This window comes from Oncorhynchus gorbuscha, linkage group LG04 (genome assembly GCF_021184085.1).
Source record: "Oncorhynchus gorbuscha isolate QuinsamMale2020 ecotype Even-year linkage group LG04, OgorEven_v1.0, whole genome shotgun sequence".
NCBI lineage: Eukaryota > Metazoa > Chordata > Actinopteri > Salmoniformes > Salmonidae > Oncorhynchus > Oncorhynchus gorbuscha.
The window spans coordinates 70720742-70792830 of record NC_060176.1 but is presented as its reverse complement, the minus strand read 5'-3'; the positions used below and the strand labels follow the sequence as shown (position 1 = coordinate 70792830).

The following is a 72089-nucleotide window of genomic DNA, read 5'->3' as shown; positions in this document are numbered from 1 at the left end:
CTAACATCGTTGGTGCCGACGTGGATAACAATATCTCTATACTCTCTACACTCGCAGTTTTAGCTTTAGCCAGCACCATCTTCAGATTAGCCTTAACGTGGGTAGCCCTGCCCCCTGGTAAACAGTGTATGATCGCTGGATGATTCATTTTAAGTCTAATACTGTGGGTAATGGAGTCGCCAATGACTAGAGTTTTCAATTTGTCAGAGCTAATGGTGGGAAGCTTCGGCGTCTCAGACCCAGTAACGGGAGGAGTAGAGACCAGAGAAGACTCGGCCTCTGACTCCGACCCGCTGCTTAATGGGGAAAACTGGTTGAAAGTTTCTGTCGGCTGAATGAGCGACACCGGTTGAGCTTTCCTACAGCATTGAATTGGTCCACTCACACTGACAGCGTCGTGAAGAAGGCGCAGCAGCGCCTCTTCAACCTCAGGAGGCTGAAGAAATTCGGCTTGTCACCAAAAGCACTCACAAACTTCTACAGATGCACAATCGAGAGCATCCTGGCGGGCTGTATCACCGCCTGGTACGGCAACTGCTCCGCCGTCAACCGTAAGGCTCTCCAGAGGGTAGTGAGGTCTGCACAACGCATCACCGGGGGCAAACTACCTGCCCTCCAGGACACCTACACCACCCGATGTTACAGGAAGGCCATAAAGATCATCAAGGACATCAACCACCCGAACCACTGCCTGTTCACCCCACTATCATCCAGAAGGCGAGGTCAGTACAGGTGCATCAAAGCTGGGACCGAGAGACTGAAAAAAAGCTTCTATCTCAAGGCCATCAGACTGTTAAACAGCCACCACTAACATTGAGTGGCTGCTGCCAACACACTGTCATTGACACTGACCCAACTCCAGCCACTTTAATAATGGGAATTGATGGGAAATTATGTAAATATATCACTAGCCGCTTTAACCAGAAGGGGACTAGGGTTCCAATTTTGGAACACCCCCCCCCCCCCACGTTCAGCTGGAAGGTGGCGCATGGAACGCAAAAATATTCCTAAAAATATTTAACCTCCACACATTAACAAGTCCAATGGCTCAAATGAAAGATAAACACCTTGTTTATCTACCCAGCAAGTCAGATTTCTAAAATGTTTTATGGCGAAAACATAGCACATATTTATGTCAAACCACCACCGAAGACACAGCTAATTTGCATAGCCAAGTTGAAAAAAATATGCAATCAACAAACGCAGGATTAAAATAAAAATAATGCACTAACCTTTTGAAATCTTCATCAGATGACAGTAATATAACATGTTACACAGTACATTTATGTTTTTTTCAATAATATGCTATATATATCCATAAATCTCTGTTTACAATGATGCATCGTTCAAAAAATGCTACTCAAATGTCCTGAGAAATGACGATAGCTCCGGCAGATAACGTCAGCTAACAAGGAATACACATCATAAACTTTCACTAAATATGCATGTTCTACATATATATAGTTAGATACACTTCTTCTGAATGCAATCGCTGTGTTACATTTATTTTTAACTTTACAGGTTTCGTTCACTAGGCTATACTATGAGTCGGCGCTCAAAAAGTAGCATTATGGCTCCTCTATCTTGGAGTCCACAGAAACCCAAATTTACCACATAAATATTCCCTTACCTTTGCTGTTCTTCCATCAGAAGACCTGGAAGGAAATATACTTACCAAAAATAGCATTTAGTTTTGCAGTCTTTCGGTTCTCAAACACGACACATTTCGGTTGAAATGTAGCCAAAAGTCAAGTGGATGCGCACCAAAGCGTCGAACTTACATATTATATGTCGACTAAACTTGTCAAACTAACTTCATAATCAAGCTTTAACATGTTATAAAGGTGTACAGCAATATTGAGGACGAACAGAAACACATGCATTGGATAATCGATCTTTGAAAAAAGACAGGACCGGAGCAGAGTGCGCATGAGAGTGACATGTTTTTTTTGCATGACCGAAAGGTTTCGGCCTGCCAAAACTCTCGTGAGCACACGATTCTCACAATGAGAATCCCCATTGAAAGCTGAGATTGCGCTGAAGACAGAGAGACTGTTCCCAGACCTGTAGGTGCTTGGGAAGGGTGGGGGCGATGATGTCAAAGTTGGGCCAACTTTTCTGATGACAAGAGAGAGTTTGGGAGAATGACTGCCCTGAGAGTTCTGCTTTACATACAGACATCATTTAAACGGTTTTAGAAGCTTTAGAGTGTTTTCTATTCAATAATATATAATATTTTATTTGCATATATTAGCAACTTTTGACAAAAAAAAATACGTTTACTATGGGCACGCAATTACTCCAGCGGGGGCAGTAAACAGCCCTATCCCCAATTAAACAGTAATTGGGGATAGTAACAGTAAATAATGCTACCTTATATAATGTTACTTACCCTACATTATTCATCTCATATGCATACGTATATACTGTACTCTACATCATCGACTGCATCCTTATGTAATACATGTATCACTAGCCACTTTAACTATGCCACTTTGTTTACTTTGTCTACATACTCATCTCATATGTATATACTGTACTCGATACCATCTACTGTATGCTGCTCTGTACCATCACTCATTCATATATCCTTATGTACATATTCTTTATCCCCTTACACTGTGTATAAGACAGTAGTTTTGGAATTGTTAGTTAGATTACTTGTTGGTTATCACTGCATTGTCGGAACTAGAAGCACAAGCATTTCCCTACACTCGCATTAACATCTGCTAACCATGTGTATGTGACAAATAAAATTTGATTTGATTCCTTCCAGAAACCATGAGAAAGTTGTCCGGCTGCGGGGACTGTGCCAGGGGATTTATACTACTATCTGTACTTACTGGTGGCACAGATGTGGTTTCATCCTTTCCTACACTGAAATTACCCTTGCCTAACGATTGCGTCTGAAGCTGGGCTTGTAGCACAGCTATCCTCGCCGTAAGGCGAGTACAACGACTACAATTAGAAGACATCATGTTAATGTTACTGCTTAGCTTCGGCTGTTGGAGGTCCTGACGAATCGTGTCCAGATAAAGCGTCCGGGGTGAAAAAGTTGAGGAAAAATAAATAAATATATAAACGGTAAATAAAAAGTGAAAACCGTAAAGTTGTCAGGTAGCAAAATAGGTTGGCAACAAAACGCACAGCAACTCGAAAACAAGCCTGCAAGTTGTGACCGGAAATGACGTAATGATAGCTGCTCCACACATAATGTGGAGTTGAAGAGACAGTTAGGAAGAACACAGAACTCGTCCAGCCAAGTCTGTCTATCTATTCTATCTATTCTTTAATGAGTACAAACGTGAGAACGTTTCTTTCTCGTCGCCAGTTTTGGTGTATAGCACACTGTATTACTTATACAACTAATATAAGAACAGGACGGGAGTAGAAATTAACGTGGGCATTGTTTAATACGTTTCACTGGAAGAACATTCCAAGCATTTCAACATAGGTAAGCAAGGGGGAGGGGTTACAGGTGCCCTAAAGGGACAAAACTAGAATATCGATACACAGCAGATCCAGTCTCTCATTTTTTTAACCTTTTGCCAAAGGAAAAGCCACTGTGACTTGGACTGAATATAAAGCACACTTGAAAAGATCAGTTACATACCATGCCAGTAAGAAATACTTTAAGAGCTTGAGAGGATCTGCAGAGATGGGAGAAACTCCCCAAATACAGGTGTGCCAAGCTTGTATCGTCATACCCAAGAAGACTCGTGCTTCAACAAAGAACTTAGTAAAGGGTCTGAATATTATGTAAATAGAATATTTTATTTTGTATTTTTTAATACATTTGTAAAAATGTATAAAAACATGATTTGCTTTGTTATTATGTGGTAGTGTGTGTAGATTGATGAGGGGGGGAAACATTGAATACATTTTAGAATAAGTCTGTAACTTAACAAAATGGAGAAATTGAAGGTTTCTGAAAACTTTTAGCATGCACTGTGTACATATACAAACGTATGTGGACACCCCTTCAAATTAGTGAATTGGGCTATTTCAGCCACAACCGCTGCTGACAGGTGTATACAATCGAGCACACATCCAATGCAATCTCAAACATTGCCGGTAGAATGGCCTTACTGAAGAGCTCAGTGACTTTCAATGTGGCATCGGCATAGGATTCCACCTTTCCAGCAAGTCAATTCGTAAAGTTTCTGCCCTGCTAGAGCTGCCCTGGTCAATTGTAAGCTCTGTTATTGTGAAGGGAAAATGTCTAGGAGTTACAATGGCTCAGCCGCAAAGTGGTAGGCCACACAAGCTCACAGAACAGGACCGCCGAGTGATGAGGCACGTACCGTGTAAAAATCATCTGTCCTTGGCAGTGGTGGAAAAAGTACCCGATTGTCATACTTGAGGAAAAGTAAAGATAAAGAAATAGATAATGACTGAAGTAAAAGTGAAAGTTACCCAGAAAAATACTACTTGAGTATACGTGTTTGGTTTTAAATATACTTAAGTATCAAAAGTAAAAGTATAAATAATTTCAAATTCCTTACATTAAGCAAACCAGACGGCACGATTTTTTGTTTTAATTTTTAAAAATTTACTGATAGCAATGGGCACACTCAAACTCAGACATAATTTACAAATGAAGCATTTGTGTAGTGAGTCTGCCAGATCAGATGCAGTAGGGATGTCCAAAGATTTGCTCTTTAAGAGTGTGAATTTGACATTCAAAATGTAACTTTTGGGTGTACTTTTGGTTGTCAGGGAAAATGTATGGAGTAAAAAATACATTATCCTTTTTAGGAATGTGGTGAAGTAAAAGTTGTCAAAAATATAAATAGTAAAGTACAGAACTTGTTTTTTTGGGGTAAGTAGTACTTCAAAGTATTTTTACTCAAGTACTTTACACCACTGGTCCTTGGTTGCTACCGCATTTCAAACTGCCTCTGGAAGCAACGTCAGCACAAGAACTGTTCACCAGAAGCTTCAATAAATGGGTTTCCTTGTCGAGCAGCCGCACACAAGCCTAAGATCCCCATGCTCAATGCCATGCGTCGGCTGAAGTGGTGTAAAGCTCATCGCCATTGGACTCTGAAGTAGTGGAAACACGTTCTCTGGAGTGATAAATCATGCTTTACCATCTGGCAGTCCAACGGACCATTGTGGGCTTGTCAGATGCCAGGAGAACTCTACATGCAAGGAGGAATAATGGTCTGAGGCTGTTTTTCATGGTTCATGCTAGGCCCCTTAGTACCAGTGAAGGGACATTTTAATATTGCAGCATATAGTGACATTCTAGACAATTCTGTACTTCCAACTTTGTGGCAAAAGTTTACTGAAGGCCATTTCCTGTATCAGCATGTACAAAGGGAGGTTTATACAGAAATGGTTTGTCGAGATCGGTGTGGAAGAAGTTGGTTGGTCTGCACAGAGCCCTGACCTCAACCCCACCGAACACCTTTGGGATGAATTGGAATGGTGACTGCGAGCCAGGCCATGTAGTGTAGAATCAACCCTGCAGCACACACACACATACTTATGTAACAGTATAATTTTAAACCGTCCCCTCGCCCATACCCGGGCGCGAACCAGGGACCTTCTGCACACATCAACAACAGTCACCCACGAAGCATCGTTACCCATCGCTCCACAAAAGCCACGGCCCTTGCAGAGCAAGGGGAACTACTACTTCAAGGTCTCAGATCAAGTGACGTAACCGATTGAAACGCTATTTAGCGCACACCGCTAACTAAGCTAGCCGTTTCACATCCGTTACACTCACCTCCCTTTAGACCTTCCTCCTTTTTTCCGCAGCAACCAGTAATCCCGGTCAACAGCATCAATGTAACAGTATAATTTTAAACCGTCCCCTCGCCCATACCCGGGCGCGAACCAAGGACCTTCTGCACACATCAACAACAGTCACCCACGAAGCATCGTTACCCATCGCTCCACAAAAGCCGCGGCCCTTGCAGAGCAAGGGGAACTACTACTTCAAGGTCTCAGAGCAAGTGACGTAACCGATTGAAACGCTATTTAGCGCACACCGCTAACTAAGCTAGCCGTTTCACATCCGTTACACTTACACACACCAACTGATTAATGGACTGCTGAATGTCAATTATTTTATTTATTATCTTGCTTTGTTTGGTCTTTTCCATATTATGTCTATAAACATAATATATGAACTACCCAGGAAAGGACTGAAAATAGCCCATATTAATATATGTATTCTTGTTAATTAAATCAATAACTTTCTAACATCAGATAACATTAATAGAGTAGCCATTTCTGACACTCACTTAGATAATGAATTTGATGATACAACAGTAGAAATACAATGATATAACATCTGTAGACATGAATGCTTATGGGGGAGGTATTGCTGTATATATTCAGATGCCATATCCCTGTAATGCTTAGAGCATATCTTACGTCAAGTGTTATTGAATTGCTGTGGTTGCAGGTTCACTTGGCACATCTAAGCCTTTTCTTTTGGGGTGTTGCTATAGGGCACCATGTGCTAACACACAGTATCTAAATAATATGTGTGAAATGCTTGATAGTGTATGTGATGTAAACAGAGAGGTCAACTTTCTTGGGGACCTGAATATTGACTTGTTATCATCAAGCTGTCTATTCAAGACAAAGTTGTCTCTCTAATCAGTGCCTGCAACCTGGTACAGGTTAATAATCACCCTACCAGGGTGTTTACAAACACAACAGGAACAAGATCACCCACATGTATGGATTACATTTGTACTAATACTGTATAACTTTGTTCTAAAGCTGTATCTGTACCCATTGGATGCAGTGATCACAATATTTTGGCTATATACAGGAAAGCCAAAGTTCCAAAAGCTTGACCTAAAATAGTGTAATAGATATCATACAAAACGTTTTGCTATGATTGTTATGTGGATGATGTTACAAATATTTTTTGGTCTGATGTGATTAAAAATGAGCATCCAGACGCTGCACTTGACACATTTATTAAATTAGTTCTTCCAATTACTGATAAACATGCACCTATTAAGAAACTTACTGTTAAGGCTCCATGGATTGATGACGAATTGAAAAACTGTATGCTTGAAAGAGATGGGGGAAAAAGGAGTGGCTAAAAAATGTGGCTGCACATCTGACTGGCTGACTTACTGAAAATTGAGAAATTAATAATAATAATAAGATAATGTATTATGAAACCAAGATGAATGGTGGGAAAAAACAGAGTACTTTAAATGAAACTATGGGCAGAAAGACTCATTTAACTCCATCTTGCATTGAATCAGATGGCATATTCATCATAAAAGCAATTGATGTTAGCAATTGTTTTAATGATTACTTACTTGGCGAAGTGGGAAAACTTAGGCAGGAAATGCCAACAATGAACAGTGAGCCATCATACTCATGTACAGTGCCTTGCGAAAGTATTCGGCCCCCTTGAACTTTGCGACCTTTTGCCACATTTCAGGCTTCAAACATAAAGATGTAAAACTGTATTTTTTTGTGAAGAATCAACAACAAGTGGGACACAATCATGAAGTGGAACGACATTTATTGGATATTTCAAACTTTTTTTAACAAATCAAAAACTGAAAAATTGGGAGTGCAAAATTATTCAGCCCCCTTAAGTTAATACTTTGTAGCGCCACCTTTTGCTGCGATTACAGCTGTAAGTCGCTTGGGGTATGTCTCTATCAGTTTTGCACATCGAGAGACTGAATTTCTTTCCCATTCCTCCTTGCAAAACAGCTTGAGCTCAGTGAGGTTGGATGGAGAGCATTTGTGAACAGCAGTTTTCAGTTCTTTCCACAGATTCTCGATTGGATTCAGGTCTGGACATGGCCATTCTAACACCTGGATATGTTTATTTTTGAACCATTCCATTGTAGATTTTGCTTTATGTTCTGGATCATTGTCTTGTTGGAAGACAAATCTCCGTCCCAGTCTCAGGTCTTTTGCAGACTCCATCAGGTTTTCTTCCAGAATGGTCCTGTATTTGGCTCCATCCATCTTCCCATCAATTTTAACCATCTTCCTTGTCCCTGCTGAAGAAAAGCAGGCCCAAACCATGATGCTGCCACCACCATGTTTGACAGTGGGGATGGTGTGTTCTGGGTGATGAGCTGTGTTGCTTTTACGCCAAACATAACGTTTTGCATTGTTGCCATATTGTACATATTGAAGAAAATCATTGCAAGTTTGAATTTTGTAAAATAGGTGTTGGAGAGGTGTAAAAAGGATTGTTATCGATCAATAACTACAAACCTCCTGGCATTGACAACTTAGATGGAAAGCTACTGATGATGGTAGCTGACTCTATAGCGACTCCTATTTGTCATATCTTTAATATAATATTTTATATTATTGACCATAACCTGTTGTTGAGAAAATGTACGTTTGTGTTATGGCTTTTCAACCTCTGTCATATTGTGGATTCAGAGCTATCTATCGAATCAAACAGAGCGTTTTCTTTAATGGATTCTCTAATATCAAACATGTCAAGGTTAGGTTAGGTTAACGTGTAAAGGTTAGCAGGTTAGCTCCCTAGGCCCTCTACCCTTTTCTATTTTTACAAATGACCTGTCACTGGCATTAAACAAAGCATGTGTGTCCATGTATATTGATAATTCAACCATACATCAGCAACCACAGCTAATGAAGTCACTTAAACCCTTAACAAAGAGTTGCAGTCTGTTTTGGAATGGGTGGCGAGTAATAAGCTGGTCCTGAACATCTCTAAAACTAAGAGCGTTGTATTTGGTACAAGTTATTCCCAAAGTTCCCGACCTCAGCTGAATCTGGTAATGAATGCTGTGGCCGTTGAGGAGACTAAATGACTTGGTGTTACCTTAGATTGTAATCTCTCATGGTCCAAACATATAGATTAAATGGTTGAAAAGATTGCGAGGGTATTTCTGTAATAAAGAGATGCTCTGATTTTTTTGACACACTCCACAAAGCAAGTCCTGATGGCTCTAGTTTGATCTTATCTTGATTATTGCCCAGTCATATGGTCAAGTGCTGCAAAGAATGTTAAGCTGCAGCTGACCGAGAACAGAGTGGCTAAAATATGCATAAAATTAGTACATTTGGATAGCAAACACTCTGCAGTTTCTAAAACTATTTGAATGATGTCTGGGAGTATAACATAACTCATATGGCAGGCAAAAACCTGAGAAAAAATCCAACCAGGAAGTGGGAAATCTGAGGCTTGTTTTTCAACTCAGCCCCCATTGAAGATACAGGGTGATATTAGTTATGTTTCACTTCCCACGGCTTCCACTAGATGTCAACAGTATTTAGAACCTGTTTTGAGGATTCTACTCTAAAGGAGGGGCTCATAAGAGATCTTTGAGTGAGTGGTCTGGCAGAGTGCCATAGCCTCGGTCTGGCGCGCTCACGTGAAAGGTAGCTACGTTCCACTTCATTTGTACAGACAAAGGAATTATCAGGTTGGAACATTAATGAAGTTTTATGTTAAAAACATCCTAAAGATTGATTCCATACTTAGGTTGGCATGTTTCTACGGGCTGTAACGGAACTTTTTAAACTTTTCGTCCAACGTTCAGCGCGACCTGAACGCGCTTTTGGATTTGTTTACCAAACGCCCTAACAAAATAAGATATTTGGACATAACTGATGGACATTATCGAAGAAATCAAACATTTATGGTGGAACTGGGATTTCTGGGAGTGCATTCTGATGAAGATCATCAATGGTAAGTTAATATTTAAAATGCTATTTCTGAGTAATGTTGACTACCCAATATGGCAGGTATCTTTTTGGCTGCTTTGTTGTTTAAAGGCTGTACTCAGATTATTGCATGGTTTGCTTTCTCCGTAAGGTGCTGACACATTGGTTGCATTAAGGAGAAGTTTATCTAAAGTTCCATGTATAATAGTCATACCTTTATCAATGTTTATTATGGGTATTTCTGTAAATTGATGTGGCTCTCTGCAATATCACCGCATGTTTTAGAACTACTGAACGTAACGCGCCAATGTAAACTCAGATTTTTTTTATATAAATATGAACTTTATCAAAGAAACATACATGTATTGTGTAACATGAAGTCCTATGAGTGTCATCTGATGAAGATCATCAAATGTTAGTGGTTAATTTGATCTCTATTTCTGCTTTTTGTGACTCCTCTCTTTGGCTGGAAAAATGGCTGTGTTTTTCTGTGGCTTGGTGGTGACCTAACATAATCGTTTGTGGTGCTTTCGCTGTAAATCCTTTTTGAAATCAGACACTGTGGCTGGATTAATGAGAAATTTATCTTTAAATTTGTGTGAAATACTTGTATACTTGAGGAATTTTAATTATGAGATTTTAGTTGTTTTGAATTTGGCGCCCTGCACTTTCACAGGCTGTTGCGGGGCTAGCGGATCCCCAGTCCTAGACAGGTTAAACATAAGAATGAGTGTGAGTTTTGTCACAACCAGGCTCGTGGGAAGTGACAAAGAACTCTTTTAGGACCAGGGCACGAATAAAAATATTATAATAATCAGGAATTTAGCTCTTTATTTAACCATCTTACATATAACACCTTATTTGTTAATCGAAAAATTGTGACTAACTCACCACAGGTTAATGAGATGGGTGCGCTGAAAAGGATGCACATAACTCTGAAATGTTGATTTGTATTGGAGAGAGTCTCAGTCTTAAATAATTTTCCACATACAGTCTGTGCCTGTATTTAGTTGTCCTGCTAGTGAGGGCCGAGAATCCACTCTCACATACACTACCGTTCAAAAGTTTGGGGTCACTTAGAAATGTCCTTGTTTTTTAAAGAAAATAAACCATTTTGTCCATTAAAATAACATCAAATTGACCAGAAATACAGTGTAGACTTTGTTAATGTTGTAAATGACTATTGTAGCTGGAAAAGGCTGATATTTTAATGGAATATCTACATAGGCGTACAGAGGCCCATTATCAGCAACCATCACTCCTGTGTTCAATGGCACGTTGTGTTAGCTAATCCAAGTTTATCATTTTAAAAGGATAATTGATCATTAGAAAACCATTTTTCAATTATGTTAGCACAGCTGAAAACTGTTGTTCTGATTAAAGAAACAAAAAAACTGGCCTTCTTTAGACTAGTTGAGAATCTGGAGCATAAGCATTTGTGGATTCGATTACAGGCTCAAAATGGGCAGAAACAAAAACATTCTTCTGAAACTCGTCAGTCTATTTTTGTTCTGAGAAACGAAGGCTATTCCATGCGAGAAATTGACAAGAAACTGAAGATCTCGTACAACTCTGTGTACGACTCCTTTCACAGAACAGCGCAAACTGGCTCTAACCAGAATAGAAAGAGGAGTGGGAGGCCCTGGTGCACAACTGAGCAAGAGGACAAGTACATAGGATTGTCTAGTATGAGAAACAGACACCTCACAAGTCCTCAACTGACAGCTTCATTAAATAGTACCTGTAAAACACCAGTCTCAACATCAACAGTGAAAGAGGCGACTTGGGGATGCTGGCCTTCTAGGCAGAGTTGTTAAGAAAAAGACATATCTCAGACTGGCCAATAAAAAGAAAAGATTAAGATGGGCAAAAGAACACAGACACTGGACAGAGGAACTCTGCCTAGAAGGCCAGCATCCCGGAGTGGGAAAAAAATAGAAAAGAAAATAGCTTTTCTTTCAAAAACAAGGACATTTCTAAGTGACCCCCAACTTTTGAACGGTATCGTAGGTACGTGGTTGCAAAGTGCATCATTCTTTTAACAGCGTGATATGCCAAGGCAGGATACTCTGAGCGCAGCCCAATCCAGAAATCTGGCAGTGGCATCTGATTTAAATTCAATTTTCACAGAACTTTGTTGAGGCTCTCTTGTTCAGATATCGGTAAGTGGACTGGAGGCAGGGCATGAAAGAGATAATGAATCCAGTTGTTTGTGTCATCCGTTTCGGGAAACTACCTGCGTAATTGCGCGCCCAACTCACTCAGGTGCTTTGCTATATCACATTTGACATTGTCTTTGAGTTTGAGTTCATTTGCACACAAATAAATCATAAAATGTCTTGTTAATGCAGACAGAGAAGAGCTCCAACTTCTTAATCTTAGCCTCAATTTTGTCCTGCACATTGAATATAGTTGCAGAGAGTCCTTGTAATCCTAGATTCAGATCCCTCAGGTGAGAAAAAACATCACCCAGATAGACCAGTCGTGTGAGAAACTCACCATAACGCAAGCAGTCAGACAAGTTAAAATGATGGTCAGTAAAGAAAACTTTAAGCTTGTCTCTCAATTCCAAAAACGTGTCTTTGCCCCTTGATAACCAGCGCACTTCTGTATGTTCTAAAAGAGCTACATGGTCGCTGCCCATATCATTGCATAGTGCAGAAAATACACGAGAGTTCAGGGGACTTGCTTTAACAAAGTTAACCATTTTCACTGTAGTGTCCAAAACGTCTTTCAAGCTGTCAGCCATTCCTTTGGCAGCAAGAGCCTCTCGGTGGATGCTGCAGTGTACCCAAGTGGCGTCGGGAGAAACTGCTTGCACACGCGTTACCACTCGACTATGTCTCCCTGTCTTCAGTACAGATACCAACATGAGCAGCAGCTACGTTTGGCTACATATGGACCGTTAGTGGAATTCCCGCGAGAGAGGAATGGTTAATGTGATTGGGTGTTCATTATTTGACAAGGCTATCTGTATTGACATTGTGTTCTTATTTCACTGTACACTAGATGGTTTAATTGTATTTTTGGAGGTGAAACGAGGCTACTCAGGCAAGAAATAAAACTCACCCAAATGTATAGCCCTATTGGAAAATATAAATGGACTGTTTGGAAATGTGAATAAAAAAATAAAAATAATAATAATAGATATTTAAATGTGAATCACATTTTTATTTGGCGTACCAAATACGGCATTGTGCGTACCCCAGTTTGGGAATACCTGACGTAGGCTAATGGGGATCCCCCCCAAAATGCACAAAATAGCAGGCCACAATCAACAGCCTGATCAACTCTATGTAAAGGAGATGTATTGCGCTGCATGTGGTAAGTGGTGGTCACACCAGATACTGACTGGTTTTCTGATCCACGTCACCTTTTTTAAAGGTATCTGTGACCAACAGATGCATATCTGTATTCCCAGAACCGTACAATCCATAATGATTGTATTTAAATGGACTGATTTCCTTATATGAACTGTAACTCAGCAAAATCTTTGACATGTTTGGATGTTTCTTTTTGTTCAGTGTAAATATTTGTGAACCATGACATTACAAATCAACTTCACACAGAGACTGCTTCCAGCTTAAAGACTGCATGACCCCATAGAGCAGCTTTCTGACTGTGGGTTCAAGTGTTCCCCATTTGACCACAGTATACACTACTGGAATCTTGTCATTGGCTAAAAGAAAATGATTGAGTCAGACCATCTTTTTCATATTGTGAAAACATCAGTCCAGGGAGTCACGTGTTCCCTTTCACGAGTAAAAACAAATGCATATTTGTCAAATATGTTGTCTGTTATTACCTTATAGTAATTATAGTCCCATATTTCTCAGAATTATACCGAACACCTTCATAGCCAGGCAAGGCAAAATGTTCTACTCATTGGAGGCAAAGTTGAGCAGAACAATGAAGGTGGACAAGACAGCCAAGACTAAGTTCACCTTCATCTCCAAAGCAGATATATCTCTTCCTGCATTAATGGTATGAACCTGTGGAACTGCTGTATACTGTCATATGATCAAACTGCACTTACCTTCATATACTGTAGCAGACAGGGTTTCCTAAAGGTCCAATGAAGTCATTTTTTATCTCAATATCAAATTATTTCAGGGTAACAATTAAGTACCTTACAATAATAATCGTCAAAAAGAAACAAAAATGGCTTCTTAGCAAAGAGCCTTTTTTCAAGCAAAACTGTTGCTTGGACCGTCTGAGAATGGTCTGCGTGGGGAGGGAAAAGCTGAAATCTATCTGCTATTGGCAGCGGTTTGGAGCTATCTTTGTTATTGGTTTATTAACTAATTTACAGCCTGTTGATGTCACCAGGCAGGCCAAAACTCCATCCCACCAAAACAGCCTTAAATGTCAGGTGGTCTTTTCAAGCACCTCTTACACTAAAAGGGCATTATCATAATTTTCACAATTTCACAGTATTATTCCAACCTCATAGTGTGGAAATGTAGAAAACACAATAAGGTCATGCTTTTGACTGCACTGGGCCTTTAACCTTTTACTGCACTGGGCTAAATCAGAGTCACACAGAGTGATTCTTGGTTGTCTTACACAAAAAGCTACCCATCATTGTTCTCCCTGCATCTCAAGGTCTTGGGCTGGAACCCCCACCTTACACCTTACTCCCTAACATTGATGGGTCAGCCTCCAAGCAGCTATAGGCAAGCAAGATCAAGTGAAATACTACTCTCTTCTGATGCTTATTAATCTATCAATGTTCGGTTTACAGTGTATTTATGTGGATGATTTAACCGTAATGTAATGTTCACAATTTCTCATATAAAAATCATTATTTCTTTATATTTTCATTATTACCACTATATGTAAAATATTTGGCAAACGCAGTTAATATTTACATTGAACTAATATTCAATAAAACCTAAGTGAAGAAGGAAATTATATTGTTCCTGCACCCTAAAAAAGGTCCAGTGTTTATAGAGTGATTATGTTATTAGTGTCTAGCCATTTAAATACAACCCCAAGCCAAATACCTAACATATTGTTTTACATGGTAATAAAGGATTCTCCTGATTAAGGGAGAACAAAAAGCATGTAGCCTATACACATTTATATTATATGGCTCAAGATATATTATGTATTGTTTTGTAACATAGGTGACGGCAGTTACCCGTGTGACTGTGACATAGCCACTTGTAGGCTGAATAGCCGTGGCCCGCGAAACAGATCAAGTAGCCTACTTCCATAATGGAGGGACATGACCGCTAGATAATGAGGTGCCAAACTGGTTGGTATCCTTGTTCATAGTAAAGAGCACACTTGACTTTTAGCCAGAGGGTAATAACATAGTGAACTCAAAGGGTCTGCTCTGGTCCTCATCCTCCATGCTTCTAGGTAACATCTCCTGTTACACTGTGTGGAATACTGACACTGTCTAGCTTCATGAATCATACATTAGAGTCGTGCATGCCCCTTGTGACTGCTTAGTTCACCAACTCTGTCACAATGGCAGTAAAACACTTCTCAGTCGACTACAAGACGATTAATGAACATGGCACTTTTTCAGCTGGGGATACTATCACTGGGCGGGTCACTTTGGAAGCATCCAAGGAGACCTCTCTCCAGTCTCTTTTTATCAAGGCAAAGGGGAAAGCTGAGGTGAAATGGACTGAAAATGAGGGTCAAAACCCTGTGGACTACAGTGGCAAGAAGAAATACTTCAGTCTTCAAATATTGTTGCAGGAAGGGAAGGGGGATGGTATGTAATACTTCAGATTTCTGTGTTTAAGGCTTCATACTTTTAATAGCCTAACTCACAATAATAATTATTGATGACGCAATGGTATTCCAGAACCATTGTTGAGAATACTGTAAGGTTAGGTTACAAACAGTATCAGTCAAAAGTTTAGACACCTCTTTTCATTCAAGGGTTTTTCTTTATTTTACTATTTTCTACATTGTAGAATAACACTGAAGACATCAAAACTATGAAATAACACGTATGGAATCATATAGTAACCAAAAAGGGTTAAACAAATCAAAATATATTTTATATTTGAGATTCTTCAAAGTAGCCACCCTTTGCCGTGATGACAGCTTAGCACTCTTTGCATTCTCTCAACCAGCTTCATGAGGTAGTCACCTGGAATGCATTTCAATTGCCTTGTTAAAAGCTAATTTGTGGAATTTTTTTCCTTCCCAATCAGTTGTGGGTAAAAGACAAAGTCCATATTATGGCAAGAACAGCTCAAATAAGCAAAGAGAAACAACAGCCCATCATTACTTTAAGACATGAAGGTCAGTCAATCCGGAACATTTCAAGAACTTTTAAAGTTTCTTCAAGTGCAGTCGCAAAAACCATCAAGCGCAATGATGGAACTGACTCTCATCAGGACCGCCACTGGAAAGGAAGACCCAGAGAAACCTCTGCTGCAGAATATACGCTCATTTGAGTTACCAGCCTCATAAATTGCAGCCTAAATAAATGCTTCACAGAGTTAGAGTAACAGACACATCTTAACATCAACTCTTCAGAGGAGAATCAGGCCTTCATGGCCGAATTGCTGCAAAGAAACCACTACTAAAAGACACCAATAATAAGAAGAGACTTGCCAAGAAACACGAGCAATTGACATTAAACTGGTGGAAATCTGTCCGTTGGTCTGATGAGTCCAAATTTGAGATTTTTGGTTCCAACCGACATGTCTTTGTGAGATGCAGAGTAGGTGAATGGATTATCTCTGCATGTGTGGTTTCCACTGTGAAGCATAGAGGAGGAGGTGTGATGGTGTGGGGGTGCTATGCTGGTGACACTGTCTGTGATTTAGAAGTCAAGGCACACTTAACCAGTATGGTTCCTCAGCAATCTGCAGCGATATGCCATCCCATCTGATTTGCGCTGACTGGGACTGTCATTTGTTTTTAAACTGGACAATGAGCCAACACACCTCCAAGGCTGTGTAAGGGATATTTGATCAAGAAGGAGAGTGATGGAGTACTCTATCAGATGACCTGGCCTCCACAATCCCCTGACCTCAACCCAATTGAGATGGTTTGGGATGATTTGGACGAGTGAAGAGTGAAGGAAAAGCAGCCAACAAGTGCTCAGCATATGTGGGAACTCCTTCAAGACTGTTGGAAAAGCATTCCATGTGAAGCTGGTTGAGAGAATGCCAAGGGTGTGCAAAGCTGTCATCAAGTCAAAGGGTGATTTGTTTAACACTTTTTTGGTTACTACATGATTCCATATGTGTTGTTGTCTTCACTATTATTCTACAATGTAGAAAAAAGGTTTTCTTTTAAAGAAGAAAACCCCTTGAATGAGTAGGTGTGTCCAAACTTTTGACTGGTACTACATATGCCTAATATGACTTTGTATTAAGCAGAATCTGAATTTACATTGCCCATTTTAAAATGGGCTGGGTTTGTGTTGGGTCTCGCCTCCCCTTTTTCAGGCTCTGAAATAATTTCTCCTGGGAGACATGTGTATCCTTTCACCTTCCAGATTCCAGCCAAGTAAGTGCTCCATCCATCACATATTTGTGGGTTTATATTTTTAATTGGAGGAAACAATAATCACAGATTTTGTTATGTAAAAAGGCCTTCTAGTGGTTTCCACAGATAGATGATAATGAGTTTTCTTTTTTTCACATTTCCTCTCAGAGAAATGCCTTCATCTTACATGGGGAAATGGGGCAAAATCACCTACTATTTGAAGGCCAAATTGATCAGGACGCTTTGGTTGATAGACAGAGCCAAGACAGAGTTCACGTATCTGTCAAAGACTAATATGATCATTCCTGGACTGAGGGTAAAGTGTTCTTATTATCCATCCTGCTTTTTGAACTACATCTGCTTTTTTACTATTTACAGCCAAAATTACCATGGCAACAGAATGCATATCAGCAGGTTACTTTTTATCTCTTGTTTTGTAGGAGCCCCAGCATGGTTCCAAGATTCTATTCTTTGCCTCTGGAAATATCTCTTTGGACATTCATATTGAGACAATGGGGTATCTATCAGGTCAGTCTGCAACCAAAGCCACTTCAGCTTGCCTAACAGTGATGAGGGATGATGGTCATTTTAATATGACATCTAAATCCATTCAATAAGGAACAGGGGGGTTGTATTAAATAAAACAGAGATCAGTAAATTAATATACAAATTCAAGATATTCACATGAAATATGAAATGCAATAAATTAATGGGGAAAATGTATGAGAGTGAACTATCTTATTTGCTAATGAATTAGGCTACGATGTGATACCCTTCATACACTTCTCCTGAGGAGAAGAATGTCTCGAAATGTACATTCTGTAAATGCAATAACTGAATCAAGTTCCTTTCCTTGTCTCCCCCATAAGGTGAAGCAATAAAAATTCTTGTTGAGATACACAACAACTCTACACGCACAGTAACCCCCAACTTCTACCTATATGAAAAGCAAAGCTTCTTCGCCAAAAATAAAAGGAACATCTACACCAATGACATCATTAAAGAGAGAGGAGATCCTGTTACGGCTTCTACAAGACAGACTGTGACCAAAGTGCTGACTATCCCTCCACAACTCCCTGTCTCCCTCCTAGACTGCTCCATACTGAAGTTAGAGTACAAACTGAAGGTATATTATGATGAAATACACACATATAATGAACGCACAAGACCAGCTAAATTATGAATACAGGGATGTAGAGTAGGAGAGGAAAGAGAGTTTTCAACCCATAAAAAAATACACAAATAAAATATGTGGAATGCAGTCGCTGTGTATGTGAAAACTATACTGTAATTAAACATTTGGGCAACTAAGTGTACTTTCATATATTTTTTTGTATTTGTAGGTCACTCTTGACGTCCCAACGGCCAAAGACCCAGAGGTTAAACTTCCCCTGGTTATCCTCCTGGATAAATCAATAGCAGCTGAGGAACGGCAGCAGGAATACAGTTGGTCTAAATGAGTTCTCGTGCTCTAGAACTTTGGCGATTACTAAGTCTTTTTTAAACCTTAGATTTTGGGCTGGATGTGTCAATGATACATGTAACTGATTACAGAAAAATATAACTGTAATCCATTACCAGCTAAAACATTGTAATCAGAATAAAAATACAGAACAACAACCAAAATCTAGATGATTACTTCTAGGATTCATTTTAAATTCAGAAAAGATGTTTGCGAAAAGTTACAAAAGAGCTACAAAAGAGCAGGAATAGGTTTTTATAGGCTACAGTCCAAGCTATGTCTGACAATGGCACCCAGGAACAGCAGCTGCAACTTTGGCTGTAGCTAATTGGGATCCTAATAAAACACAAAAATAATAAAATGGCGCGTCTGCATGCAAAGACAATAATTTGAATAAAGGTGTAGCCTACGGGCGATACAGATAGAACTTATTATTGATATCTACATAGCAATGATGTGAATCACACCGCTGCTCTCTCATTTAGTAACTTGCTCCTTATGGATTGTGGTTGTTATGGATGGCTGTTTACAAAAGTACACTGAGTGTTCAAAACATTAGGAACACCTGATCTTTCCGTGACACAGACTGACCATGTAATTCAGGTGAAAGCTATGATCCCTTATTGATGTTAAATCCTCTTCTGTTATGCAGGTGAATGAGGACCCAAAAGCGACTTGGCGAAAACAGAGTTTTTAATCCAGTAAAGTTACTTTACAAACAAAAGGCATAATACTACTCGTAATGACGAGAACAGACTGGAGACTTGATCAAGAACTGCAGGTTGCCTCGGGAAGGCACTTGAACGTAGCAGACTCAGACACCTGCTCACCACGCAGCATCTGAGGGAAACACGACACGACAGGGCAATACATAGACACAGCACGGTGAATAATAGACAAGGATCCGACAGGGCAGGAACGGAAAACAAGGAGAGAAATAGGGACTCTAATCAGGGAAAAGGATCGGGAACAGGTGTGGGAAGACTAAATGATTGATTAGGGGAATAGGAACAGCTGGGAGCAGGAACGGAACGATAGAGAGAAGAGAGAGCGAGAGAGTGAGAGAGGGAGGGGGAGAGAGAGGGATAGAAAGAGGGAAAGAACCTAATAAGACCAGCAGAGGGAAACGAATAGAAGGGGAAGCACAGGGACAAGACATGATAATCAATGACAAAACATGACAGTACCCCCCACTCACCGAGCGCCTCCTGGCGCACTCGAGGAGGAACCCTGGCGGCAACGGAGGAAATCATCAATAAGCGAACGGTCCAGCACGTCCCGAGACGGAACCCAACTCCTCTCCTCAGGACCGTAACCCTCCCAATCCACTAAGTATTGTTGACCCCGTCCCGAGAACGCATGTCCATGATCTTACATACCTTGTAAATAGGTGCGCTCTCGACAAGGACGGGGGGAGGGAAGACGAACGGGGTGCGAAGAAAGGGCTTGACACAGGAGACATGGAAGACAGGATGGACGCGACAAGATGTCGCGGAAGAAGCAGTCGCACAGCGAGAGGATTGACGACCTGGGAGACACGGAACGGACCAATGAACCGCGGAGTCAACTTACGAGAAGCTGTCGTAAGAGGAAGGTTGCGAGTGGAAAGCCACACTCTCTGGCCGCAACAATACCTTGGACTCTTAATCCTGCGTTTATTGGCGGCTCTCACAGTCTGTGCCCTGTAACAAAAGCGCTGGCGAATAGACGCAAGAGTGCCTCGAACACCGGGATGACCAGCTAACTTGGCAGAGTGAGCCCACTGAAGAACAGCCAGACGAGTGGAAACAGGAACGAAAAGGAGGTTACTAGGACAAGCGCCTGTGGACGCAGTGTGCGTGAGTGCTTGCTTAACCTGTCTTTCAATTCCCCAGACTGTCAACCCGACAACACGCCCATAAGGAAGAATCCCCTCGGGATCAGTAGAAGCCACAGAAGAACTAAACAGACGGGATAAGGCATCAGGCTTGGTGTTTTTGCTACCCGGACGGTAAGAAATCACAAACTCGAAACGAGCGAAAACAACGCCCAACGAGCAAAAGCATTAAGTCGTTTGGCAGAACGGATGTACTCAAGGTTCTTATGGTCTGTCCAAACGACAAAAGGAACGGTCGCCCCTCCAACCACTGTCGCCATTCGCCTAGGGCTAATGGCGAGCAGTTCACGGTTACCCACATCATAGTTGCGCTCAGATGGCGACAGGCGATGAGAAAAATAAGCGCAAGGATGAACCTTATCGTCAGACTGGAAGCGCTGGGATAGAATGGCTCCCACGCCACCTCTGAAGGTAGTCAACCTCGACAATGAATTGTCTAGTGACGTTGGAGTAACGAGGATAGGAGCGGACGTAAAACGTTCTTTTAGAAGATCAAAAGCTCCCTGGGCGGAACCGGACCACTTAAAACACGTCTTGACAGAAGTAAGAGCTGTGAGAGGGGCAGCAACTTGACCGAAATTACAATGAAACGCTTCAATAGAAATTAGCGAAACCTAAAAAGCGCTGCAACTCGACACGTGACCTTGGAACGGGCCAATCACTGACAGCTTGGACCTTAGCGGAATCCATCTGAATGCCTTCAGCGGAAATAACGGAACCGAGAAAAGTAACGGAGGAGACATGAAAAGAGCACTTCTCAGCCTTTACGTAGAGACAATTCTCTAAAAGGCGCTGTAGAACACGTCGAACGTGCTGAACATGAATCTCGAGTGACGGTGAAAAAATCAGGATATCGTCAAGATAGACAAAAACAAAGATGTTCAGCATGTCTCTCAGAACATCATTAACTAATGCCTGAAAAACAGCTGGCGCATTGGCGAGACCAAACGGCAGAACCCGGTACTCAAAATGCCCTAACGGAGTGTTAAACGCCGTTTTCCACTCGTCCCCCTCTCTGATGCGCACGAGATGGTAAGCGTTACGAAGGTCCAACTTAGTAAAGCACCTGGCTCCCTGCAGAATCTCGAAGGCTGATGACATAAGGGGAAGCGGATAACGATTCTTAACCGTTATGTCATTCAGCCCTCGATAATCCACGCAGGGGCGCAGAGTACCGTCCTTCTTCTTAACAAAAAGAACCCCGCCCCGGCCGGAGAGGAAGAAGGCACTATGGTACCGGCGTCAAGAGACACAGATAAATAATCCTCGAGAGCCTTACGTTCGGGAGCCGACAGAGAGTATAGTCTACCCCGAGGAGGAGTGGTCCCCGGAAGGAGATCAATACTACAATCATACGACCGGTGAGGAGGAAGGGAGTTGGCTCGGGACCGACTGAAGACCGTGCGCAGATCATGATATTCCTCCGGCACTCCTGTCAAATCGCCAGGTTCCTCCTGAGAAGTGGGGACAGAAGAAATGGGAGGGATGGCAGACATTAAACACTTCACATGACAAGAAACGTTCCAGGATAGGATAGAATTACTAGACCAATTAATAGAAGGATTATGACATACTAGCCAGGGATGACCCAAAACAACAGGTGTAAAAGGTGAACGGAAAAATCAAAAAAGAAATAGTCTCACTGTGGTTACCAGATACTGTGAGAGTTAAAGGTAGTGTCTCAAATCTGATTGTCATGTTTTGTCATTTATTATCTTGTCTTGTCCCTGTGCTTCCCATTCTATTCGTTTCCCTCTGCTGGTCTTATTAGGTTCTTTCCCTCTTTCTATCCCTCTCTCTCCCCCTCCCTCTCTCACTCTCTCGCTCTCTCTTCTCTCTATCGTTCCGTTCCTGCTCCCAGCTGTTCCTATTCCCCTAATAATCATTTAGTCTTCCCACACCTGTTCCCGATCCTTTTCCCTGATTAGAGTCCCTATTTCTCTCCTTGTTATTCGTTTCTGCCCTGTCGGTTCCTTGTCTAGAATTCACCGTGCTGTGTTTGTGTATCGCCCTGTCGTGTCGTGTTTTCCTCAGATGCTGCGTGGTGAGCAGGTGTCTGAGTCTGTTTGGTTCAAGTGCCTTCCCGAGGCAACCTGCTGTTCACCTGCTGTTCAAGATCGAGTCACCAGTTTGTCCTCGTCATTTCGAGTGAAAGTTGTGTTTTTTGATTGTATTTACTTTACTGGATTAAAGACTCTGTTTTCGCCAAGTCGCTTTTGGGTCCTCTTTCACCTGCATGACACTGATACTGGGAAGATGACTACCATCTAAGGCAAACATGGGCGTAGGCTTGTCTAACTGTCTGAAAGGAATGTCATGTTTCCGAGCCCATGCTTCGTCCATGAAACAACCCTCAGCCCCAGAGTCAATCAAGGCACTGCATGTAGCACCCGAACCGGTCCAGCGTAGATGGACCGACATAGTAATACAGGATCTAGATGAAGAGACCTGAGTAGTAGCGCTCACCAGTAGCCCTCCGCTTACTGATGAGCTCTGGCCTTTACTGGACATGAATTGACAAAATGTCCATCAAATCCGCAATAGAGGCACAGGCGGTTGGTGATCCTCCGTTCCCTCTCCTTGGTCGAGATGAATACCTCCCAGCTGCATGGGCTCAGTCTCTGAGCCAGAGGAGGGAGATGGTTGCGATGCGGAGCAGGGAAACACCGTTGACGCGAGCTCTCTTCCACGAGCTTGGTGACGAAGATCTACCCGTCGTTCTATGCGGATGGCGAGAGCAATCAAAGAGTCCACACTGGAAGGAACCTCCCGAGAGAGAATCTCATCTTTGACCACTGCGTGGAGTCCCTCCAGAAAACGAGCGAGCAGCGCCGGCTCGTTCCAGTCACTAGAGGCAGCAAGAGTGCGAAACTCTATAGAGTAATCCGTTATGGATCGATCACCTTGGCATAGGGAAGCCAGGGCCCTAGAAGCCTCCCTACCAAAAACTGAACGGTCAAAACCCGAATCATCTCCTCTTTAAAGTTCTGGTAATTGTTAGAACAATCAGCCCTTGCCTCCCAGATAGCTGTGCCCCACTCTCGAGCCCGGCCAGTAAGGAGTGAAATGACGTAAGCAACCCGAGCTCTTCGCTAGAGTATGTGTTGGGTTGGAGAGAGAACACAATATCACACTGGGTGAGAAAGGAGCGGCACTCCGTGGGCTGCCCGGAGTAGCAAGGTGGGTTATTAACCCTAGGTTCCGGAGGCTCGGCAGGCCAGGAAGTAACAGGTGGCACGAGACGAAGACTCTGGAACTGTCCAGAGAGGTCGGAAACCTGAGCGGCCAGGTTCTCCACGGCATGGCGAGCAGCAGACAATTCCTGCTCGTGTCTGCCGAGCATGGCTCCTTGGATCTCGACGGCAGTGTTACGAGCATCTGTAGTCGCTGGGTCCATTCCTTGGTCGGATCCTTCTGTTATGCAGGTGAATGAGGACCCAAAAGCGACTTGGCGAAAACAGAGTTTTTAATCCAGTAAAGTTACTTTACAAACAAAAGGCATAATACTACTCGTAATGACGAGAACAGACTGGAGACTTGATCAAGAACTGCAGGTTGCCTCGGGAAGGCACTTGCTCACCAGACACCTGCTCACCACGCAGCATCTGAGGGAAACACGACACGACAGGGCAATACATAGACACAGCACGGTGAATAATAGACAATGATCCGACAGGGCAGGAACGGAAAACAAGGAGAGAAATAGGGACTCTAATCAGGGAAAAGGATCGGGAACAGGTGTGGGAAGACTAAATGATTGATTAGGGGAATAGGAACAGCTGGGAGCAGGAACGGAACGATAGAGAAGAGGAGCGAGAGAGTGAGAGAGGGAGGGGGAGAGAGAGGGATAGAAAGAGGGAAAGAACCTAATAAGACCAGCAGAGGGAAACGAATAGAAGGGGAAGCACAGGGACAAGACATGATAATCAATGACAAAACATGACATCTTCAATCAGTGTAGATGAAAGTGCGGATCAGGTTATAGAAGGATATTTTAAGCTTTGAGACAATTGAGACTGTGTATGTCTGCCATTCAGATGGTGAATGGGCAAGAAAAAATATTTAAGTTCCTTTAAACGGGGTATGGTAATAGGTGCCAGGCGCACCGGTTTGAGTGTGTCAAGAACTGAAACGGTGCTGTGTTTTTCACGCTCAACAGTTTCCCGTGTATATGAAGAATTGTCCACCACCCAAAGGACATCCAGCCAGTGGTCGAAAACAGGTCACTGATGGAAGAGGACAAAGGAGCCTGACACAAATTGTGCAGAGCAACAGACGGGCTACATAAAAGAATGCACAATTCGTCGTACCTTGATACTAATGATGTATGGCAGCTGATTACCTTAAAGAGTTCCACTTCTTTCAGCAAAAAACAAGAAACTGCGATTGCAGTGGGCTAAGAAATGAAAACACTGGACAATGGAGAATTGAAAAAGCATTGCCTGGTCTGATGAATCGCGGTTACTACTGTGTCACGCTGATGGACTAGGGTATGGAGAAATCCACATGAGTACATGTATCCATCCTGTCACGTGTCAACATTACAGGCTGGTGGTGGTGGTGTGAGGGTGTGGGTTGTGTTTTCATGCCTCCATGGCAGCAGTGTATCCATATGCAAATGTTTTTCTCAGCAGGAAAATGCCCCATGCCACAAGGCTAGGATTGTCCAGGAATGGTTTCACAAACATGACAGTGAATTCAACTTACTGCCCAGTCATCAGATCTCAATCTAGTTGAGCATCTGTGGGATGATATGGAACGAGCTATTCAGAGTAGAGATCCACTACCAGCCAACTTGACACAACTGTGGGAAGTATTGGAGTCAACATGGGCCAGCATCCCTGTGGAATGCCTTCAACACCTTGTAGAGTCCATGCCCCAACGACATGAGGCTGTTCTGAGGGCAAAAGGGGTGCAGCTCAATATTAGCAAGGAGTTCCTAATGTTTTGTACACTCAGTGTATATGTGTAATTTAACCGAATAATAGTTTAATTGAAGAAGTTTAAGCTGCCTATCAATCATTGTTTTAGCGACCAGTGGCCAGACAATGAAGCATTTTATCTTGCAGGAGCTGCATAGTGCGGATCCCAGCTCATGGAATAAAAGTTTGAGGGAGTTCCTCCCTTCCAAAACTCGTGGTTTTGTGCTCCACATGCAGTCAAAAACAAGTTAATTTAAGAAGACCACGAGTGAGGCTTTTATTGCTCAAGTGTCTTCTTTTTTGAAGCCCATAACCATGTGTGTGAGGTGTCAATTTGTTTGACTACCAAGAAACACTCTGTGCGTTCATTGTTTAGCCCACCACAGTAAATTAAACAGCTGCAAATGATCAAGATATCAAAGTGTCACCAACAAAAACCTAAACAATTGGCCTATAGCAGATGCAGCATATGGCATTCATTTTTAGTGCTCAAAGCATGTCATTCCATGAGAGCAGCATTTAACAATGAGCCCAATCTGTCCTCCATGACAACAACATCATAAACAACAGAGAGGCTAAATCCTTCTTTTTTGGGTTATGTTCAGGTAAAACAATTTGGCTATTCTATATTTCCAAGTCCTATTCCTGAAGATCAAGGGGTATTTAAAAAAAAAAAAAAACATTTTTAGCAGATGCTGTGGTCTAGAGCAACTAGGATTAAGTGCCTTGCTCAAGGGCACATCGACAGATTTTTCACCTAATCTGCTCTGGGATTTGAACTAGTGAACTTTTGGCTACTAGTCCAAAGTACTTTACCACAAGCCTACCTCCTGCCTCTTACATGAATTGGAATGACTGGAAATATTTTTCTAATGCTAATTAAGGGGAAAGTCATCTAAAAGTAACTGAAAGTAATCAGATTATGTTCCTAAATTTGGGTTATCCCAAAAGTACATTACAGATTACAATTTTGAATTAGTAACTAGTAACTGTAACAGATTACATGAAGAAAGTAACCCACTCAGTCCTGTCTATGAGCCAAATTATTGTTTTACCTCAAGTAGTCACAAAATCCCTAGTTTTTCTAGAAGTACTGTTTTTCTCAAGTAGCCTTTTTCCCCAAATAATTTCCCACATGGGCCAGGCCCCAAGCAATTCGAGTTCTAGCCAATGAGCTTCAGCCGCTTGTCATTCTAGTGACAACTAGCAAGATGCAGACACAGCAGAAAGAGAGAGAAAGAGATCAATGACATGATGCACATATCTGCTCATATGAGACATAGTATACAATTTTCTGTGACCACTTTTGGCTCGTGAGCGCTACTTTCAGAACTACTGGCTAAAAAGTACATAAAAGTACCAGAGAATCTCTTTACGATACTGTGTGAGAAAACATTAACATGACTTCACACCCTTGATATATAATTGAATCAGGTGTGTTAGTGCTGGCCAAGAACAAAAGCCTGCATGCCCTATTGATTCACAGGACCAGAGCTGAAACAGAAGGACAAAATCATATGAACATTTGTGAATTGGTGATAAAGTTGTTCAGATTCTGGGAACATACAAGGAAATATTCAAGATACTGTACCTCACTTTGAGTAACAGCATGTGCTGTATACTGTGTATCTCTCAAATAAATAAAACATCACATTACTTTACTAACGTCTCATTGGTTATGAACAACAGTGACTTTACTCACTGCATGTATCTCTTAAAACATACCAGACCAGTTGACAAACTAACAGTAACAATCATAACACAACAGATGGCATACAGGCACGTGATAATGAAACCAGTTGGTTTCCATGGACTACTTCCAAAGAGGAGGAACATCATGCAGATAGGATAGTGCCGTGCAAAACGTTGATTGGTTAAAACTGCATTCCAGTCAGTGTCTATTCCACAAGTTACCACCGGCTAAATCTATGATGTTAAAATGCCTATTTGCTCTGTTCCACCTAACTGCGCAATCCACGGTCTCATCAGCCCAGGCAGGGAAGTAATTTATAAACTTAATCTCCACTATGAAAAAACATCTAGACATTAACTCACATTTCTTTTAGACTAACATTTAGTTTTCAACGGCGGAGATTTGTGTAAACCTTGCTGTCTGTCTCTCTGATATTTGCAACATTGTTTCAATATTGAAATTGGATCTCCAGCTGTCCCATAGTAATGAACATGTCGGGACGAGACAGACAGGCAGGCAGCATTTCTCAGCCAGTTAAAATCATGAATCATCTGGCATCATTTTTATGGATGTATATAGAGAAATGTAAATATGAAAAAAGGTCCAATTAAACAATGTGCAGCTAGTTTGCAGTCTCTCCAGCTTCAGTTTGAAGTGATTGTGTTAGCTGTGTTGTTGACTAGCTCCTCTGAACAACAGTATCCTGACAAGAGAGCACATTTTCTATGCAAGGTGAATTTGCACATCATTAGCTCATTGTTATGGGTACATCCAAATAAATGTCACTAGAAAACAGCTTAAAAAATGCAAATACAGCTACTGTTGTTATTCTGGCTGCACTATTGACTGTGACTGTAAGTTAGCTGTAGTTGGCTAGCGAGCAAGCAAGGGATAATAATGTTTCCAGCCAGTATGGCAATGGAACATTTACAACGAATGACTGGGTCACGTCCATAGACACAGAACAAAATTACTGAACGACTGGGTCGCATCTCTGGCAACCAAACTGATAGAACCAACGACCAGCCGGCTTGGGCAGCAGCCCTAGATTTGTCTCGGGACTATACCTTGTGGAAGGATGAAATAGTACGCATAAATTCATCAAAATAAGATTTAAATGATTATTTCCAATCATTATTTGAATATCGTGTTAACCCGTTGTATAAAAGTGATTATGCCCTCGAAGCCGGTGTTTGGAAGATATATTGGCACGGTTTGCTAGCCCTCGACAACACCAGTGCCAAATATCCTCCAAACACAGGCTTCTTGGGCATTATCACTTAATTATACCATGGCATTGTTGAATCCTCCTTTCTGATTGGATTGAAGGGCATTCTAGAGCATGCATTATTTCCCTATAACGCACAGTATATTTGCACAATAGATTTCAATGGCTACAGTTAATTTTTACATGTTTTGTTTGAGCTGCTTTTGAAAGCAAAAGTCAAATTGAAAACAGTATGGTGTTGTTGAATTAGATTTTCATAATAGGCCATGACTGATGGCTTGGTTAGCTAAATTAGCAAGTCTGTTTGTGCGGTTACCACGGCAACCACTGTAGCTATCTAGTAAACATGCTAGCTACTTCAGTGGATGTTGAACACAATTCCACCGGCAAATTAACACGTTTCTAGTGGCAAATGTGTTCAATTATAGCCATGGTATGAAAGGGATAAACACTGCGCCAGTACCTTCCATCAGTGGTGGTCAGTATCGTTTCAGATGAGGGAGGACCACATTTTTTTCATGAGCATGTCCTGATATTCAAATTTGCCCTATCCCCATCAGGAGGTTGCTACAACCCAGTTTATGAATGTTTACAACGTAGGTGCACACAGGTCGAGAGACAAATTTGACAGTGACAAATGGACAGACAGTGACATTCAATACCGCCTTGCACACTCTTTCCTGCATCTAGCTGATAGTGGGTGTAATCATTAGTCCAACAGTTGCAAACGATAGTTTCTATTGGACAATTCAGGTATGTTTATCCCCGTTTTGTTCCGTTTACTTTCGTTCAAGAAACATTTTCAACAGAATCGGCTGAATGAATACACTCGATCACGCGTGAACATAGTTTACAGTTTCATAGCAGCCACGTTGTATTCCTTCTCACATCTACGATATGCGCTCACTTCCTTTCACCTCTTCCCTTCGCCTGTGGACTTCAATGCACAACACATCAGCTGTATGTGACCAGGCGTAAAAATCTTTCCAAGCCAAACTGCTACACACAGCCTACATCGTTGTCACCATATTAGCCAAAGTAACATCATTGTCAGTATAACTAATGGAACTAACACATTAGTAAACCCGCTACAATCATGCAGAAACATTACATTGTACAGTCAGTAAGCATTTACACCGGCGGGCTCCAGTGGCAATAAATTTGTAAAACCAAAAGCTTACCTTGACTTGGAAGAGATCCAGTGTTGTGTTGGATAGTCATAGCCAGCAAGCTAACATAGCATCCCTCTGTTTGAGGAGGGTGTTTCGGTAGGCTAAACTAGCAAGCTGCAATTGCTAGCAAAGTAACTGAAACTGAAAGTGAAAAAAATGACAAAATCTCTCTCTATTTCTCTCTTGCTTCTCCTTCATTTAGGAAGAAATGAATTTGTTCAAAACTGTTAAACTATTCTCTTTATCTCTCTTTGAGCCAACTATTCACCACATTTTATGCACTGCAGTGTGAGCTAGCTGTAGCTTATGTTATTCGTACTAGATTCAGTCTCTGATCCTTTGATTATGTGGACAACATGTTCCTGCTGCAAGAGTGCTGATAGGTTGGAGTATGTCCTCCTGAAGTTGTAAATATTACTGTGTAAGTCTATGGAAGGGGGTGAGGACCATGAGCCTCCAAAGTTTTTGTATTGAAGCCAATGTACCCAGAGGAGGATGGAAGCTAGCTGTCCTCCGGCTACACCATAGTGCTACCCCACAGAGGGCAGCAGAGGCTACTGTAGACCTTCTTTGCAAAATAGTGTTTGAATCAATTATTTGGTGACGTGATAATATTTAGTATAGTTTTATCTAAAAATTATATCTTTTAAATGTTTAGAAAAATACAGTACTGTGCAAAAGTTTTAGGCAGGTGTAAAAAAATGTTGTAAAGTACGAATGCATTCAAAAATAGACATGTTAATAGATTATATTTATCAATTAACTAAATGTAATGTCAGTGAACAGATGAAAAATCTAAATCAAATCCATATTTGGTGTGACCACACTTTGCCTTCAAAACAGCATCAATTCTTGCAGGTACACTTGTACAAAGTCAGGGATTTTGTAGGCATATAGTCAGGTGTATGATTAAACAATTATACCAAACAGGTGCTAATGATCATCAATTCAATATGTTGGTTGAAACACATTCATTAACTGAAACAGAAACAGCTGTGCAGGAGGAATACACCTGGGTGAGGAACAACCAAACTCAGCTAACAAGGTGAGGTTGCTGAAGACAGTTTACTGTCAAAAGTCATACCATGGCAAGACTGAGCACAGCAACAAGACACAAGGTAGTTAAACTGCATCAGCAATGTCTTTATCAGGCAGAAATGTCAAGGCAGACAGGGGTTTCCAGATGTGCTGTCCAAGCTCTTTTGAAGAAGCACAAAGAAACGGGCAACGCTGAGGAACGTAGACGCAGTGGTCGGCCAAGGAAACTTCCTGCAGCAGAGGAAAGACATATCATGCTTACTTCCCTTTGTAATCGGAAGATGTACGTCAATGCCATCAGCTCAGAATTGGCAGAAAACAGTGGGACCTGGTACACCCATCTACTGTCCGGAGAAGTCTGGTCAGAAGTGGCCTTCATGGAAGACTTGCGGCCGAAAAGCCATACCTCCGACGTGGAAACAAGGCCATGCGACTCAACTATGCACAAAAAAACACAGGAACTGGGGTGCAGACAAAATGACAGCAGGTGCTCTGGACTGATGAGTCAAAATATTTGTCTGTAGCAGAAGGCAGTTTGTTCGCCGAAGGGCTGGAGAGCAGTATACAAAAGGCAGGCAACAGTAAAGCATGGTGGAGGTTCCTTGCAAGTTTGGGGCTGCATTTCTGCCATTTGAGTTGGGGATTTGGTCAGAATGAATGGTCTCCTCAATGCTGAGAAGTACAGGCAGATACTTATCCATCATGCAATACCATCAGGGAGGCATCTGATTGGCCCCAAATGTATTCTGCAGCATGACAACGACCCCAAACATACAGCAAAAGTCCTTAAGAACTATCTTCAGCGCAAAGAGTCCTGGAAGTGATAGTATGGCCACCACTGAGCCCTGATCTCAACATCATTGAGTCTGTCTGGGATTACATGAAGGGAGAGAAGCACCTGAGGCCACAGAAAAACTGTGGTTAGTTCTCCAAGATGATTGGGCCAACGTACCTGCCAAGTTCCTTCAAAAACTGTGTGCAAGTGTACCTAGAAGAATTTATGCTGTTTTGAAGGCAAAGTGTGGTCTCACCAATTATTGATTTGATGAAGATTTCTCTTCTGTTTTCTCACTTTGCATTTTGTTAATTGATAAATATAAACTATTAACATGTCTATTTTTGAATGCATTCTTACTTTACAGCATCTTTTCACATCTGACAAACTTTTGCACAGTACTATATTGTCACGTTCTGATCTTAGTTCCTTTATTATGTCTTTGTGTTAGTTTGGTCAGGACGTGAGTTGGGGTTGGTAGTCTATGTTATTCTTTCCATGTTGTATTTCTGTGTTTGGCCTGGTATGGTTCTGTGACAAGAGATGAAAAGAATCTGCCCACTCCATCAAGCAATGGGGACCACAACACAGGACATTCACGGGACCTCATGGAACCACGGACCGCGCCTGCAGAAACTGGACAACGGGGTGAAGCAGAGGAGATACCTATCATAGACTTCTCCCAGCTGACGCTTGACATACCTCCTACGCCACCTCCAGTAATAGAAACAACCAGCTGGTATGATTGAGTAGAATCAGCCAACAGTAACACGGAAGCAGCAATATGAGAGTCAGTAGTGCATGACCTTAAAGGATAATAATAGGAAGCTTCCGTTTAACACACAGGCCTAAGATTACGTAGGTCTACAGCACCAGTTGGAACTTTCCCTTCAAAAAGATATATAAAGAGAACAGAGATCATAAGACAGTATGATCCTCGTTAACATGTGAGACAGACTTCATATGGAGGATCATCACAGGTAAATTTACTATTGCACTATACGCTTTTTGTTAGACTATAACAATATTAGAAAATTGGATTATTTTTTGTCTATGTACTTATTGGATCACTATCTGAATATACTTGGTTGAACTTGGTGACCCCGAGACTGAGTCTAAGAAAAACAGAGGTCCCATACGGTACCATACGTAGAATGTATGCACACATGACTGTAAGTCGCTTTGGATAAAAGCGTCTGCTAAATGGCATATATTACCTCTTGAATACAGACAAAGTGGCGGTCACTCAGTGAGACATCAGGTACAGATGTGATTGGCAATACAAGGAAACAGCAAAATACCAGTTACAATATATTGAGTCCATACACAGAGTTGAAAGTGTATAGAGATACTGGAATTCGGAATCTAGCGTCATAGCCGTAAGAATACCGATTACGGGAAAGTGACCAAGGGACTGAGCATTTAAGGTAATTGAACTATTTTCGCTATTTAGTCAATATTGTTAGAAGTGTTAACGCATTTAAAGTTTTGCAATAATATCTGGCATAGCTTAAAGCATTAAGGATTGATTGAGCATTAGTGTTATATTGAGAAACTGTATAACCATTGAATTGTAATGATGTTTATAAGACAAAAAACAGAGTGACTTAATAAAAGCTTGAAACTTTGACAACTAGGCCAGATTAACGATCTGGAGAGCAAACGGCTTTGACACTCTCACTGAACAGAAAGTGACCCTGGTTATAGGTTAAAGTGATTGCACTAAAGAATATTTCATTGTGTGGACAATAATATATTTTTAAGGAAGTCAAAACATATACCAATACTAGTTTCCGAGTGACTACTAGCTGACGAGCATAATAACTACTAGGAGTTGTTATTAGGTATTGATATATACATAGGTAAAGATAACTTGAGGGTAAGGAAATATAGGAGGAATCCATAACGCTTAATAATATTTAAATAGGAGAATATCTATCCAAGGCCTCATACTAGACCGGACAATAAGGGAGTGACAACGTGAACGAAGGAACAAACCCAACTCACGCGAAGGGCCATTACGGATAAATAGAAGGGTTGGTAGGGCCGCACGGCAAGACCCTTGTTATACCGAAGTAACTAAAGTCCCAAAGTACTCTGCCCAGCCAGAGGACGGGGTAGAGGCTTTTGCTGCAGGCATTGGGCAAAAGTCAGCACCGTGACACTTGGCGCCCAACGTGGGGCACCGATAGTAATAATACTCTGAAAACTAAATAAGTTAAGGACCTATATACCCAGAGAAAGAAAACCATGGCAACTACCATAGATACTACGGCAGCTCATGAGGAGCAAAGTAGGGTAGAAAATAATGGTACAGAACAGGAAATGATATGCAGGCAAAGGGCAGATCTACCCAACACTAGGCTCGCAATGTGTGTACCAGGAATACCCTGGGACCGCTGACCAAGAGGGAACAGACGGCCCCTCCAATTACAGGATTAGGCAAATAGCCCTCAATCCTAAGAATTTCCCGTGAAGACTGATCAACTTCACTAGAAATTGTTGGAACAGGTGGAAATTAATTATAAAATGATTAAGAAACACCAGTCTATATTCAAAGTGTATAACTACTTTGAAATTGTATTATTTCCTTGGGAAAGTAAAGCTAACAGTGCGTAAGTGTCACTATAGGCGTTATATGAGGAAAAATCCCTGAGAAATAAGAAAGTACTATAGGGTTTATAACTAAATAGGAAATCTAAATACAATCTCAAGGTAAAGAGCAATGGCGAGTTAGAGTCTACTCTTTGAGGAAAAATCCCTGAGAAATAAGAAAGTACTATAGAGTTTATAACTAAATAGGAAATCTAAATACAATCTCAAGGTAAAGAGCAATGGCAGGTTAGAGTCTACTCTTTGAGGAAAAATCCCTGAGAAATAAGAAAGTACTATAGAGTTTATAACTAAATAGGACATTTATACAAACCTCAAGTTGAAGAAATGGCAACATGAGAGAATTATTTTCAACGCCGTCAAGGCAGGCAGACCTCGTAGTAATAGGAAATTGGGATCTAATAAAAGTCATCCCAGAAGAAGAAGGGGGGCCAGAGGATGTAAGTGTGTATTGTGGCAAAGTGGCCTTCTATGCACAGCCCTGGTACCCCATGGCAATGGCCCTGCTACAAGATGGGACTCCAACGAATCTAGGAGACACTAGTGTAATGTTGAGAGCCATGCAGGAAGACTTATGTTAAACATTTAGGATATATTTTAAGCAAACAGGGCAGAGAAAAGATGAAGGTAGAAAAAGAGTGATTTAATAAGCATTAAATGTCATTTTGAAAATAAATATGTTGCAGTTCTTAGGGATAATAAAGTACTGTAGGTAATGGATCCCATACTATGCAATATATATAAAATTATTGATGAGACTGAGTTAAGATTAACCCAGGTTATTGTTAGATAAAATACAGTGGACTCCCGAAGGAGAGATTTCATTAGTACAGAAAACATATGCTATGTTTAGCAGTGTTTTGGCCTTATCTAATCAATGGAAGGTTTGTCTTTAAATAGTAGAAAGATGACAAGAATACATGGCATCTGTTGTGACCCAGAGTCATTGAGAGTATCGGGTTAATTAAGTTGAACTATATAATGATTTTATAGATTACTACATAGAAATGTTGAGTTCTATAAATGTCATTAGTGTAAACAGGGAGACAGTGAGACAGTCAGTCAATATTTGGAAACAGAGACCATATCTGGTACTGTCAGTAGTTGCGGCAACAGGAAGCAGATGCGGAAGCGAAAAAGGAGTGGACACCTCAAGGTACAATTTCAGGATGGACTTTAAAAAATATATGAAAATAATAAACCACTTACGGATAAATATGCTACAAGGAGAAGAAAATCTCCTCAGCTTATTGGACGCTAAATAATTATAAGTAAGGGGAGTCATAAATATGAACCATTTTTTGTTCCAGACCAAATCGAGAGAGTCAGAACACACATAAAATAATTGCAGGAGTACATAAGCCAGGGGAGCATTGCAAAATAGCCAGACACAAAAGAGGCCTTAACCAAGTTGAATACTGCAGGCAGGAAACTGAATCTGACAAAATGCCAGATAGGCAGGGAGGAAGTCAGCTTTCTCGGTTTCACAATCAGCAATTGCGAGTAAAGGATACAAAGTGAAAGAGAATGGAGAAGTGCAGAGAATGGAGAAGCCACGAACAGTGAGTGAGATGCAGAAATGCCTAGGTAAATCAGGGTATATTAGAAACCACATACCGGGCTATAGCAGGGTAGCTAAGCATTGCTATAAAGGCATTACTAGACAAAATTACCAACTAGAGCTGTCACAAGCAATATGGGAGAGAGCCCATAATTTGAACAGACAAAATGACTGAATCATGGATAAAGTTAAAAAATATGGCAGCTGTAACCCAGACTAATGAGCCAAGAAACCCAGATCTGCCCCTATGGATATTTGTAAAATTAGAAGGGGAGGACATAGATAGGGACGGGTTATTATGAGTGGCCAATGAAGGATCGGAGAGAACAGTGAAGTGCTACAGTAAACACTTAAAGGAACCAGTGATGAAATATACGTCTGAAGGAGCCAAGATGGCCCGATTAGAAATATATTGGAACAAGATATTATCACTGACTCAGGGTCAACAAATGATAATAAAAGACCAGGAGCTAAACAGGCTATGGGCAGACAACCACACAAAGAAATTGCTAGAGGTGACAACCACCACCTGGGACAAATGGAGAAATGTAGTAGGAACCATGGGAGTACTCTTTGTAGCAGACAAAGGTTGGGAACAAGAAGTTGAACCTCCTAAAGCAAGGCAAAGGAAGCATAAAACACCAAAAGAAAAACGCAGTGATATAGTGGTGTTTACGGATGGAAGCGAGAAGTCAGAAAAAAAACAGATGGGGCTTTATAGTGAAAAATAAAGCTACAGGAGATACTCTGACCAAACAGAGTCAAACAATAACAGGGACAGCCCAAAAGGCAGAGGTAATGGCAGTGCTGGAGGCACTTTTACACTGTATAGGGTCTAACCTGAAAAGGATAGAAATAGTGACCGACAGTTATTACTGTGTGCGAGCTATGGCCTCAGATAAAAAGATTTGGCAGAATAACGGGTACAGAGGTACCAAAAATAAGCCAATTCAATATGAGGGTGAGTGGAGGAAAATCCATGAGTATAATGGATAAAATGGACATAGTGGTAAGTCATTAAAAGGCTCACACTGCCGAGTCAGTAAGTGCAGAAGCAGACTTTAACCAACTAGGCAATAAATAGGTAGATTAACTAGTTCAAATGGGAAGAATAGTTCTCTATAAACGAGAAAAATACTAACTGAGAGCACTCCATGAGGATTGGGGCCACTTGGGGTCCCGAATATTCATGAAAAGGCTAACAAATGAGGGCATTTTCTATACTAGAGAAGAAGTACTAGAAATATGCAAGAAATGCATCATATGCCAAGACCAAAAGGTTAGCAACCTAGGCAGGATAGCAGGTCAACACATTAAGTGCAACACACCATGGAAACAAATAGCATTAGATACTATGGGTCCTATGAAGGTGGCCACCTCCCTAGGGAACAGGTACGCTATAGTAGCGGTGTGTATGGCTACAGGATACTCAATAGTGCTCACATCAAATTCATCCAATGCGGTGCCAGTGTTGCAAATGCTTAACCTTCTAACCCTTGCTCTAGGTCCTTTCCCATCCATTAGAACCGATAATGGAAGACAGTATAAGAATAAGAAGGTGGAGGAGTGGTGTGTGGACCATGGGGTCACACATATATACTCCCCCCCTTACACCCCACAGGCCAATGGCTGTGCCGAGAGGACCATAGGGAAATTAAAGACGACCCTAGGGTTATGGAAGGCAGAGAAAGATTGGGGACCTAAGTTGCCACAGGGCTGTGTGGAAATGAACTCCAACAGACACAGGGCCCAAGAGAATTGATGGGACTACCCAACATCAGCACAGTGGTGGAAATAGCTAATGCGCAGCCTCCCCCTCTACCTTGTGTGTTACAGGTGGGAGACTGGATTAGGATTAAGACCAGGAGCTGACACGGGGAATAGAGTCCCAACAAAACAAAAACAAACAACAACAAAAAGACGGAAAAAGACGCCAGGTAATTGCCGTGATCAGTGCAAACACGATCAAAGTAGACGGTGATATAACGGTAGACGTTGCACAACTTAAAAAGGTATGTCCACCAGAGTAGTTAATCCAGAGTGGCTGCACATGTTGACCTGCAGGTCAGGAATACAGGTGAGACGCTCAGATGACACAGTATGGATAACCACTCATCTAAGACACGAACAACTGGCAAAAGCAGGAGTGGTAGTTCGGGGGAATACCAGGGTTGTGTGGCATGAAAGCAGGTGCACAGATCCAGGACAGAAAGGTTATATGAACATAGCCCCATGTGAGGTATGCGGAGAACCCACAGGGGAGGTGCAGTATGAAGGCCCAGCCAAGATGAGCATAAGGCAGATAGCCACAGGAAGTGACTGTGGTAAGAGAGGTGGTAGGCAAAGAGTAGGAAGGGTTCTCTGGTGCAAGAGATGTGATAGGGACGTATTTCCAAACTGCATGGTAGGAGTACAGGTAGTGACAGCAGGATGGGAGCCGAAGTGGTGCACATGTGTATGGACACACAGAGGTGTGTTGGTCCAGAAGAACTGTGTGGAGTGCAGACCTCAGAAACTGAGAGGGGGAAATGACCTGTTAAGGGGTAGCTTACTCACTCCTGTGAGAAGGGAGGAAGGCCTATGGCCTGTGGAAGCAGGGCCCTTCAGATTGGCTGGAGGAATAAGTACCTACAAAAATTGTGAACAGTGGCTGGAAGAAAGGAAAAGTGACCCAGTCCCAGTGACAGGATATGGAACACAACCAGGAGAACCAGAATGTTGGATGAGGGTAGACGGGAATTTTTCCCTATGGAACCCTAGGACTTACCTCAGTCAGATGTTGACAAACAGACGTGACTGGGAACAAGATGATGAATATGAATTAGACAATAACCATGAGAGAAACGACCACCATGGGGTAATGAGAAGATGCTGGTGGGAAGGAACATGTAAGCCAGTGAGAGAACATAACTGGGGCAGGTTAATGAGGAAAGAGAAGACAATGTGCTGTGTCTCCAAGCTTAGGGCCATAGAGGATACAGAACCCGTAAGGGGTGACAAAAGAGAAAGGCACATTGTGAAATTGGGCTGGCAAATATACATTGCCCAGGACCCCAAAACCAAATTGGACTGTGTATACTCGTGCCACATGTTGGTGGACAGGAAAGCAGCTCCTGGAGAGGGAAGAGGCAGAAAAGAAGCTGCTCTACCTGATCCACAAGGAAAAATGAGAAGGTTGATTAACCTAATAAAAAGAAAACTAACCTCAGACACACAAGACCTTGGAGAGGGCACATCTAGACAAAGGGACACAGGCCATACTAGGTCCGCCATTTGTAAAAAAATAAATAAATAAAGAAGGAAACAAAACTAACCAGAATGTCTCCCTCTGTTTCCACAGGGAAATGAGGCTGGGAGAATATAGAACCAGGCATAGGGAATGCAAGGTGGGATGGTTCTGGTGGGTAAGTATCCTTTCCACCATAATATTAGTACCCACCGCCATAATAATAGGACTAAACCTAGGGATAGTGTATGAAAAACAAGAGAGAGAATTAGTACAGGGACTAGAGATACTCCAAGAAAAATGTGCCAACTCTATACCAACCTATAGAGCATTTACAAAGAGATGGGGCACACCAGTACAATGCACCATAACACATGACTCACTGTGTCCAGGACACCCTTCAGTTAAGTTAAAACAGAGATATAATATTACGAAATGGGATCTGACCTGGGACCATAATGATACCATAGTGGTGTTGTGGAAATTAGTGACCAGTAACACACTCCAAGGGTATATAGTAAATATAACTAAAGGACCAGTACTGGTTAATCAGACATGTGAAAATGGACAATATATGAATTCATATAAAGGCAGCCAGTGGAGGGGACAGCTGGGTGATGCAGAGAATATAACAGAGATCAAATTTATCTATGATCAAAGTACGGCCAGTTCACCTTGGGAAAGTGTTGAGTGCCACAGTTTAACTTCCAACACCTCGGCCAGGCCTAAGAGGACGAAACCAACGCGTTTGCCTCAGATGAGCACAAATAGCATGACCACAAGTCATGCATCAGCAAGTCATGCATCTGCAAGTTCAGCTATAACGACATCCCGTGAACCAGGCGAAAACAAGATTAGCACCCTAGAGCGAGCTAAAAGGGAAGTGGCCCCCCTGACCACACTGGCGCACGACAAAACAGAACTTAACCTAACACACCCTGAGGGCCTAAAACAGGGTATGGATCAAGGGGGCTTAAATACATTATGTCTGAAAGAGAATAGCTCCAGGTACCGAGTAAGGCGCAGCACACAGAGGCGAATTACAGGACCAAGCCCTGAAGCTAAATGGTTGAATGATATAGTGTTATACCTACACCCTGGAAATTCCTCCTCATGGGATAATAGAATACTGGGAGGAAGGAAGGGGATTATTTTACCATATGCAAAAAATAGAACCTATAGAGGTCTAACCACCTCTTGAATAAAGACAAAGTGGCGGTCACTCAGTGAGACATCAGGCACAGATGTGATTGGCAATACAAGGAAACAGCAAAATACCAGTTACAATATATTGAGTCCATACACAGAGTTGAAAGTGTATAGAGATACTGGAATTCGGAATCTAGCGTCATAGCCGTAAGAATACCGATTACGGGAAAGTGACCAAGGGACTGAGCATTTAAGGTAATTTAACTATTTTCACTATTTAGTCAATATTGTTAGAAGTGTTAACGCATTTAAAGTTTTGCAATATTATCTGGCATAGCTTAAAGCATTAAGGATTGATTGAGCATTATTGTTGTATTGAGAAACTGTATAACCATTGAATTGTAATGATGTGTATATGACAAAAAACAGAGTGACTTAATAAAAGCTTGAAACTTTGACAACTAGGCCAGATTAACGATCTGGAGAGCAAACGGCTTTGACACTCTCACTGAACAGAAAGTGACCCTGGTTATAGGTTAAAGTGATTGCACTAAAGAATATTTCATTGTGTGGACAATAATATATTTTTAAGGAAGTCAAAACATATACCAATACTAGTTTCCGAGTGACTACTAGCTGACGAGCATAATAACTACTAGGAGTTGTTATTAGATATTGATATATACATAGGTAAAGATAACTTGAGGGTAAGGAAATATAGGAGGAATCCATAACGCTTAATAATATTTAAATAGGAGTATATCTATCCAAGGCCTCATACTAGACCGGACAATAAAGGAGTGACAACGTGAACGAAGGAACAAACCCAACTCACGCGAAGGGCCATTACGGATAAATAGAAGGGTTGGTAGGGCCGCACGGCAAGGCCCTTGTTACACCGAAGTAACTAAAGTCCCAAAGTACTCTGCCCAGCCAGAGGACGGGGTAGAGGCTTTTGCTGCAGGCATTGGGCAAAAGTCAGCACCGTGACAGTTCTCAATCAGAGGCAGCTGTCGATCGTTGTCTCTGATTGAGAATCATACTTAGGTATCCTGTTTTCCCCATGTTGGTTGTGGGTGATTATTTTCCCTGTCTGTGTTTGCTCCATACGGGACTGTGACGGTTTCCAGTTATTCTCTTATTCTTTTGTTTTCAGTGTTCAGTTATATTTAATTAAAATTATATTATGGACACTTACCACGCTGCGCATTGGTCTGATCCTTCCTGCTCCTCCTCAGAAGAGGAGGACGAAAACCGTTACACATATTTTTATGAATATTCACTGAGGAGGACAGTGTCACGGCCTGACCTTAGAGATCCTTTTATTTCTCTATTTGGTTAGGTCAGGGTGTGATTAGGGTGGGCATTCTAGTCTTTTAGTTTCTATGTTGGCCTGGTATGGTTCCCAATCAGAGGCAGTAGCCTTTTCCCACCTGTTGTTTGTGGGATCTTGATTTTGTGTAGTGCCTGTGAGCACTCCATTACTTCACGTTTCGTTTGTTTTGTTTTGGTGCGTTTTATTTATTAAAACATGTGAAATCTACGCACGCTGCACCTTGGTCCATTTATTCCAACGATTGTGACAGACGGTCCTCCCATTCCTCCTCTGAGGAATCTCCACTTGCCTTCCACGTAAATCATATTTTCCATAGAACGCATAACACCTTGGTGATTATCCCTTACATATAGGAGAATCTCCTTAGTGACTTTGTATCTCACTGGACATCATTTGAAGAGTCTGCTCTGAACATGAACAGCCATACTCTTGCTTTAGGTTTTTATCTCATAGTGTTCTAACACACTTGCAAACAATCACTGGCAACAACACAATGACAATCAAAAGTTTCTCAGTTGACGACAACACAGTAAATGAATATTGGGGAAACTCCTTGGAAGAATCCAAGAAGACCACAGTCAAGTCTCTTGTTGTCAAGGCAATAGGTAAAGCCAAGGTGGAATGGAACGAACATCAAAATAAATTTACTAAGGAGTTCAGTAGCAAGAAGGAATACTTCAGTCTTGAGCAAATATTGTTGCAGGAAGGAAAAATGGATGGCGTGTATAATTGCAGTCAACCTCTGATTTTGATTACTTCATAAATAGTAAATGATCAGATATTACCAAGCAGATGTATGATGGTATGTTGTGCCTACTATGGGAGATATGGTGAGATTTTCCTTGAGATTTAATGACATCAATTTGACAATAGATTTGATCAGGATGTGTCCCGTTAAGATGGTAATACATTTAATGTATTCACTGTTTTCCAGGCTTGATTTATTTGAATCAATGGACTTGTGTTATTGTTTCTGTTTCTCTTATACAAAGGTGTGTTTATACCAGGTACACCAGTGGCATTACAAGAGATGTTACCATAACCGTCTACTGTGTGCCTCATACCACCTAGGAACCTCCTAGACTGATCAATCCTGAAGTTACACAATGAAGGTATATTATGATGAGAGTTTTATGCTCTGAATTGAAGAGAAAAGGAGGGTAGAACATTATTTGATGCTGCTTAAGTGAGGTAACATTCTTTCACATGAACTTCTCCATATACGTGTGATAACAGTGATGGGAGTAGTAATGTGATCCAGCACCACCATGCTTGAGTGTACCCAAGCATTTTAAAGTGATAAGACAGCAGACTGACCAGTTTTGCAGCTGCACCTCTTGTGTTTTGTTTATTTCAAATAACTTTTTAGTCCACTGCTTTGAATATGGTTAGAGGAAGAGAGAGTGTTTTGTGCTTGAGTGTGAAGGGAATGCAATGCAGTTCTCATAAAAATGTATTTAGAAATTCACCGTGTAAGTTACACCATTATGAGATCTTTGAGATGTTGAAATTGAACTCAAATGTAACCTTAAAGACTCTGGAAATAGACTGCAAATCAATGTCTCAAATATCAACTATTCTCTACTCCATTAAGGTCACTGTTGACGTCCCAATGTCCAAAGACCCAGAGGTTAAACTTCCCCTGGTTATCCTCCTGGACAAATGAAAAGCAGCTGAGAATGGCAGAAAGAATACATCTTGACCAAATGTCCTCCTATAAGATCCTGGTCCTGGTGGTTGATGCCCGTAGGATGTAAGACTAAAGCTGGTGGTCTGTGCCTGTATCCATTAAACATCTCAGAACAGGAGTACTGACCTTTTAGATCACTATGGACAGGGATTATTATGGACAGGGAGGACCCCATCCTAGATCAGCACTCCTACTATGAGCTGCTTTGTGGATACGGGCTCAGTTTCCTATAATCTCTGTTGTTTTGAAACACAGTCTGTCACTGTCACAATGTCTGTAATTATGTTATTTTGTCACATATATCAGTTATTTCCCAACTCTTGAATTGAACTTAATCTGTTTTTCCTCATTTCTTCCTTATGACACAATTTCTGCTTTTCTCGGATCTTTCAGTTACAGTATAAGTTTGTTGAAGTCATGTTTCCTGGTCTCCACTAGATGGGGATATAGGTAAAGCTGTGTAAGAGCAGTGACAGAGCAGGGACTAGTGTAATCTGATTTATTATCTGATGCTCATTTTTCTTGTCAGCTAAGGAAATGTGCCACTTGATTTTTTAAGAATAATGTTTCATTTTAATCTTCATTTTTTTCATCCAATCACTGGGATTACAGTTTTTGTTGTTGAAAGAATAGGGTATGCTTGTGATTATTTATGTTTCACTGTCTTCAAAGTTGAGTGTTCTTCACTCACTCACTCATTCACTCACTAATTTCTGGAAAAGTTGTCATACATGACTTTGTAACCCTATAATACAATTGATTTGAACAAATCCAATCATGTCGATAAGGCATCTCTTTTCTACACAGTGAAAGGCCTGATTGGCATGTGGATATGGTCTGTGGTTCTTCAGATGATATGAATGCTTCCAGATCGTTCTGTGGGTTTGAGAGTGAGGGGCCAATCACCAGGGGACAGCAGGGTCGCTCTCTCCAGCCTGCTCTCAGATATCGTCCATCCGCAGGGGGTACCTCCTTCATCAAGGGTACTCTGAGCAGAGCAACATGTGATTAGCATAACCAAAAAAGGTTGAGAACCACTGCGCTACAATCTTAGAAAAAAGCGTTCCAAAAGGGCTATTTGGCTGTCCCCATAGGAGAACACTTTTTAGTTCCAGGTAGAACCCTTTTGAGTTCCATGTAGAACCCTCTGTGGAAAGTGTTCTACATGTGTTCTACAAAAGGGTTCTACCTGGAACCAAAAAGGGTTCTTCAAAGGGTTCTCCTATGGAGACAGCCAAAGAACGATTTTAAGGTTCTAGAAATAGCAACTTTTTTTCTTTTTTTCTAAATGTCTCAAAAGAGTGCATGATCACCCGTTTTTCAGCTGCTGAGGTTACAGCTGGGGGTCACATCTTGGCTAATGTTACTAGAGTTCAGACAGATATTTGATACATTTTCTTAGGAGACAAAATCATGCCCCCTGAAGTAAACTCATTTTAGGTTTGGGAGTATACATCCATCAAACAGGCAAGAGACTTAAAACAACCATTGGACCATAGAGTTATTTTCTGTGAAATGTCTATGCTCTTCCTTGTCTACCAATGCTTTCAGATTTAAAAATAAAGAAGAGAAAAAACAAAGGACCAGATTCATGATTCACAGTGCATGTGTTACCCAATCAAAGAGCTCCTAAGTGAAACCATGCCCATAGTCTTGACAGAGACTCAGGGATCTCTCCTTGCCCAGAAGGAGAGCGTGTAAAGAGCTGAGCACGTTATGGCAGAGATCCATGTTGAAACCTTCAGATCTGGCAATTGGGACACCACCACGCACACACACACACACACGCACACACACACGCACACACACACACGCACACGCACACACACACACACACACACACACACACACACACACACACACACACACACACACACACACACACACACACACACACACACACACACACACACACAGTGAGCGGCTTCAGAGCTCCACTGGGTTCTGACTCAGCAGAAAGATTCACAGGGCCTCACTCTCAAGTTCAACTCAGCAGAGGGAGGAGAAAACTGCCAGTGGAGATGTATACTTAGTTGATCAATGCGTCCATATAACATTACAGAAAACATTACAAAAATCTGTGTGTGTGTGTGTGTGTGTGTGTGTGTGCGTGCGTGCGTGCGTGTGTGAACATTTGTGCTACAAAACCAGGACATTTTAAAGTTTTCAACTATATTGTGAGTGCAAGGGGATAAAACAAGACAGAACAGAACGGCTGTTCCAAGTAATCTCCAATTTTAGAGTGATTTGCCAGTCACTGTTTACAGTTCTACTTGAGCCTACAGCTTCCTACAGTATAATATTACACAGGCCATAGATCATTTTGAAACCTTAACAATACATCAATGGTTTAAAAACCAAAAAATATATGCATTGTCAGATACAGTATGTGCTGCGAAATGTGTTATTTTACAGGGTCAGTTATAGTAGTCCAGTACACCTGGAGCAAACTAGGGTTGTGCTTTGCTCAAGGGCACGTCAACAGATGTTTCACCTTGTCTGCTCAGGTATTCAAACCAGCAACCTTTCGGTTACTGGCCCAACACTCTAATCACTAGGCTACCTGCCAACCTAATTTCCACATGTATTGTATTCGGCACCATACATACATGGAACCAGTAGGGACTGGATGGGAACCACATGGGAAGAAACAACAGAGTAAATCACACAGCACTGAGAAAACGATAGTCAGAACATGACATAACATGTGGAACAATAACAATACAGAAGGAGATAGAAAGGACTAGCCCGTATAGCAGAATAGGAGAAAGGAGAAAGGACCAGCCCGTATAGCAGAATAGGAGAAAGGAGAAAGGACTAGCCCGTATAGCAGAATGGGAGAAAGGACTAGCCTGTATAGCAGAATAGGAGAAAGGAGAAAGGACTAGCCCGTATAGCAGAATAGGAGAAAGGAGAAAGGACTAGCCCGAATAACAGAATAGGATAAAGGACTAGCCCGAATAACAGAATAGGAGAAAGGACTAGCCCGAATAACAGAATAGGAGAAAGGACTAGCCCGAATAACAGAATAGGAGAAGGACTAGCCAGTATAACAGAATAGGAGAAAGGACTAGCCCGTAAGCAGAATAGGAGAAAGGACTAGTCCGTATAGCAGAATAGGATAAAGGAGAAAGGACTAGCCAGTATAACAGAATAGGAGAAAGGACTAGCCAGTATAGCAGAATAGGATAAAGGACTAGCCCGTACAGCAGAATAGGAGAAAGGACTAGCCTGTATAGCAGAATAGGAGAAAGGACTAGCCTGTATAGCAGAATAAGATAAAGGAGAAAGGACTAGCCTGTATAGCAGAATGGGAGAAAGGAAAGGACTAGCCTGTATAGCAGAATGGGAGAAAGGACTAGCCTGTATAGCAGAATAGGGAGAAAGGACTAGCCTGTATAGCAGAATAGGATAAAGGAGAAAGGACTAGCCCGTATAGCAGAATAGGAGAAAGTAGAAAGGACTAGCCTGTATAGCAGAATAGGAGAAAGAGAAGAACTAGCCTGTATAGCAGAATAGGATAAAGTAGAAAGGACTAGCCCGTATAGCAGAATAGGAGAAAGTAGAAAGGACTAGCCTGTATAGCAGAATAGGATAAAGTAGAAAGGACTAGCCTGTATAGCAGAATAGGATAAAGTAGAAAGGACTAGCCCGTATAGCAGAATAGGAGAAAGGGGAAAGGACTAGCCTGTATAGCAGAATAGGATAAAGTAGAAAGGACTAGCCCGTATAGCAGAATAGGATAAAGTAGAAAGGACTAGCCCGTATAGCAGAATAGGATAAAGTAGAAAGGACTAGCCTGTATAGCAGAATAGGATAAAGTAGAAAGGACTAGCCCGTATAGCAGAATAGGAGAAAGGAGAAAGGACTAGCCTGTATAGCAGAATGGGAGAAAGGAGAAAGGACTAGCCCCTATAGCAGAATAGGAGAAAGTAGAAAGGACTAGCCCGTATAGCAGAATAGGAGAAAGGAGAAAGGACTAGCCTGTATAGCAGAATGGGAGAAAGGTGAAAGGACTAGCCCGTATAGCAGAATGGGAGAAAGGACTAGCCTGTATAGCAGAATAGGAGAAAGGACTAGCCTGTATAGCAGAATAGGAGAAAGGACTAGCCTGTATAGCAGAATAGGAGAAAGGAGAAAGGACTAGCCTGTATAGCAGAATGGGAGAAAGGACTAGCCCGTAGAGCAGAATAGGAGAAAGGAGAAAGGACTAGTCTGTATAGCAGAATGGGAGAAAGGTGAAAGGACTAGCCCGTATAGCAGAATGGGAGAAATGACTTGTCCGTATAGCAGAATAAGATAAAGGAGAAAGGACTAGCCTGTATAGCAGAATAGGATAAAGTAGAAAGGACTAGCCCGTATAGCAGAATAGGAGAAAGTAGAAAGGACTAGCCTGTATAGCAGAATAGGAGAAAGTAGAAAGGACTAGCCTGTATAGCAGAATAGGATCAAGTAGAAAGGACTAGCCTGTATAGCAGAATAGGATAAAGTAGAAAGGACTAGCCCGTATTGCAGAATAGGAGAAAGTAGAAAGGACTAGCCTGTATAGCAGAATAGGATCAAGTAGAAAGGACTAGCCTGTATAGCAGAATAGGATAAAGTAGAAAGGACTAGCCCGTATAGCAGAATGGGAGAAAGGACTAGCCCGTAGAGCAGAATAGGAGAAAGGAGAAAGGACTAGTCTGTATAGCAGAATGGGAGAAAGGTGAAAGGACTAGCCCGTATAGCAGAATGGGAGAAATGACTTGTCCGTATAGCAGAATAAGATAAAGGAGAAAGGACTAGCCCGTATAGCAGAATGGGAGAAAGGACTAGCCTGTATAGCAGAATAGGAGAAAGGACTAGCCTGTATAGCAGAATAGGATAAAGGAGAAAGGACTAGCCCGTATAGCAGAATAGGAGAAAGTAGAAAGGACTAGCCTGTATAGTAGAATAGGAGAAAGTAGAAAGGACTAGCCTGTATAGCAGAATAGGAGAAAGTAGAAAGGACTAGCCCGTATAGCAGAATAGGAGAAAGTAGAAAGGACTAGCCCGTATAGCAGAATAGGAAAAGTAGAAAGGACTAGCCTGTATAGCAGAATAGGATAAAGTAGAAAGGACTAGCCTGTATAGCAGAATAGGATAAAGTAGAAAGGACTAGCCCCGTATAGCAGTATAGCAGAATAGGAGAAAGGGGAAAGGACTAGCCTGTATAGCAGAATAGGATAAAGTAGAAAGGACTAGCCCGTATAGCAGAATAGGATAAAGTAGAAAGGACTAGCCCGTATAGCAGAATAGGATAAAGTAGAAAGGACTAGCCTGTATAGCAGAATAGGATAAAGTAGAAAGGACTAGCCCGTATGGCAGAATAGGAGAAAGGAGAAAGGACTAGCCTGTATAGCAGAATGGGAGAAAGGAGAAAGGACTAGCCCCTATAGCAGAATAGGAGAAAGGAGAAAGGACTAGCCCGTATAGCAGAATAGGAGAAAGGACTTGTCCGTATAGCAGAATAGGATAAAGGATAAAGGACTAGCCCGTATAGCAGAATAGGATAAAGGAGAGAGGACTAGCCCATATAGCAGAATAGGAGAAAGGACTAGCCCGTATAGCAGAATAGGAGAAAGGACTAGCCAGTATAGTAGAATAGGATAAAGGACTCGTCCGTATAGCAGAATAGGAGATAGGACTAGCCTGTATAACAGAATAGGATAAAGGACTAGCCCGAATAACAGAATAGGATAAAGGACTAGTCCGTATAGCAGAATAGGATAAAGGAGAAAGGACTAGTCCGAATAACAGAATAGGAGAAAGGACTAGCCAGTATAGCAGAATAGGAGAAAGGACTAGCCCGAATAACAGAATAGGATAAAGGACTAGCCCGAATAACAGAATAGGAGAAAGGACTAGCCCGAATAACAGAATAGGAGAAAGGACTAGCCCGAATAACAGAATAGGAGAAGGACTAGCCAGTATAGCAGAATAGGATAAAGGACTAGCCCGTAGAGCAGAATAGGAGAAAGGACTAGTCCGTATAGCAGAATAGGATAAAGGAGAAAGGACTAGCACGAATAACAGAATAGGAGAAAGGACTAGCCAGTATAGCAGAATAGGATAAAGGACTAGCCCGTACAGCAGAATAGGAGAAAGGACTAGCCTGTATAGCAGAATAGGAGAAAGGACTAGCCTGTATAGCAGAATAAGATAAAGGAGAAAGGACTAGCCTGTATAGCAGAATGGGAGAAAGGTGAAAGGACTAGCCCGTATAGCAGAATGGGAGAAAGGACTAGCCTGTATAGCAGAATAGGAGAAAGGACTAGCCTGTATAGCAGAATAGGATAAAGGAGAAAGGACTAGCCCGTATAGCAGAATAGGAGAAAGTAGAAAGGACTAGCCTGTATAGCAGAATAGGAGAAAGTAGAAAGAACTAGCCTGTATAGCAGAATAGGAGAAAGTAGAAAGGACTAGCCCGTATAGCAGAATAGGAGAAAGTAGAAAGGACTAGCCTGTATAGCAGAATAGGATAAAGTAGAAAGGACTAGCCCGTATAGCAGAATAGGATAAAGTAGAAAGGACTAGCCCGTATAGCAGAATAGGAGAAAGGGGAAAGGACTAGCCTGTATAGCAGAATAGGATAAAGTAGAAAGGACTAGCCCGTATAGCAGAATAGGATAAAGTAGAAAGGACTAGCCCGTATAGCAGAATAGGATAAAGTAGAAAGGACTAGCCTGTATAGCAGAATAGGAGAAAGGAGAAAGGACTAGCCTGTATAGCAGAATGGGAGAAAGGTGAAAGGACTAGCCCGTATAGCAGAATGGGAGAAAGGACTAGCCTGTATAGCAGAATAGGAGAAAGGACTAGCCTGTATAGCAGAATAGGAGAAAGGACTAGCCTGTATAGCAGAATAGGAGAAAAGAAAAGGACTAGCCTGTATAGCAGAATGGGAGAAAGGACTAGCCCGTAGAGCAGAATAGGAGAAAGGAGAAAGGACTAGTCTGTATAGCAGAATGGGAGAAAGGTGAAAGGACTAGCCTGTATAGCAGAATGGGAGAAATGACTTGTCCGTATAGCAGAATAAGATAAAGGAGAAAGGACTAGCCTGTATAGCAGAATAGGATAAAGGTGAAAGGACTAGCCCGTATAGCAGAATAGGAGAAAGTAGAAAGGACTAGCCTGTATAGCCCTGTATAGCAGAATAGGATCAAGTAGAAAGGACTAGCCTGTATAGCAGAATAGGATAAAGTAGAAAGGACTAGCCCGTATAGCAGAATAGGAGAAAGAGAAAGGACTAGCCTGTAAGCAGAATAGGATAAAGTAGAAAGGACTAGCCCGTATAGCAGAATAGGATAAAGTAGAAAGGACTAGCCCGTATAGCAGAATAGGAGAAAGGGGAAAGGACTAGCCTGTATAGCAGAATAGGATAAAGTAGAAAGGACTAGCCCGTATAGCAGAATAGGATAAAGTAGAAAGGACTAGCCCGTATAGCAGAATAGGATAAAGTAGAAAGGACTAGCCTGTATAGCAGAATAGGAGAAAGGAGAAAGGACTAGCCTGTATAGCAGAATGGGAGAAAGGTGAAAGGACTAGCCCGTATAGCAGAATGGGAGAAAGGACTAGCCTGTATAGCAGAATAGGAGAAAGGACTAGCCTGTATAGCAGAATAGGAGAAAGGACTAGCCTGTATAGCAGAATAGGAGAAAAGAGAAAGGACTAGCCTGTATAGCAGAATGGGAGAAAGGACTAGCCCGTAGAGCAGAATAGGAGAAAGGAGAAAGGACTAGTCTGTATAGCAGAATGGGAGAAAGGTGAAAGGACTAGCCCGTATAGCAGAATGGGAGAAATGACTTGTCCGTATAGCAGAATAAGATAAAGGAGAAAGGACTAGCCTGTATAGCAGAATAGGATAAAGTAGAAAGGACTAGCCCGTATAGCAGAATAGGAGAAAGTAGAAAGGACTAGCCTGTATAGCAGAATAGGAGAAAGTAGAAAGGACTAGCCTGTATAGCAGAATAGGATCAAGTAGAAAGGACTAGCCTGTATAGCAGAATAGGATAAAGTAGAAAGGACTAGCCCGTATTGCAGAATAGGAGAAAGTAGAAAGGACTAGCCTGTATAGCAGAATAGGATCAAGTAGAAAGGACTAGCCTGTATAGCAGAATAGGATAAAGTAGAAAGGACTAGCCCGTATAGCAGAATAGGAGAAAGGAGAAAGGACTAGCCTGTATAGCAGAATATGATAAAGGAGAAAGGACTAGCCTGTATAGCAGAATGGGAGAAAGGTGAAAGGACTAGCCCGTATAGCAGAATGGGAGAAAGGACTAGCCTGTATAGCAGAATAGGAGAAAGGACTAGCCTGTATAGCAGAATAGGATAAAGGAGAAAGGACTAGCCCGTATAGCAGAATAGGAGAAAGTAGAAAGGACTAGCCTGTATAGTAGAATAGGAGAAAGTAGAAAGGACTAGCCCGTATAGCAGAATAGGAGAAAGTAGAAAGGACTAGCCCGTATAGCAGAATAGGAGAAAGTAGAAAGGACTAGCCCGTATAGCAGAATAGGATAAAGTAGAAACGACTAGCCTGTATAGCAGAATAGGATAAAGTAGAAAGGACTAGCCTGTATAGCAGAATAGGATAAAGTAGAAAGGACTAGCCCGTATAGCAGAATAGGAGAAAGGGGAAAGGACTAGCCTGTATAGCAGAATAGGATAAAGTAGAAAGGACTAGCCCGTATAGCAGAATAGGATAAAGTAGAAAGGACTAGCCCGTATAGCAGAATAGGATAAAGTAGAAAGGACTAGCCTGTATAGCAGAATAGGATAAAGTAGAAAGGACTAGCCCGTATGGCAGAATAGGAGAAAGGAGAAAGGACTAGCCTGTATAGCAGAATGGGAGAAAGGAGAAAGGACTAGCCCCTATAGCAGAATAGGAGAAAGGAGAAAGGACTAGCCCGTATAGCAGAATAGGAGAAAGGACTTGTCCGTATAGCAGAATAGGATAAAGGATAAAGGGCTAGCCCGTATAGCAGAATAGGATAAAGGAGAGAGGACTAGCCCATATAGCAGAATAGGAGAAAGGACTAGCCCGTATAGCAGAATAGGAGAAAGGACTAGCCAGTATAGTAGAATAGGATAAAGGACTAGCCCGTATAGCAGAATAGGAGAAAGGACTCGTCCGTATAGCAGAATAGGAGATAGGACTAGCCTGTATAACAGAATAGGATAAAGGACTAGGCCGAATAACAGAATAGGATAAAGGACTAGTCCGTATAGCAGAATAGGATAAAGGAGAAAGGACTAGTCCGAATAACAGAATAGGAGAAAGGACTAGCCAGTATAGCAGAATAGGAGAAAGGACTAGCCCGAATAACAGAATAGGATAAAGGACTAGCCCGAATAACAGAATAGGAGAAAGGACTAGCCCGAATAACAGAATAGGAGAAAGGACTAGCCCGAATAACAGAATAGGAGAAGGACTAGCCAGTATAGCAGAATAGGATAAAGGACTAGCCCGTAGAGCAGAATAGGAGAAAGGACTAGTCCGTATAGCAGAATAGGATAAAGGAGAAAGGACTAGCACGAATAACAGAATAGGAGAAAGGACTAGCCAGTATAGCAGAATAGGATAAAGGACTAGCCCGTACAGCAGAATAGGAGAAAGGACTAGCCTGTATAGCAGAATAGGAGAAAGGACTAGCCTGTATAGCAGAATAAGATAAAGGAGAAAGGACTAGCCTGTATAGCAGAATGGGAGAAAGGTGAAAGGACTAGCCCGTATAGCAGAATGGGAGAAAGGACTAGCCTGTATAGCAGAATAGGAGAAAGGACTAGCCTGTATAGCAGAATAGGATAAAGGAGAAAGGACTAGCCCGTATAGCAGAATAGGAGAAAGTAGAAAGGACTAGCCTGTATAGCAGAATAGGATAAAGTAGAAAGAACTAGCCTGTATAGCAGAATAGGATAAAGTAGAAAGGACTAGCCCGTATAGCAGAATAGGAGAAAGGAGAAAGGACTAGCCTGTATAGCAGAATGGGAGAAAGGAGAAAGGACTAGCCCCTATAGCAGAATAGGAGAAAGTAGAAAGGACTAGCCCGTATAGCAGAATAGGAGAAAGGAGAAAGGACTAGCCTGTATAGCAGAATGGGAGAAAGGTGAAAGGACTAGCCCGTATAGCAGAATGGGAGAAAGGACTAGCCTGTATAGCAGAATAGGAGAAAGGACTAGCCTGTATAGCAGAATAGGAGAAAGGACTAGCCTGTATAGCAGAATAGGAGAAAGGAGAAAGGACTAGCCTGTATAGCAGAATGGGAGAAAGGACTAGCCCGTAGAGCAGAATAGGAGAAAGGAGAAAGGACTAGTCTGTATAGCAGAATGGGAGAAAGGTGAAAGGACTAGCCTGTATAGCAGAATAGGATCAAGTAGAAAGGACTAGCCTGTATAGCAGAATAGGATCAAGTAGAAAGGACTAGCCCGTATAGCAGAATGGGAGAAATGACTTGTCCGTATAGCAGAATAAGATAAAGGAGAAAGGACTAGCCTGTATAGCAGAATAGGATAAAGTAGAAAGGACTAGCCCGTATAGCAGAATAGGAGAAAGTAGAAAGGACTAGCCTGTATAGCAGAATAGGAGAAAGTAGAAAGGACTAGCCTGTATAGCAGAATAGGATCAAGTAGAAAGGACTAGCCTGTATAGCAGAATAGGATAAAGTAGAAAGGACTAGCCCGTATTGCAGAATAGGAGAAAGTAGAAATAGCAGAATAGGATCAAGTAGCCCTGTATAGCAGAATAGGATAAAGTAGAAAGGACTAGCCCGTATAGCAGAATAGGAGAAAGGAGAAAGGACTAGCCTGTATAGCAGAATATGATAAAGGAGAAAGGACTAGCCTGTATAGCAGAATGGGAGAAAGGTGAAAGGACTAGCCCGTATAGCAGAATGGGAGAAAGGACTAGCCTGTATAGCAGAATAGGAGAAAGGACTAGCCCGTATAGCAGAATAGGAGAAAGGAGAAAGGACTAGCCCGTAAAGAATAGAGAAAGGACTAGCCTGTATAGTAGAATAGGAGAAAGTAGAAAGGACTAGCCTGTATAGCAGAATAGGAGAAAGTAGAAAGGACTAGCCCGTATAGCAGAATAGGAGAAAGTAGAAAGGACTAGCCCGTATAGCAGAATAGGATAAAGTAGAAAGGACTAGCCTGTATAGCAGAATAGGATAAAGTAGAAAGGACTAGCCTGTATAGCAGAATAGGATAAAGTAGAAAGGACTAGCCCGTATAGCAGAATAGGAGAAAGGGGAAAGGACTAGCCTGTATAGCAGAATAGGATAAAGTAGAAAGGACTAGCCCGTATAGCAGAATAGGATAAAGTAGAAAGGACTAGCCCGTATAGCAGAATAGGATAAAGTAGAAAGGACTAGCCTGTATAGCAGAATAGGATAAAGTAGAAAGGACTAGCCCGTATGGCAGAATAGGAGAAAGGAGAAAGGACTAGCCTGTATAGCAGAATGGGAGAAAGGAGAAAGGACTAGCCCCTATAGCAGAATAGGAGAAAGGAGAAAGGACTAGCCCGTATAGCAGAATAGGAGAAAGGACTTGTCCGTATAGCAGAATAGGATAAAGGATAAAGGACTAGCCCGTATAGCAGAATAGGATAAAGGAGAGAGGACTAGCCCATATAGCAGAATAGGAGAAAGGACTAGCCCGTATAGCAGAATAGGAGAAAGGACTAGCCAGTATAGTAGAATAGGATAAAGGACTAGCCCGTATAGCAGAATAGGAGAAAGGACTCGTCCGTATAGCAGAATAGGAGGTAGGACTAGCCTGTATAACAGAATAGGATAAAGGACTAGCCCGAATAACAGAATAGGATAAAGGACTAGTCCGTATAGCAGAATAGGATAAAGGAGAAAGGACTAGTCCGAATAACAGAATAGGAGAAAGGACTAGCCAGTATAGCAGAATAGGAGAAAGGACTAGCCCGAATAACAGAATAGGATAAAGGACTAGCCCGAATAACAGAATAGGAGAAAGGACTAGCCCGAATAACAGAATAGGAGAAAGGACTAGCCCGAATAACAGAATAGGAGAAGGACTAGCCAGTATAGCAGAATAGGATAAAGGACTAGCCCGTAGAGCAGAATAGGAGAAAGGACTAGTCCGTATAGCAGAATAGGATAAAGGAGAAAGGACTAGCACGAATAACAGAATAGGAGAAAGGACTAGCCAGTATAGCAGAATAGGATAAAGGACTAGCCCGTACAGCAGAATAGGAGAAAGGACTAGCCTGTATAGCAGAATAGGAGAAAGGACTAGCCTGTATAGCAGAATAAGATAAAGGAGAAAGGACTAGCCTGTATAGCAGAATGGGAGAAAGGTGAAAGGACTAGCCCGTATAGCAGAATGGGAGAAAGGACTAGCCTGTATAGCAGAATAGGAGAAAGGACTAGCCTGTATAGCAGAATAGGATAAAGGAGAAAGGACTAGCCCGTATAGCAGAATAGGAGAAAGTAGAAAGGACTAGCCTGTATAGCAGAATAGGAGAAAGTAGAAAGAACTAGCCTGTATAGCAGAATAGGAGAAAGTAGAAAGGACTAGCCCGTATAGCAGAATAGGAGAAAGTAGAAAGGACTAGCCTGTATAGCAGAATAGGATAAAGTAGAAAGGACTAGCCCGTATAGCAGAATAGGATAAAGTAGAAAGGACTAGCCCGTATAGCAGAATAGGAGAAAGGGGAAAGGACTAGCCTGTATAGCAGAATAGGATAAAGTAGAAAGGACTAGCCCGTATAGCAGAATAGGATAAAGTAGAAAGGACTAGCCCGTATAGCAGAATAGGATAAAGTAGAAAGGACTAGCCTGTATAGCAGAATAGGATAAAGTGGAAAGGACTAGCCCGTATAGCAGAATAGGAGAAAGGAGAAAGGACTAGCCTGTATAGCAGAATGGGAGAAAGGAGAATGGACTAGCCCCTATAGCAGAATAGGAGAAAGGAGAAAGGACTAGCCCGTATAGCAGAATAGGAGAAAGGACTTGTCCGTATAGCAGAATAGGATAAAGGATAAAGGACTAGCCCATATAGCAGAATAGGATAAAGGAGAGAGGACTAGCCCATATAGCAGAATAGGAGAAAGGACTAGCCAATATAGCAGAATAGGAGAAAGGACTAGCCAGTATAGCAGAATAGGATAAAGGACTAGCCCGTATAGCAGAATAGGAGAAAGGACTCGTCCGTATAGCAGAATAGGAGAAAGGACTAGCCTGTATAACAGAATAGGATAAAGGACTAGCCCGAATAACAGAATAGGATAAAGGACTAGTCCGTATAGCAGAATAGGATAAAGGAGAAAGGACTAGTCCGAATAACAGAATAGGAGAAAGGACTAGCCAGTATAGCAGAATAGGAGAAAGGACTAGCCCGAATAACAGAATAGGATAAAGGACTAGCCCGAATAACAGAATAGGAGAAAGGACTAGCCCGAATAACAGAATAGGAGAAAGGACTAGCCAGTATAGCAGAATAGGATAAAGGACTAGCCCGTACAGCAGAATAGGAGAAAGGACTAGTCCGTATAGGAGAATAGGATAAAGGAGAAAGGACTAGCCCGAATAACAGAATAGGAGAAAGGACTAGCCAGTATAGCAGAATAGGATAAAGGACTAGCCCGTACAGCAGAATAGGAGAAAGGACTAGCCCGTACAGCAGACTAGGAGAAAGGACTAGCCTGAATAGCAGAATAGGAGAAAGGACTAGTCCGTATAGCGGAATAGGAGAAATGACTAGTCCGTATAGCAGAATAGGATAAAGGAGAAAGAACTAGCCCGTATAGCAGAATAGGAGAAAGGACTAGTCCGTATAGCAGAATAGGATAAAGGAGAAAGGACTATCTCGTATTGAAGAATAGGAGAAAGGACTAGTCCTTATAGCAGAATAGGATATAGGATAAAGGACTAGCCCGTATAGCAGAATAGGAGAAAGGACTAGCCAGTATAGCAGAATAGGATAAAGTAGAAACGACTAGCCTGTATAGCAGAATAGGATAAAGTAGAAAGGACTAGCCCGTATAGCAGAATAGGAGAAAGGGGAAAGGACTAGCCTGTATAGCAGAATAGGATAAAGTAGAAAGGACTAGCCCGTATAGCAGAATAGGATAAAGTAGAAAGGACTAGCCCGTATAGCAGAATAGGATAAAGTAGAAAGGACTAGCCTGTATAGCAGAATAGGATAAAGTAGAAAGGACTAGCCCGTATAGCAGAATAGGAGAAAGGAGAAAGGACTAGCCTGTATAGCAGAATGGGAGAAAGGAGAAAGGACTAGCCCCTATAGCAGAATAGGAGAAAGGAGAAAGGACTAGCCCGTATAGCAGAATAGGAGAAAGGACTAGCCCCTATAGCAGAATAGGAGAAAGGAGAAAGGACTAGCCCGTATAGCAGAATAGGAGAAAGGACTTGTCCGTATAGCAGAATAGGATAAAGGATAAAGGACTAGCCCGTATAGCAGAATAGGATAAAGGAGAGAGGACTAGCCCATATAGCAGAATAGGAGAAAGGAGAAAGGACTAGCCTGTATAGCAGAATGGGAGAAAGGACTAGCCCGTAGAGCAGAATAGGAGAAAGGAGAAAGGACTAGCCTGTATAGCAGAATGGGAGAAAGGTGAAAGGACTAGCCCGTATAGCAGAATGGGAGAAAGGACTTGTCCGTATAGCAGAATAAGATAAAGGAGAAAGGACTAGCCTGTATAGCAGAATAGGATAAAGTAGAAAGGACTAGCCCGTATAGCAGAATAGGAGAAAGTAGAAAGGACTAGCCTGTATAGCAGAATAGGATAAAGTAGAAAGGACTAGCCCGTATAGCAGAATAGGAGAAAGGAGAAAGGACTAGCCTGTATAGCAGAATATGATAAAGGAGAAAGGACTAGCCTGTATAGCAGAATGGGAGAAAGGTGAAAGGACTAGCACGTATAGCAGAATGGGAGAAAGGACTAGCCTGTATAGCAGAATAGGAGAAAGTAGAAAGGACTAGCCCGTATAGCAGAATGGGAGAAATGACTTGTCCGTATAGCAGAATAAGATAAAGGAGAAAGGACTAGCCTGTATAGCAGAATAGGATAAAGTAGAAAGGACTAGCCCGTATAGCAGAATAGGAGAAAGTAGAAAGGACTAGCCTGTATAGCAGAATAGGATAAAGTAGAAAGGACTAGCCCGTATAGCAGAATAGGAGAAAGGAGAAAGGACTAGCCTGTATAGCAGAATATGATAAAGGAGAAAGGACTAGCCTGTATAGCAGAATGGGAGAAAGGTGAAAGGACTAGCCTGTATAGCAGAATGGGAGAAAGGACTAGCCTGTATAGCAGAATAGGAGAAAGGACTAGCCTGTATAGCAGAATAGGAGAAAGGAGAAAGGACTAGCCCGTATAGCAGAATAGGAGAAAGGACTAGCCTGTATAGCAGAATAGGAGAAAGTAGAAAGGACTAGCCTGTATAGCAGAATAGGAGAAAGGAGAAAGGACTAGCCTGTATAGCAGAATGGGAGAAAGGACTAGCCCGTAGAGCAGAATAGGATAAAGGAGAACGGACTAGCCTGTATAGCAGAATGGGAGAAAGGTGAAAGGACTAGCCCGTATAGCAGAATGGGAGAAAGGACTAGCCTGTATAGCAGAATAGGAGAAAGGACTAGCCTGTATAGCAGAATAGGAGAAAGGAGAAAGGACTAGCCTGTATAGCAGAATGGGAGAAAGGACTAGCCCGTAGAGCAGAATAGGAGAAAGGAGAAAGGACTAGCCTGTATAGCAGAATGGGAGAAAGGTGAAAGGACTAGCCCCTATAGCAGAATAGGAGAAAGGACTTGTCCGTATAGCAGAATAGGAGAAAGTAGAAAGTACTAGCCCGTATAGCAGAATGGGAGAAATGACTTGTCCGTATAGCAGAATAAGATAAAGGAGAAAGGACTAGCCTGTATAGCAGAATAGGATAAAGTAGAAAGGACTAGCCCGTATAGCAGAATAGGAGAAAGTAGAAAGGACTAGCCCGTATAGCAGAATGGGAGAAAGGACTAGCCTGTATAGCAGAATAGGAGAAAGGACTAGCCTGTATAGCAGAATAGGATAAAGGAGAAAGGACTAGCCCGTATAGCAGAATAGGAGAAAGGACTAGCCTGTATAGCAGAATAGGAGAAAGTAGAAAGGACTAGCCTGTATAGCAGAATAGGAGAAAGGAGAAAGGACTAGCCTGTATAGCAGAATGGGAGAAAGGACTAGCCCGTAGAGCAGAATAGGATAAAGGAGAACGGACTAGCCTGTATAGCAGAATGGGAGAAAGGTGAAAGGACTAGCCCGTATAGCAGAATGGGGGAAAGGACTAGCCTGTATAGCAGAATAGGAGAAAGGACTAGCCTGTATAGCAGAATAGGATAAAGGAGAAAGGACTAGCCCATATAGCAGAATAGGAGAAAGTAGAAAGGACTAGCCTGTATAGCAGAATAGGAGAAAATAGAAAGGACTATCCTGTATAGCAGAATAGGAGAAAGTAGAAAGGACTAGCCCGTATAGCAGAATAGGAGAAAGTAGAAAGGACTAGCCTGTATAACAGAATAGGATAAAGTAGAAAGGACTAGCCCGTATAGCAGAATAGGATAAAGTAGAAACGACTAGCCTGTATAGCAGAATAGGATAAAGTAGAAAGGACTAGCCTGTATAGCAGAATAGGATAAAGTAGAAAGGACTAGCCCGTATAGCAGAATAGGAGAAAGGAGAAAGGACTAGCCTGTATAGCAGAATAGGATAAAGTAGAAAGGACTAGCCCGTATAGCAGAATAGGATAAAGTAGAAAGGACTAGCCCGTATAGCAGAATAGGATAAAGTAGAAAGGACTAGCCTGTATAGCAGAGTAGGATAAAGTAGAAAGGACTAGCCAGTATAGCAGAATAGGAGAAAGGAGAAAGGACTAGCCTGTTTAGCAGAATGGGAGAAAGGTGAAAGGACTAGCCCGTATAGCAGAATGGGAGAAAGGACTAGCCTGTATAGCAGAATAGGAGAAAGGACTAGCCTGTATAGCAGAATAGGAGAAAGGACTAGCCTGTATAGCAGAATAGGAGAAAGGAGAAAGGACTAGCCTGTATAGCAGAATGGGAGAAAGGACTAGCCCGTAGAGCAGAATAGGAGAAAGGAGAAAGGACTAGTCTGTATAGCAGAATGGGAGAAAGGTGAAAGGACTAGCCCGTATAGCAGAATGGGAGAAATGACTTGTCCGTATAGCAGAATAAGATAAAGGAGAAAGGACTAGCCTGTATAGCAGAATAGGATAAAGTAGAAAGGACTAGCCCGTATAGCAGAATAGGAGAAAGTAGAAAGGACTAGCCTGTATAGCAGAATAGGAGAAAGTAGAAAGGACTAGCCTGTATAGCAGAATAGGATCAAGTAGAAAGGACTAGCCTGTATAGCAGAATAGGATAAAGTAGAAAGGACTAGCCCGTATTGCAGAATAGGAGAAAGTAGAAAGGACTAGCCTGTATAGCAGAATATGATAAAGGAGAAAGGACTAGCCTGTATAGCAGAATGGGAGAAAGGTGAAAGGACTAGCCCGTATAGCAGAATGGGAGAAAGGACTAGCCTGTATAGCAGAATAGTAGAAAGGACTAGCCTGTATAGCAGAATAGGATAAAGGAGAAAGGACTAGCCCGTATAGCAGAATAGGAGAAAGTAGAAAGGACTAGCCTGTATAGCAGAATAGGAGAAAGTAGAAAGGACTAGCCTGTATAGCAGAATAGGAGAAAGTAGAAAGGACTAGCCCGTATAGCAGAATAGGAGAAAGTAGAAAGGACTAGCCTGTATAGCAGAATAGGATAAAGTAGAAAGGACTAGCCCGTATAGCAGAATAGGATAAAGTAGAAACGACTAGCCTGTATAGCAGAATAGGATAAAGTAGAAAGGACTAGCCTGTATAGCAGAATAGGATAAAGTAGAAAGGACTAGCCCGTATAGCAGAATAGGAGAAAGGGGAAAGGACTAGCCTGTATAGCAGAATAGGATAAAGTAGAAAGGACTAGCCCGTATAGCAGAATAGGATAAAGTAGAAAGGACTAGCCCGTATAGCAGAATAGGATAAAGTAGAAAGGACTAGCCTGTATAGCAGAATAGGATAAAGTAGAAAGGACTAGCCCGTATAGCAGAATAGGATAAAGTAGAAAGGACTAGCCTGTATAGCAGAATAGGATAAAGTAGAAAGGACTAGCCCGTATAGCAGAATAGGAGAAAGGAGAAAGGACTAGCCTGTATAGCAGAATGGGAGAAAGGAGAAAGGACTAGCCCCTATAGCAGAATAGGAGAAAGGAGAAAGGACTAGCCCGTATAGCAGAATAGGAGAAAGGACTTGTCCGTATAGCAGAATAGGATAAAGGATAAAGGACTAGCCCGTATAGCAGAATAGGATAAAGGAGAGAGGACTAGCCCATATAGCAGAATAGGAGAAAGGACTAGCCCGTATAGCAGAATAGGAGAAAGGACTAGCCAGTATAGCAGAATAGGATAAAGGACTAGCCCGTATAGCAGAATAGTAGAAAGGACTCGTCCGTATAGCAGAATAGGAGAAAGGACTAGCCTGTATAACAGAATAGGATAAAGGACTAGCCCGAATAACAGAATAGGATAAAGGACTAGTCCGTATAGCAGAATAGGATAAAGGAGAAAGGACTAGTCCGAATAACAGAATAGGAGAAAGGACTAGCCAGTATAGCAGAATAGGAGAAAGGACTAGCCCGAATAACAGAATAGGATAAAGGACTAGCCCGAATAACAGAATAGGAGAAAGGACTAGCCCGAATAACAGAATAGGAGAAAGGACTAGCCCGAATAACAGAATAGGAGAAGGACTAGCCAGTATAGCAGAATAGGATAAAGGACTAGCCCGTACAGCAGAATAGGAGAAAGGACTAGTCTGTATAGCAGAATAGGATAAAGGAGAAAGGACTAGCCCGAATAACAGAATAGGAGAAAGGACTAGCCAGTATAGCAGAATAGGAGAAAGGACTAGCCCGAATAACAGAATAGGATAAAGGACTAGCCCGAATAACAGAATAGGAGAAAGGACTAGCCCGAATAACAGAATAGCAGAAGGACTAGCCAGTATAGCAGAATAGGATAAAGGACTAGCCCGTACAGCAGAATAGGAGAAAGGACTAGTCCGTATAGCAGAATAGGATAAAGGAGAAAGGACTAGCCCGAATAACAGAATAGGAGAAAGGACTAGCCAGTATAGCAGAATAGGATAAAGGACTAGCCCGTACAGCAGAATAGGAGAAAGGACTAGCCTGTATAGCAGAATAGGAGAAAGGACTAGCCTGTATAGCAGAATGGGAGAAAGGTGAAAGGACTAGCCCGTATAGCAGAATGGGAGAAAGGACTAGCCTGTATAGCAGAATAGGAGAAAGGACTAGCCTGTATAGCAGAATAGGATAAAGGAGAAAGGACTAGCCCATATAGCAGAATAGGAGAAAGTAGAAAGGACTAGCCCGTATAGCAGAATAGGAGAAAGTAGAAAGGACTAGCCCGTATAGCAGAATAGGAGAAAGTAGAAAGGACTAGCCTGTATAGCAGAATAGGAGAAAGTAGAAAGGACTAGCCCGTATAGCAGAATAGGAGAAAGTAGAAAGGACTAGCCTGTATAGCAGAATAGGATAAAGTAGAAAGGACTAGCCCGTATAGCAGAATAGGATAAAGTAGAAACGACTAGCCTGTATAGCAGAATAGGATAAAGTAGAAAGGACTAGCCTGTATAGCAGAATAGGATAAAGTAGAAAGGACTAGCCCGTATAGCAGAATAGGAGAAAGGGGAAAGGACTAGCCCGTATAGCAGAATAGGATAAAGTAGAAAGGACTAGCCCGTATAGCAGAATAGGATAAAGTAGAAAGGACTAGCCCGTATAGCAGAATAGGATAAAGTAGAAAGGACTAGCCTGTATAGCAGAATAGGATAAAATAGAAAGGACTAGCCCGTATAGCAGAATAGGAGAAAGGAGAAAGGACTAGCCTGTATAGCAGAATGGGAGAAAGGAGAAAGGACTAGCCCCTATAGCAGAATAGGAGAAAGGAGAAAGGACTAGCCCGTATAGCAGAATAGGATAAAGGAGAGAGGACTAGCCCATATAGCAGAATAGGAGAAAGGACTAGCCCGTATAGCAGAATAGGAGAAAGGACTAGCCAGTATAACAGAATAGGATAAAGGACTAGCCCGTATAGCAGAATAGGAGAAAGGACTCATCCGTATAGCAGAATAGGAGAAAGGACTAGCCTGTATAACAGAATAGGATAAAGGACTAGCCCGAATAACAGAATAGGATAAAGGACTAGTCCGTATAGCAGAATAGGATAAAGGAGAAAGGACTAGTCCGAATAACAGAATAGGAGAAAGGACTAGCCAGTATAGCAGAATAGGAAAAAGGACTAGCCCGAATAACAGAATAGGATAAAGGACTAGCCCGAATAACAGAATAGGAGAAAGGACTAGCCAGTATAGCAGAATAGGATAAAGGACTAGCCCGTACAGCAGAATAGGAGAAAGGACTAGTCCGTATAGCAGAATAGGATAAAGGAGAAAGGACTAGCCCGAATAACAGAATAGCAGAAAGGACTAGCCAGTATAGCAGAATAGGATAAAGGACTAGCCCGTACAGCAGAATAGGAGAAAGGACTAGTCCGTATAGCAGAATAGGATAAAGGAGAAAGGACTAGCCCGAATAACAGAATAGGAGAAAGGATTAGCCAGTATAGCAGAATAGGATAAAGGACTAGCCCGTACAGCAGAATAGGAGAAAGGACTAGTCCGTATAGCAGACTAGGAGAAAGGACTAGCCTGTATAGCAGAATAGGAGAAAGGACTAGTCCGTATAGCAGAATAGGAGAAAGGACTAGTCCGTATAGCAGAATAGGATAAAGGAGAAAGAACTAGCCCGTATAGCAGAATAGGAGAAAGGAGAAAGGACTATCTCGTATTGAAGAATAGGAGAAAGGACTAGTCCTTATAGCAGAATAGGATAAAGGATAAAGGACTAGCCCGTATAGCAGAATAGGAGAAAGGACTAGCCAGTATAGCAGAATAGGATAAAGGACTTGCCCGTATAGCAGAATAGGAGAAAGGACTAGCCCGTATAGCAGACTAGGAGAAAGGACTAGTCCGTATAGCTGAATAGGAGAAAGGACTAGTCCGTATAGCAGAATAGGATAAAGGAGAAAGGACTAGCCCGTATAGCAGAATAGGAGAAAGGACTAGTCCGTATAGCAGAATAGGATAAAGGAGAAAGGACTAGCCCGTATAGCAGAATAGGAGAAAGGACTAGTCCGTATAGCAGAATAGGAGAAAGGACTAGCCCGTATAGCAGAAAGGACTAGCCCATATAGCAGAATAGGAGAAAGGAGAAAGGACGAGGCCGTATAGCAGAATAGGAGAAAGGAGAAAGGACTAGCCTGTATAGCAGAATAGGAGAAAGGAAAAAGGACTAGCCTGTATAGCAGAATAGGAGAAAGGAAAAAGGACTAGCCCGTATAGCAGAATAGGAGAAAGGAGAAAGGACTTGCTCGTATAGCAGAATAGCGAAAGGAGAAAGGACCAGCCAGTATAGCAGAATAGGAGAAAGGAGAAATAAAGGACAAAGGTGTCCAGGACCCAGTTACGAACCCGGGTCTCCGGAGTGAGAAACAGTCACTTAACCAACTGAGCCACGAATAGTCAGCAGAACCCAGAAGATGAGGCAGACACAGCAGTACTTGAGACAGTGTATTTAATGAAGTAAAAAAGTGAAGTCCTTCAGGAAAACATGTAATTCCACAACCTCAAAAGGAATTCCACAAAAACAAAGGTAATCCTCCAAGACAAAAAGGTAAATCCACAAGGTGGTAGGTATAGCATAAAAAGCCTCAAAAGATACTCAAAAATAAATAAACAAGAACAAAAAACAGAATTCCACAAGAGAGCCCACCGGGATCAACAAGAGTACACAGAATACTAGGGCTGGGTGCTAACATACAAACACAGAGCAAATAACTGAGGAAAACTAAGGGTTTAAATACAATCAGGGGAAACGAGGCACAGGTGCAAATAATAATGGGGATCAAGGGAAAACAAAAGGTCAAAAAGCACAATGGGGGCATCTAGTGACCAAAAACCGGAACAACCCTGGCCAAATCCTGACAAAAGGACTAGCCCGTGTAGCAGAATAGGAGAAAGGAGAAAGGACTAGCCCAAATAGCAGAATAGGATAAAGGAGAAAGGACTAGCCCGTGTAGCAGGATAAGATAAAGGAGAAAGGACTAGTCCGTATAGCAGAATAGGAAAAAGGGGAAAGGACTAGCCCCTATAGCAGAATAGGAGAAAGGGGAAAGGACTAGCCCGTATAGCAGAATAGGAGAAAGGACTAGCCAGTATAGCAGAATAGGATAAAGGACTAGCCCGTATAGCAGAATAGGAGAAAGGACTAGTCCGTATAGCAGAATAGGAGAAAGGACTAGCCAATATAGCAGAATAGGATAAAGGACTAGCCCGTATAGCAGAATAGGAGAAAGGACTAGCCAATATAGCAGAATAGGATAAAGGACTAGTCCGTATAGCAGAATAGGATAAAGGACTAGCCCGTATAGCAGAATAGGAGAAAGGACTAGCCAGTATAGCAGAATAGGAGAAAGGACTAGTCCGTATAGCAGAATATGAGAAAGGACTAGTCCGTATAGCAGAATAGGATAAAGGAGAAAGGACTAGCCCGTATAGCAGAATAGGAGAAAGGACTAGTCCGTATAGCAGAATATGAGAAAGGACTAGTCCGTATAGCAGAATAGGATAAAGGACTATCCCGTATAGCAGAATAGGAGAAAGGACTAGCCCGTATAGCAGAATAGGAGAAAGGACTAGCCCGTATAGCAGAATAGGAGAAAGGACTAGTCCGTATAGCAGAATAGGATAAAGGACTAGCCCGTATAGCAGAATAGGAGAAAGGACTAGCCAGTATAGCAGAATAGGATAAAGGACTAGCCCGTATAGCAGAATAGGAGAAAGGACTAGTCCGTATAGCAGAATATGAGAAAGAACTAGTCCGTATAGCAGAATAGGATAAAGGAGAAAGGACTAGCCCGTATAGCAGAATAGGAGAAAGGACTAGCCCGTATAGCAGAATAGGAGAAAGGACTAGTCCGTATAGCAGAATAGGAGAAAGGACTAGTCCGTATAGCAGAATAGGATAAAGGAGAAAGGACTAGTCCGTATAGCAGAATAGGAGAAAGGACTAGTCCGTATAGCAGAATAGGAGAAAGCACTAGTCCGTATAGCAGAATATGAGAAAGGACTAGTCCGTATAGCAGAATAGGAGAAAGGACTAGTCCGTATAGCAGAATAGGAGAAAGGACTAGTCCGTATAGCAGAATAGGAGAAAGGACTAGCCCGTATAGCAGAATAGGAGAAAGGACTAGTCCGTATAGCAGAATAGGAGAAAGGACTAGCCCGTATAGCAGAATAGGAGAAAGGACTAGTCCGTATAGCAGAATAGGAGAAAGGACTAGCCCGTATAGCAGAATAGGAGAAAGGACTAGTCCGTATAGCAGAATAGGAGAAAGGACTAGCCCGTATAGCAGAATAGGAGAAAGGACTAGCCCGTATAGCAGAATAGGAGAAAGGACTAGTCCGTATAGCAGAATAGGAGAAAGGACTAGTCCGTATAGCAGAATAGGATAAAGGAGAAAGGACTAGTCCGTATAGCAGAATATGAGAAAGCACTAGTCCGTATAGCAGAATATGAGAAAGGACTAGTCTGTATAGCAGAATAGGATAAAGGACTAGCCCGTATAGCAGAATAGGAGAAAGGACTAGCCAGTATAGCAGAATAGGATAAAGGACTATCCCGTATAGCAGAATAGGAGAAAGGACTAGCCCGTATAGCAGAATAGGAGAAAGCACTAGTCCGTATAGCAGAATATGAGAAAGGACTAGTCCGTATAGCAGAATAGGATAAAGGACTAGCCCGTATAGCAGAATAGGAGAAAGGACTAGCCAGTATAGCAGAATAGGATAAAGGACTATCCCGTATAGCAGAATAGGAGAAAGGACTAGCCCGTATAGCAGAATAGGAGAAAGGACTAGCCCGTATAGCAGAATAGGAGAAAGGACTAGCCAGTATAGCAGAATAGGAGAAAGGACTAGCCCGTATAGCAGAATAGGATAAAGGACTATCCAGTATAGCAGAATAGGAGAAAGGACTAGCCCGTATAGCAGAATAGGAGAAAGGACTAGCCCGTATAGCAGAATAGGAGAAAGGACTAGTCCGTATAGCAGAATAGGATAAAGGACTAGCCCGTATAGCAGAATAGGAGAAAGGACTAGCCAGTATAGCAGAATAGGATAAAGGACTAGCCCGTATAGCAGAATAGGAGAAAGGACTAGTCCGTATAGCAGAATATGAGAAAGAACTAGTCCGTATAGCAGAATAGGATAAAGGAGAAAGGATTAGCCCGTATAGCAGAATAGGAGAAAGGACTCGTCCGTTTAGCAGAATAGGATAAAGGAGAAAGGACTAGTCCGTATAGCAGAATAGGAGAAAGGACTCGTCCGTTTAGCAGAATAGGAGAAAGGACTAGTCCGTATAGCAGAATAGGATAGAATTTGGGAGACAGGTATGAATAGATCACCATATCACAACCTAAATAGATGTATGAAAGTGAGGTATTATAAGATACATTATGGTCCAGTTGGGAACGTTATCCTGAAAGAGGGCTTGTGCTGTTCCTCATGACATGCATGGAAAAACAAAGCCATGAAAATATACGGACACTCTACCCAAAATTATTTTGTGTATTTGTTTAGATGAAGCAGCACCACCTAAAATGTTTGGTGATTTAGCTTCTCATCTCACCAGGTTTGGGGAGTAACTGACTATAAGAAAACTGTACCTGTAATCAATTACGTTACTAGCAAAAATATTGTAATCCGATTCCATATACTTCTTGGATTACTTTTAAATTCAGAAAGGATGTTTGCGAAAAATTATGACACCTTTCTGTTTTCTAAATGACATTCAATTCAGCATTGAAAAAAGGCACAGGTCTAGTTGTGTTCCACCTGAGAGTCTATCCATGAGCCAGAGACCACTTTGATGACACACCAAATGCGTTTGATGGATCCTTTTCGTCGTCTTCTAATGCCTCGTAGCCCTTTCCTGCAGTCAAATGACCAAATCCCCTTCTAGTAGCCTCATGGGTAGAATGTTATTCATATTTTTCATATTTTCATAATTAATAAACATGATTATTTTTAAAATGGCAGAAATCTGATGTTTCTTTGTCAAATGGAGTTGTCATATTTCAGTCTTCTGTGATGTATAGACCCTTTTCCAGTACACTACATATTGACTTCACGCACGGAGGCGCGCGACTCTGGTGGGCAGTAAGAAAGCCATCACCATCTGCGCCATTCAACATAGCCTAAATTAACTTTTTTTTGTTCTCATACGCTGACAATGTTTTGATTCTTGCTTGAACAGTCGTTAAGATTATATTTGGTTGTGATATTTGCAAAATGTTAGCTAGAATGCTAACGCTCATTGATATAGTCTGTAGCAAAAGCTAGTCTAAGAGCCATTTTACTGGTTGAAGTGTTTTTTAAGTATAATCCAGTTGACCATACTTAAATGATACAAACATTGTATTAAGCAGGACATTCATACGAGCCTTAAAATCCAATTATAATCCAAAAGTAGTGTGAAATGCACTCATAAGCAACATGCAAATAGAGGCTTTTATTGCTCGCATTCTATGAGAACTTGTTCTGCCACCAACTTGCGGGCATTGCCCTCATGCGGCACAGAAAGGGGTCTATATAAAGTGTAATATTGGAATGCAAACTCAAAAGGTTTGAGGTACGTGTCAGTTTTTTGTTGTTACCCATAACCACGTGTGTGAGGTGCATACTTTTGTTTCAAAGTAGCTTTGTTTAAGACTACCAAGAAATCCTGATTTAGCCCACTGAAGTAAAAGGTTAAGGGGTAAGTAATCCAAACGTAACTGAAAGTAATCAGATTACGTTGCTGAGTTTGGGTAAACCAAAAGTTATGTTACTGATTACAATTTGGACAGGTAACTAGTAGGCTAACAGGTTACATTTAGAAAGTAATCTACCCAACCCTGCCTCTCACCATCATCTCTTGAAAGGTTAGAGCAGAAAAGACGGACAGCCATGCTATACATGTATTTACTGAGTGTAGAAGGCCGAAAGTGTGCCTTGCCTGGAAGGCGCTGGCTACATCAGAAACAGACAGTCAGCCATTTACAGTGTGTAGACCTACAGTGTATGCCTCGGCCTTGCTTGGTTTTGGAAAGGGGTTGAGGAGGTGTGGCCTCTAGCGCCTGCCGCCCCCGTAGCCAGAGAGAGTACCCATGACAACCGTAAGGGCCTGCTGGCGACTCCCTGTCTTCGCTGGTCGGTGTTGCCATGGCGACTCCCCGCGGGGCTCCCATGTATCAGCGGGAGGGGCGTCCAGTTGACTAACCCTCTTCCAGCTGGGGAGCAGCAGAGAGGAGGGGGTGGAGGGGGGGTGGAGAGGGGGGGATAGCATGGCAGAGCTGAGAGAGACAGAGAGAACAGCAGAGCTGAGTGAAAGAGTGGGAGAAAGATTGCACAGCACAGCAGAGCAGTGTGTGTGTCGGCCCAGCAGTGCCTGGAGAGCAAGAGACGGTACACCAGAGAGAGTGAGAGACAGAGAATGAGAAACAGAGAGAGAGAGAGACAGGGAGAGAGAGGGGGGGGGGTGGAGAGCAAGAAACCAAAACCCCAGGAGGACACACAAGGGTGTTCTGAACTATGAAAACAGGCTCCATCCCTGATTACACACAGACACCCTTAAAACTGCAGTCAAATACTGAATCCAAAATAATGTTGTGTAACTGCAGTATAATTGCAGTTCAACTGCAGTACACTGCAGTTATTCTGTAATTACTCCATCCAAAATTGGACAGTCGACTGCAGTTACTGCAGTTTCAAAACTGCAATCTTTCTTTGTAAGGGCAAGGGCTGGCTCCAGGCATAAGCGACATAAGCGGTAGCTTAGGTCCCCCGGCCTCAACACAAAAAGGGGGGTCTCAATTTAGGCTACTGTTGAGTATGCAGTTACAAAATGTGATTGTGCATAAGCAGTTTTCCTTTTGTTATGTCAGTCAATGACAGTCACTTAATTGTCATTCACAAAAAAAAATGGATTGGTAAGTTAGCCTAGCCGGTTATCTAAACTTGTAGTAATCATGGCCAAATGACTGACCCGGTATGAAGGGTACCTGCCCAGGAGCCCTGACTTCCAGAGAGCCCCCAATGATTTTGTAAGCCACTCTCACTCAGATATAATTTTAACATGGCATAAGTCATGGCAAAATGTGTAGAATTTCAGCCAATTTGCTTTATAAAGTTGATCTCCACCCACTACAGTACTTACTATAGAATTATGTAGTAAACTGTAGTATACAGTTGGGGCGGCAGCGTAGCCTAGTGGTTAGAGCGTTGGACTAGTAACCAGAAGGTTGCGAGTTCAAACCCCCGAGCTGACAAGGTACAAATCTGTCGTTCTGCCCCTGAACAGGCAGTTAACCCACTGTTCCCAGGCCGTCATTGAAAATAAGAATATGTTCTTAACTGACTTGCCTGGTTAAATAAAGGTAAAATTAAAAATACTATACTACACACTGTAGTATTCCTCGATCATGTGTAGTATTGACAATATAATTTTGTAGTATACTGTAGAATACTATAGTTCACATTACAGTATTATACACACAAAAAACACTAGTAAATACTACAGTCCTCAAAAACACTACCTTTTTTAACTATAGTAAATACTACAGTATTTAATTTGCATATATCCTGCCTATTCCCCTCCCTCATATCCCAATTTGTGCAATCTGTAAATACTACAGTATACACCATTCCATAAAAACACTACAGTACTTACTACAGTATAACGTACTACAGTCAGCAAAAACATTACAGTAAATACCACAGTATATTACAGTCCACAAAAGCACTACAGTAATTACTATAGTATATGCTACTCTTTTTTTACTACAGTATTTATATTTGCTACAGTGAATACTACAGTATATTACAGTACATTACTTTATAAACTGGGTGGTTCGAGCCCTGAATGCTGATTGGCTGACAGCCATGGTATATCAGACTGTATACCATAGGTACGACAAAACATTTATTTTACTGCTCCAATTACGTTGGTAACCAGTTTATAATAGCAATAAGGCGCCTTGTGGGGTTGTGTTTTGGCCAATATACCACAGCATAGGGCTGTATCCAGGAATGACGCAAAAGAACAGCCCTTAATCGCAGTATATTGTCCATACCACACCCCCTCGGGCCTTACTGCTTAAGTATACTACAGTGAATACTACAGTAATACCATAGTATTCCTACCATGGTATACACTATAGTATTTTTTCATGTGGGGCGCACACCATGGCACAATGTTTAGATCTGCAGGAAATGTACAGTAAAACTGAGGATGTTCCTCTCTGTCCCAGGGCAAAATGAGTAGAATTGCAGCAAATTCAGTTTAAAGGTATTTTTCTTTTTATCTCCGCTGTCAAGAGGGGGGCCACAAAATGTTTTGCCCACCCAACCAAATCTGGTTTAGGGTATCCCAAAAGGCTAGATCAAGCCCTGCACACAGACCTCAACCGACTGTCCTGTAGCTTTAGCCAAAGCTATTCCAAAGAGATGTAGTTTATGGCAGGGCTTCTCAAAGTGGGGTCAGAGCTCAAATTCAATTTAAAAAGTAGAATTTTAAAATTATAATATTACTAAAAACAACAGATTAAAATGCATTTTGGAATCCGTGGAATAAGTTTAGAGGGTGTAATACAGTGCCTTGCGAAAGTATTCGGCCCCCTTGAACTTTGCGACCTTTTGCCACATTTCAGGCTTCAAACATAAAGATATAAAACTGTATTTTTTTTGTGAAGAATCAACAACAAGTGGGACACAATCATGAAGTGGAACAACATTTATTGGATATTTCAAACTTTTTTAACAAATCAAAAACGGAAAAATTGGGCGTGCTAAATTATTCAGCCCCCTTAAGTTAATACTTTGTAGCGCCACCTTTTGCTGCGATTACAGCTGTAAGTCGCTCGGGGTATGTCTCTTATCAGTTTTGCACATCGAGAGACTGAAATATTTGCCCATTCCTCAGCTCGAGCTCAGTGACATTTGATGGAGAGCATTTGTGAACAGCAGTTTTCAGT

General features: G+C 41.8%; 1 protein-coding gene and 1 long non-coding RNA gene across 9 annotated transcripts; both read left to right on the top strand.

The window, feature by feature from the left end:
- Positions 1 to 14637: 14637 nt before the first annotated feature.
- Positions 14638 to 18909, top strand: LOC124033408 (arrestin domain-containing protein 3-like). Its single transcript, XM_046345435.1, has 6 exons — positions 14638 to 15382; positions 17079 to 17139; positions 17287 to 17434; positions 17559 to 17646; positions 17988 to 18244; positions 18462 to 18909. The coding sequence occupies exons 1-6, from the start codon at positions 15130 to 15132 to the stop codon at positions 18576 to 18578; spliced, it is 924 nt and encodes a 307-aa protein (XP_046201391.1). The 5' UTR covers positions 14638 to 15129; the 3' UTR covers positions 18579 to 18909.
- A 13211-nt stretch (positions 18910 to 32120) lies between these two features.
- On the top strand, positions 32121 to 44447 carry LOC124034597. Of its 8 annotated transcripts, XR_006838597.1 has the most exons (6): positions 32192 to 32264; positions 32515 to 32711; positions 37295 to 37395; positions 38799 to 38862; positions 42162 to 42281; positions 42764 to 44447. It is a non-coding gene; the product is annotated as an uncharacterized LOC124034597 (long non-coding RNA). The 8 variants fall into 8 exon arrangements; XR_006838595.1 differs by lacking the exon at positions 32515 to 32711 and having other exon boundaries at positions 32121 to 32264; XR_006838596.1 differs by lacking the exon at positions 32515 to 32711 and having other exon boundaries at positions 32122 to 32264; positions 42177 to 42281.
- Positions 44448 to 72089: the final 27642 nt, after the last annotated feature.

Coding starts and splice junctions, on each gene's coding strand:
- LOC124033408 (XM_046345435.1), top strand. CDS start 15,130: ATGGCAGTAAAACACTTCTCAGTCGACTACAAGACGATTAATGAACAT. Junction 17,435..17,558: donor TGATCATTCCTGGACTGAGG/GTAAAGTGTTCT, acceptor CTTGTTTTGTAG/GAGCCCCAGCATGGTTCCAA. Junction 18,245..18,461: donor AGTTAGAGTACAAACTGAAG/GTATATTATGAT, acceptor TTGTATTTGTAG/GTCACTCTTGACGTCCCAAC.